Source organism: Musa acuminata, chromosome BXJ2-2 (genome assembly GCF_036884655.1).
Source record: "Musa acuminata AAA Group cultivar baxijiao chromosome BXJ2-2, Cavendish_Baxijiao_AAA, whole genome shotgun sequence".
Lineage (NCBI taxonomy): Eukaryota > Viridiplantae > Streptophyta > Magnoliopsida > Zingiberales > Musaceae > Musa > Musa acuminata.
Window position 1 is genome coordinate 23,725,056 of NC_088339.1, and position 69,630 is coordinate 23,794,685.

Consider the following 69,630-nt stretch of genomic DNA (forward strand, 5'->3'; position numbering starts at 1 on the left):
TGTGCTTCGTTATGGTGGTGATTTCTAAGAGCAAGTGACAGTAAAGTCACGTAGATGAACGATGTACTTCTTGGAAAGGCACTCCTAAATAAACAAGTTATCTTCACACAAGATATCGATCAGCAACTATCTCATGGAAGTGATTTATGCTGATGCAGTTGATCTCCTGAGCATGTATAGAGACTTGCAAGAAGCGTATAAGCTGACGACGCATATGAATAGCATGATGTTGCATCAATAATGGAGTAAAGTATAGATAGATTACCATCACTTGCTCTGCAAGTCTCCTCTGGTAAGTTGGCTTCCATTCGAAGCCAGAGAGTGATACGAGTTTGGAAAAAGTCAATCATGTCAAGGTCGAAAAGAAGAATAGGAAAAGTGAGTAGGAAAACGATCACAGTTGGAAGGTGATCGCGCATTATCTTTATATTTAGATGATAGATTAATTACATGATGAAATTGGACTTTAATGTAATTTACTTATTGATTATATTACTATAGGATGAATTAATTAAAATCATTTTTAACAGTTAAGTAAGTTGATAACCTTAAAGAATTTATTATATGAGATTTTGAACTTTAATTTTGGTTAGCAAAATATAACTTAAAAATAAAGGTGGGGGTAAAATAAAATAATATTTATTTTATTTTTAAATTATATATATATATATATATATAAATAATATAATATAATATAATATAACTCTAATTGAAATACATCCAATGATAATCCATTGATAGTAAGGGAATATTGTTAGGTATAAAAATTTATCGGATGAGATTTTCAATTTCGATGTGATAAATTTATAATAATTATTGTGAATAATTATTTTTCTGGTATAATTGATTGGTTGGGTTTCGGGGTGCAGCCACAGATCACGTTATCCTTTAAATCCAGAGCATTGGATAAGAAACGAACGGACGAGAAAATTAACATATATTATTAGATAAATTGAAGAGTAATTGAATAGGAGCATAAAAAGGGCAGGAAAACAATTATACTGGACTTGGTTTCTGCTTCCGGAAGCTTCTGCTGCTCGTAGAAAACCATGGCCGGCCCAACCCTGATGGCTCGTACACCGTTCTCTGGCGTTCTCTTCCCAGCTCGAGCGACACGGGCGCAGGAGAAGTGTAGGGATCCAAGGTTGCTCCGGTTTCGGATCAGGGCGGAGACGATGGTGACGGAGAAGCTGGGGATCAAGGTCGAGCGGAATCCGCCCGAGTCCAGGCTCGCCGAACTCGGCGTCCGCCAGTGGCCCAAGTATGCTTTTTTTATGGTTGCCTTCTCGTTTTGCTGCAAGTTGGGCTCGTTTATGCGGTCGTGTTAGTTGTTCTCGTGGAGATTTCTGCGCTTGAGTGGAAATTTTAGGGCGGAGCATCTTCAATTTGTTAAATTGATGTTGCATTTCGGGATCCTGGGCATTCTGCTTGAGGGGATTTGATTGTGATATGTCATCCAGCACCCTGAAATGTTACGTTGATTAGCAGAGGTGTATAAATTGTGGGGTAATTGGGACGGATAATGAAAGTACTCATTTGGAAAGATAAGAGGAAGAGCTAATAGTAAAGAGTGCCGCTTGTAATTATTGCTTACGGCAGAAGTAGAGATTCCAGACATGACATCGTGTAACTGGAGAATAAGCTATAGGCTCTCTTAGATCATGATCATGTTAATGCTGCTGTCATCAACGCCAAAGAATGCTTGATTGTTGATCACCAAGAGCTTTTCTCCGAAATGTTCAAACTTCATCTCAACAACATCTATTTTGATGCTTGATGTCTTGTTTGTATAAAATCTGTGGTTCCTCCAACTCAGATAAGTCCAACAGATAACTTCTTGTTTTGTTAATCTGTCGATTTATTTGTCTTTTTTGGTACGAGTGATTCACTGTATGTAGCCATTAAATGGAGACATTTTCTCTAAAGCTTATGATTGTTCCCAAATCTCACTAGTTTTATTTTCGTCTGACAACAGCGTAGTGTACGATTCTGCATCTGTCACTTAGGTTCTCTAGAATTGTGTATATGCTTGGTATTCCTGATGTTATATACTAGTGCTGTTTGAATCCATCAAATCACATAAGTTTCTTGCGTTACTTCACAAGATTCCTAACCCTAGCATCATGCATCACAGAGCAAATAGACATGAAAGGATTGGTGGACATGTCATTCATCTTTCACATTTCCTCGTAAATATTGTTCCATTGCTTCCTCAAATTCCTGATCTTATGATTGTGAGAACATGTAATTGTGCACCATAGAGCTGTGAGAGTATGGTGTTCTGGTATGCCATTATGTCTATGATATTAAACGATGCAGATGCCCATAAATGAAGATTTTACTGTTGTTAGATATAATTATAATGGACCATATTATTAACTTGTGTTCTGGATCAAGACTACTTTATTTACTTAGGGAGCCTTAGCGAGACTGTTGTCTTTTTTCAGCTTCCTATGACATTAACATATATAGATATGCAAATATTTTAATTCTGGATGATTTCTGTTAACATATATGTTCCGTTGTGTGATTAAAGATGTGAGGCTTTTTTGTTGTGCTTATAGGTGGGGGTGTTCTCCAAGCAAATTCCCATGGAAGTACGTTGCAAAGGAGACATGCTATCTGCTGCAGGGCAAGGTGAAGGTTTTTCCAGAAGGGCATGGTGATGAGTTTGTAGAGATCCAGGCTGGTGATCTGGTGGAGTTCCCCGAGGGGATGAGTTGCACATGGGATGTATCAGTTACTGTGGACAAGCATTACTACTTCGATTAGTGCCTTGGAACTGCAATGTAGAAGCTTCTTTGCGGACTAACAATGTGAGCTTTAGACATCACCATCTAATGCTATCGTGTGCTCAATCTGGACCTTCACACGCATATGTTCTGTAATGCTTATGTTTCTCAAACCTTATGAAGCTATATACACAGTAATGCTAGATGGAGACACTTTTTTGGGTTCACATGCGCAGATGACATTAGGAAGCACTTATATCATTCTAATACAGTACATGAATATTTAAGTATGCAATTTTGAAATCCAGAACTCTTCCTTTTTTTCAATTAAGTTTTAACATCTTACATAATTTCATCTTGGTGCTGCATCTAATGCTATACAGTCTCTTTGTTTCTTTTTTTATTTTTATTGGCTCAACATGTTATGATGAAAGAATGAATTGTCAGTAAATAGGCAGCATATTTCATACATGACCTCCGTGTCAGTATTATTTGAGAGTTATTGACTTTCATAGTACTTTGAGGGTTTGACCATAGTAGTTGCATAAGTTGGTATATCAACCATGATACTACTTTCACAGGGTGTTACACAATAAAACTATTATAGGGTGTAATATTAACCGAGCAAGTTTGGTCTTGTGTTGCAAAAGAGTATGCATAACCATCTTTGTGGCTAGTTTATATGCATGTGTAATGTCTCAAGTAAACTTGGAATTATTGCCCAAACTTTAGACAAAATTGCACATCATTTTGCAACCAAGTTTATTAATTATTCTGGCTAGAGAAAAACATACAGGCTTGATCATGCACACTCTTCTCTATATTAATGGAGCTAAAAGTAGTTAAAGCTGTGATGGTTAACCAGGAGTCAATACTCTCCAATGGAGCAGTGATGCTCTTATTAAAGTTGTATTTATAACCTTTTGTTATAAATGCCATTAGATTAGTTGGCCTGCCATGTTAGGGTCCTTCTGTGGTAGACTTCATAACCTTGTGAACCAGACCTAACCTTAGTTAGCTGTTTATTCCCATATTATGGGAGGAGCACAAAACTGTAGTCAAGCCTTTAGACATGTTCTTGGACTAATTGTAGAAGGCCAAGGTCAAGGTCTACTGAGATGTAGTTTCTGTTGGTGAGCAGTCACAGCTTCAGTTGACATAAAAGAAGCTTACATTAACTGATGCTGTGACCTTGTGAAGTCTAATCGCAAAAGAAAATAGAACATAATTATGACACTAGGAAACTATAGTTGGTTTTCTTCCATTGTGCTTTCCATTGCAGGATATCTTCCATTGTGCTTTCCATTGCAAGAAGAGGGCATTAGGAAAAGCTTGAAGGGAAATAAACAAGTAAAGGGGAAAGGATAGGAAGAATAGAATTGGGCTGATTTGGTAGAAGGGTTGTGGTTCTGAGACAATAAATAGGGCATTACAGCAGTGGAAGGGAGCACAAATTGGAAGATAGAGAAAGCAGAATATTTACAGGACTGAGGGAAAAAGAGAAAGGTTTACAAGGTTGTGACCAACAAAAATAGAGTATGGGTTTCTGCTTTGCTTGCACTATCATGATTCAAGCAAAGGCCATAGCACTGGAGTAAACTTTCCATTCCTCCAAAGGAGCTATTGCCTTCACTACTAGCATGGCATCTTTTATGAAAATAATGATCATATGCCAAGGAAAATTAATATTAGCATTTGAATTTCAATTGTGTATTAAATAAACTCAGTTGATCATTTTTCCTTTTTTTTAGGATGCACAATAAACTCAATGTCCAGTGGTACCTTAAGTTTAGGGTGAATGTCATTGAGTTAAGAGCTTGTGTCTAAGGAGAGCATACAAGTCATCAACTGACTTGGGAAGCTCTTCTCATTTCAGACATTTAGTGTAGTTTTTCATGCATGATTGAACTTGAGTTAATCCCCCCATCTGTTCAAACATCCTATAAGTAGTTTCAAGATCTTGGTAGATGATTACCCTTCTTTAAGGATGAACGTTTCCTGAATGCAATCCTTCTTTGTAAGCATCAAGATTTGCTTAAAGACACTCTTGATATAAGTCTCATTATTCACCATTGAGGTTTGAGCCTGGCATTCAAAATCCTAATCAATTCTTAGCTGAACAATGGGTCAAAAAAAGGTGGATAACATTGGTACATGTGAGATGCTTATTATATCTTTTAAACTTTCCATGCTCAAGTATCTCCTAAATGTTGAGCAATAATTTCCATTACAGGGCACCTTCTCTTTAGATCTAGATGATATCCTTCAACATGTTAGCAGAAGAGGGGCATGTAAACTTTCAAGTTGGAATTTTAGCACATCAGACTGTTTCAGCAATCCCTATTGATAAGTTACTGCAGAAATTGCTGCCTTTTTCTTTTCATTTCTGCATCTTTTACATCAGTGACACATTATTCTTCAATATCTCCTTTATTCCAGCTTTGCTTCACTCAAGATCTTTGTTGAATCTCTTTTGCCACCCTTTAATTTTGTGATGTTTCCTTTGTTCCTGGAATTCCTTTTACCAGCTTCTGAAAGCAGAGTTTGAATTTGCTGAACAACAACAATTTGCTTTATCATAATTCCACTGAGAGAACTGTTATTATTATTATTATTTTTCTTCTCCTTCAACTAGTATTATCAGAGTCCTATCATAGTTATCATAGAGACTGAAGGCAGATACAAAATCTAATCAAAGTTGCACAAAGCTCATACAGTAACACTAAAATCCTCACAAAGGAGAACAAAGGAAATTGCAAGTGGGAAGAGCTGATGCAGCTGTCCAATTATGAGGCAGCCATAAACTGAACACATTCAAGGAATCAAACACAAAATCCTCTTCCAAATTTGCAAAAGCCCAATGCACAATCTATTCTGCAAATAAGCACACCCTACATCAAGAACAATGCTTTTGTTCATTCCATAAATCACCACCACTGGTGGCTTTACACATTAAATGCCATTACCAAAGCTGCATATTAGAGAAAAGAGAATGGAATAGGAAGGAAAGCATGTGGTGAGTAAATTTGGGAAACCTGGTGGTTGTGGCAGCAATTAGATGGGATTTTGATGGCACACTGATCACAAGTCATAGGCTCCTGTTGAACCTTGAGTTGTCAGCCAAACACACCTCATCTCAAACAGCTGCAGAACCAGAAACAAAGCTCACCTTATCCCCTCTTCCTCCACACATCCAGTAAAATGGGCAAAACCTTCTCACCCACAGAATGCCTTTTGCCATAAAAATCATTGGCACTTGATTTATTTGCTATAGATCAAGTAAATGATTGGAATAATACGAATACAAGTTTGACCATGGTTGGTCTGATATTGATAACCATGCTAAATATGAAGCAGATGAGTATTATACCTGTACATGTTGACAGCTTCTTTCATGACAGTTCTTGATGTGGCTGTTCTCGGACATGTAATCATTACATAATATGAAAAACATAAATGCAAAGATAATTTTAATTATTTGTTTAACAAGCATCGACTGAAAAATGAACATATATGAACTGAACGGACTTAGTCTTGTAAGCAACTATCTAGAACAAAATCCTTTTTGATAAGGATTGTGGGATACCCAAGCTTTCTTTATGCAAATGATTTATAGACCACCAATCCATGTAAAACATCAAGAAATCCATGAAAGCAGAAATATCATATACAAAATAAGTAAAATAGGTATTCGAAAGGAAGCATTTCATTCAACAAGCTAAGACATGTCTGGAAAGATAATGCGGGCAGATTCAGTTTGCTAATGCTAAATGTCTGTAACTAATAAACCATACTAGTCCAAGGTAAGATCAAGGAAACTCCAGTGTGTAGTCCCATTTCCTGCTGCATCTAAAGCCCTTGTATCTAAAACAAAAGACACATACTTCCTGTTCCTTCATGTTCGAACCCTCTTGGTAGTGCAAGCAGGGCACTTGTATTGTTTGATGTGCTCAGCCCGTGCAGGAGTGATCTTAACACATTTCCCATGGAACCATTTTTCACAAATGTCACAGCATATCCAAAACTCGTCATTGGCGTAGTTGTCTCCACATGCACCACATAGAGTATTTCCATGATCTTCCTCGTCCTTATCCTCTCCTTCACTATGTTCCTCCGTCGGTGGAGCCATCTTTGAGGCTTTTGCATGGGACTCTGATGGTCTCGACGACTGAAATAACAGAGGAAAAGAAATAGGAAATCATATCAATGACAAAGAGGCAATGTATACCAAACAAGTAACCAAACTACCTTTGAACTATATTTGTTGCTCTTGCCATTGCTGCTAGGGGTTTTATCTTTGGATTGTTTCTTGGTGATTCCCGTCACAACTTCATATATGGTTGGAAGGCTATTGATCATTTGGAAGAGCTGGTTCCTGCAATTACGCAGTACAAAATATCAAGCAGCAGGTGCATTTCGCTCATGTTTTTCTTTTTTAATCCAAATGCTAAAGAGAAGTGAATTCGTGTAATTTAAAATTAGATATACAGAAATGACTTCTTTCAATATTCGTTTATAACTTTATGTGGTCAACCTTTGCTACCATTTGATGGAATGCCAGCACAATGCCTTATAATTATACAAGCTGGATTAGCAGTTCATCAAATAATGAGCTAGCAAGGCAATAAAACACCACAAACGATCATGATGCACAAGAGTGAAAGTTTGTTGGTCTAACCTCAAGATATATATGCACAACAGAATACACCCCACAACAAAGAAGAAAGTTTTCGCTTAGAAGGGAGTAATCAATGTAACTAGCAGATCTGGATCACATAGTGGAGCATAGTAGCATTAAGATTATTGCATGGAGCCTAAAGGGTAGTAGAATTTGGAAACTGGATGCAAGTCAAAAAGGATTCTGAACAAGAATCAACAGGTCTCTCACCAGGCAAGTGACATATTAAAAAAAATGGTTATACAATATTGAAAATTCAAGAAAGTTGCAGAACGGGAAGGACATAAGATGCATAGCAACTTAAGTGTATATATCAAAAGTTTCAATTGACTTTAGACAGTTTTATTTAACGACTTGACTGTTTGTTTGTAGCCCTTGATTTCGGAACTACAGAGTTATTGAATTTTGCATTAGCATATGGACAATCAAGTGGAACACAGTTTGGCAATTTTTCTGGGATAGGAGGGATCATTAAACCTAAAGGATAACATCTATGGAATGGTTCTACTAAAAACATGATCAAGAATTTTACACACAAGTTTTTTTTGTCGTGCCAACAAATAGTCATTTATTCCAAGTTAACTTAAAGAGGGAGGAAAGCTATACTCATGCTCCTTTTACTCCAAAACAATAGCCTATTAGATTCCTAGGAAAAACTCCTTAGAACAAGTAAATCACTCTCCTAACCAGAGTTTTAACCAGTTCAAGGGGAAAAGCCTTCCAAAGATCTAAATTAGAGAGAAATAAAAACTTTATTGCTGGAAAATGACTGCCAAATAGCAAAAGTAGTCGATAGGGTCTCTGGATAGGTCATGTAGGCTTAATATTGCCCAATCCTAATGACTAGTCTTCTAACAAATATTTGTGTTTCCTGTCTTTTCCACTGATGGCTGCTACTTTTCTTTGAAGTTACTGTGTTGTATTCATCAGAAATGTTGGACGCCCAGAAGGAAAGAGAGGATCATGTCTGATCCTTTCGCTGCTTCAGTTGGTCAAAAGATATCAATACATAAAATTTGCATATAAACAAAGAGTTATAATGGGTAAACAACTATAACATAATTGAACAGTACTTGCCTGTCTTATGCACTCATCAGAATTTGTCAACTGGTACTGAAGATATCAATGCGTAAAATTACACATGCAAAGAGTTATAACGGGTGAAAATGAACCATCAAAGGAATTATTAGTGCAAAGCCAACTCATTGAACAACTAAAAATTCTCAAATAAAAAAAACAAAATTCGTTAAGTATTTCATTCTTTCAGTTACAGTGATAGTATCGAAAAACATATTGTTCATACAACAATCCTCACAATTAGAATGGGCCCTCTATAATTTTCTATATCATCCAAAGAATAAAAGGAAAATGTTCCTTCAAGTTTATTAACCCTCTTGCAAGGTTTTAATGTCAAATTGATTCCACAAAATTGAACTATTTTTCTAATACAACACTAAGAAACTTTCCATAAAAATTTCCACCTGAGCCTTATCAAAATCAGAAATCAAATAAGAAGTCCGATATTCACAAAGTAAATCAGAACTTCTCTAGAAAATCGAAGTTCAAAGGTTTCGGATTCATCATTAAAGCTTATAATGGGATACAAATTGGTCTTACAAGCAAGGTTCGCCGTACCGCAACATATCACTTGGTGCGGATAATACATATCAGTCCAACGGGGGACTGGTATGAGCGGTACATCGGTGTGCCCCAATGTACCATATGTTGGTATGTTCGGTACATACCGTACCGATAGTTGGTAAATATATCAGTACGGACCAGTAAGATGAACCATGTCTGTAATTATACATTTCTTTAAAATTATCAAAAATATGCCAGAAATGGTAATAGTTGGGTGGATTTGGCCTAACTGACTAATTAATATTAACTAGAGATGGATCACAGTCTCAAGCAGTAGACAGTTAGGAATTGGACAACTATGGCTCGCCCAAGGATCATCACGATCGAGGCCCAATCCTGAGTAGTTCACAAAATATCTTGTTTGAAATTTTGATAAGCAACGACCAATTTTCAAAGCATGTTAGACAATTCATAGAAGTTTCCACCTTGTCCTTGCAAAAACCATGGCTAGACAATTCTTTAACACCAATCTAATGTCAAAGCAACCCATAAATCTAGCAAATAATTGCCAATCTTTTGACCTTCTCCAACAAATCAAACAAAGTTTGAAATGCAACCATCAAAATGCAAGCAAATATTAAAAAACTGATAGAATTCTGAGGCAGCACAACCCTTCAAAGACATGCGTTATATAAATGTTTTAAGAAAAAATGGAACTAAAAACTGAAAAAGCAGATCTATAAACACAAATCTTTGGTGGAAGAACACCAAGGAGCTGGAAGCCTTAGTAAAAAGGCATATGCATCTCTTGGTGTAGAAAATTCAAATAAAACTAAAAAAGTAAGTAACAAATATTAAGGTACCTGGATTCTTTATCAAACCCAAAGCGTGCACCAAAGTAGAAAGCAACAGCTAATAACCATGCATCACTGTGAACTGCAACTAGTGACAACCAATCCTTTTCGCCCATTCCATCACGAGCAAAGTTTATACCTAATGCTGGTTCTGGAAGCTCGGGAGGAACTTCCTCGACTGGCAAGTTCACTTCCCAAGTCTCGTTAGGCAGACCATATAGACATAAATTCTCTTTTTCTGCAAAAAAATCACAGTTAGCATAAGATGTACAACCAAATAATTTCATGAAAGAATGCAGTGCAAAAAACTTGTCCTTGAACTATGTTTTTTGGTACAAAATCATACTAAGAATGCAATAGCTGAAAACTAAGTCCATTTGTTTATTATTTTGGACAATAAATAGTCAAAGCTTAAGTACATCAAACGATCAGAAGATCAAACAATCACAGATACTATATCGATCATTTGATGGTCATGAGGCTAAAGATCTTAAAGCTGTTATAAAAGATATGGAAATATGAACCTTCTAAATCTTTTAGAAAAATGCAAGTACATATAAAAGAGAAAATTGTATAAATGAAGGTAACAAAAATGTTTTCATTATTTATTTTTTAAAGAACAAGTGGCACATCATCCAAACAAGTACAAACACTACAACTGAAAGCATGAAATGCTATGAAGTACCAGAAGAATTTAGACTCCACCCTGATATGAAATTTGGAAATCCAATTTACTATTTACTGCATATAAGTAAAAGAAAGAGGATGAGCCTTGGTATAACGGTAAGATTACTTCTTTACAACTTGGGAGATCAGGGTATAAGTCGCAGAACCAGTTTCTTTAAATAATTAAAGGTAAGGCTACGTATATTGACCCTCTCCAGATCTTGCATTAGCGGGAGCCTCATGCACTGTATATGCTCTTTTTCCTTATAAGTAAAAGAAAACAAGGTATCAACACAAATTGTTCACTTCCTTTACAAAGAATCGACTAGGAGCATAATGACTGCGAGAAGGATAGTGGGAAGTATTTGCATAGTAATTTATAAACTGTTTTGAATTTGAAAATAATTCTTCCTATTCATCAAAATCATGTCTCAGTCCCTTCAAACAGCATGAAATCATTGGGTGCCACTCTTATTCAGAGTATACTTGGGGTATCTGAAGTGACTATTTTATCACCAACGTCTGTTTAAAGCATCCTCCTTCCCATTATCTCCATTTGCAGGAAGTGTAAAATTCGGAAATAAAGGGTTTCTAAATTTTGACCCAACACACTCCCATTCCATCATGCCTCTCTTTTACTTTCTTTTTTCTTTTTCATTTCTCTCTCTTGTGCTTCCAGGAAACAGTTTCTTATATCCATCTCCACTTCCCATCATCGATTACCCCAATTAGGGTCTCACTTCCTATTAGCAGATTCATATTGTGAGAGTGCATGCCAAAGTAGTCAAGTAATCTTAGAGGAGAGCCGACTCATAATCCTTTGGCATCCGACCTGTACCTCAAATCTGCATTTCTTCACAAACTTCTTCATTTTTTGACCTTTTCTTGTTGCTTTAGATGCTTCTCGAACACTATAACAACTAAAGTCGTCAACTTAGGCGAAAACAAAAGACTTTTTTCCTTGTATTTTTCGTCCGCAACGAAATCGCAACATGAAGAAAGGAAGCAGAAACCCTATTTCTACAACGAATGCTGATGCCAAAGTATCCAATCGAAAGCAAGAGAACTCACCAGGATCGCATTTCTGGTAGAACTTCTCAACATCTGCAACAAAAAAGTAAGAAAATAATGAAGCATTCGAATTCTAAACGGGAAAAGGAGGAACAAAACACTTCTTTTTGATACCGGTGGTGAGAGCCTTGACTATTCCGGCTCGCCGGCCTCGGAAATCCCTAAACACATCCTCCGGCGTCCGCGAATTGTAACCCTCTGTCCCCCCTTCCATCTTGGTCTCCCACGGCAACCCAAAACAGGGACTTCGCCACCAAAATGCTCCAGAAAACAGACACCACACGAACAAGAAGGAAAATGTCAAGTTCTGGTACCGAATGGGAGTAGGTTTTACTTCCGAGAGAGGGGGGAAGTCGCTCGGACTCCACCGCGAGAACGGGGAAGCGAAGAGGGGGAGACGAAAGGGGGGAAAGGAGAGGGTTTTGAAAGGTTTCTTCTTCCTGGTTTTCTCCTCTGGCTTTTCCTTCTCATGTTCTGCTCACCACGTGGTGACGCGACACCTTTATGTGTCACGGTAACGCTTGCTCTCGTAACGCTTTCCGTGACCAACGCCCATAATGTAACGCTATCCGATATATTCATACACGTAACACGATATTTTCATGTAACGCTTTCTATTGTAACGGTTTATAAATGCTGGCCCTTCCACCAATATCAAATGTATTGTAAAAAATACTAAAAATATAAAATATTTATCCAAGAAAATTAATATTTTCTATCACTCACAGAGATATAGCAAAAAAAAAGTATAATGTGTCATAACATTATTTTTGCATTAATATCATCAAGAAAATGAATTTAATTTTTTCACATGCAATATATTTTAATATTTGAATTTATTATTCATCATAAGACAGTAATAGTTCAGTTGGTAAAAATAATTTTAAACCTTTTTTAGAGGACTTCTATTAATTTTTATCAACCCAAAATTGAACTTCAACTTAAAAGAAAAACTATTACTCAAGTTTAAACCACTGAAAATATTAATAGTAGATTCAATTATAAAGATATTAATGGAGTTTGAAAACATGTATAATGAAAATTCATGAGCACAATAGGTTGATGGTGCTGATGATATGGTAAAGATTTAGTAGCTGAAGGGAAAGAACAATCCATTCTCCAACTCCCAAAGGAAGTCTTCTATGAATTGATTAATCTTCATGAGGAATGATACTATTTGTGAAACAAATATGATAGAAATAGCTCAAATGAAGATGGTTGATGTTCCTGTGGGGACACTGATGTGCATCACCTACCAGAACCAAGTAAAGAACTCATATCTTAGAATGTTGTGATCCTTTTTTCTTGCAAGATAGAGACGGGAAGTGCATTTGTTTCAGATCATAAATAGAATGACTCAGATGGGAACCAATGTTAATTTAAGTGCTGCTGTGGTGGTTCTTTTCTCACAAAATATTTCTTTGCCAAGAGCTCATCAGTAACTTTTAAGGGTGTATTATCCAGATGAACACTTCAGTAATTGATGCAAGAACAGATGGGTGTCAGTTTGACCATTACTACAGTGAAAACATATCATCCTGACAAACTACCAAATGTCTGAACTCTAGAAATGAATGTAGCTGCAGGTAATCAATCACACATTCCTCTGCAGAGAAATCCTTTTTAGTCAGCAAAGTCTGTGAGCAAAAGAAGGTGCGTCTTTCTAGAATCCAGCTGGAATATTTTGTGTACATCAAAATTAATGTTTCAGAATCAAGAGTAATTTTAGTATGAAATAATTCATATGGTTTAGGACTAAAAGCTTTGTAAATAATGTTCACCATATTTACTTAGAACTATGACAAATACATTCACCACTATCCTAGTATGAGGTCAATTTTGGTTTGGAAGAACACTAATTGTTCTGATTTCCTTATGATCCTTCCTTGAATTCTTCTTTCTCCCTGAATGCTAGACATGAGCATGATCCTAATGGCAATTATGGAAGATTTGCCAAATAACTTTTGCTGCTCTGTGCTGTATAAACTTCCTTCTCAGTATTGTCTTCTTCCCATGCCAGACATGTAACAACTGATTTAGGAATAGTTAGCCTATAGAAAGGTTTTCCTTGGTGATGACTAAACCTCAGACTCTTTCTCTCTCTCTCTCTCTCTCTCTCTCTCTCTCTCTGTCTCTCTCTCTCTCACACACACACACACATCTCTCTTCATTTATTGTTTTGCTATTTGTTTAATCAAGGTCAATGGTAGCTGCATTGGTATCAGCATTCCAAGTCTTATAGACATGGGTGGTGAGAGATCAATATAGCTGTTCTATTGACCACAAGAATGCTTTCTTTCATAGATTCATTGGGTGCCAACTTCCTGACAGCTACTTAATACATTGGAAGTAGAAAATGGAAGAGCATCAGCTCTCAAATCTTTGACTCTAATTTGCTATCCAACACAGCTTGGCTTGATTTTTCTAAGTGCAAGATCAGCCTACCAGAAGAGTCATCTAATGTAAAATAATTCAAAAAATAGAAAAAAAAGGATCCATCTAATAAAGCACTACTTCTGTATCATAGTACTTAAATGCATAAAAATGTCTACATTTAAGCTGAAAGAGTGTCACCAATCAGCAGTCATTTATACAAATTCCAGTGGTCAGTGACAGATTAGTATTCAACTTAACTCAAGGCAACTCAACTTGTCTTCTCCTTGACCTATACAATCAAGCTTAAAGCAGCTCTAATTTTGTGTGTAAATATGTATTTGTGGCTAAACCAAATTAAAATGATGTCTAATTGAGAGGTGTGTGTGTGACTTCCTAGATTTAGGTAAGACAACACATGCAAGTGCTAGTAATCTACTCCAGAGGTTAAGGTCTCAAGCTCCAAGAACTCTGAATGAGATCAATAGAATACCTGTGTATGTGTGAGAGAGAGAAGCTTCCATGTTGATTAGTGCTGATTACAGCACTGTTACTACCATTGCTGCACCACATGCCTCGTATCTTGTACTAAACTATGACCTCCACCACATGCTTGCAGAGAAACCAGACCTCGTCTCAGAGTTGCTGAAGTCAATCCATCTCCACCGGGCAGCATCAGCCTCCCCCGCTAATGCCGCTTCCTCCCCACAAAAACCAGCAGCTTTCTCCGGCAGACAAGTCCTCTGCAGCAATGATAAAGAAAGACAGTGTGCAAAAGAGAATTGAAAGCAAAGCTTGTAATGCTTGGAAGAAGTTTAAGAAGATCCAACCACTCCTTCACCAAGTCAACCATCTCCTTCTTTCTTACCCGCAGTTTCCAAAGGAAAAGGACAAGAAAACAACCCCTGTGGCATATTAAGGGGAAGAGGAGTTTGCATCTCTGTGATCAGAGAAGTTAGCTTCCGAAACAGCTCAATCTTCTCCTCGTCCATCATCCAAGGCCAGGATGCATTCCATGAACCACTGGGGTGGCTCGTTCGAGATCCATGACCCGACGACGGACGACGAGCACAGCCGTAACATGGACTTGGACCGGGCGGCGCTGTCGCGGCAGCAGCTCGACGAGACGCAGCAGAGCTGGCTGCTGGGGCCGCAGGAGGCCAAGAAGAAGGACAAGTACGTCGATCTGGGGTGCATGGTCGTCAAGCGCAAGGTGTTGAAATGGACGTTCTACGCCGCTCTGATCGCCTTCGTCGTCATTGGCGTTCCCATCATCATCGCCAAGTCGATCCCCAAGCACAAGAAAGCGCCGCCGCCGCCCGATCGGTACACGGAGGCCCTCCACAAGGCCTTGATGTTCTTCAATGCACAGAAATGTAAGGCTTGCTTGCTCTGTTTCTTCTCCTCCTCTGTTGCTCAGCTGGTGTGATTGGCAGCGGACTTGAATTCTGATTCATGATCTCAATAGCTACATGTCCTGTTGTCTTGGCCGAAACCATTCAAATTGCAATTGCCTTCATCCATGGAAGAAGGCTTGACATTTAGCTGCGTGTTTGCGTTGACTCATCAGCCGGTCGCTTGCCGAAGAACAACGGCGTACCATGGCGTGGAGATTCTGGCCTCAAAGATGGCTCTGAAGAAACCGACGTGAAGGGCGGCCTCGTCGGAGGATACTACGACGCCGGCGACAACATCAAGTTCCATTTCCCCATGGCGTTCTCCATGACGCTGCTGAGTTGGTCGGTGATAGAGTACAGCAACAAGTACAAGGACATCGGAGAGTACGACCACGTCCGGGAGCTCATCAAATGGGGAACCGACTACCTGCTCAAGACCTTCAATTCCTCTGCCACCACCATCACCAAGATATACAGCCAGGTATCTCTCTCTTCTTCCGCATCAAACCCATAGGAGCATACTTCCATAGATGTTCCTGACACCAACTGCTCGTTGAATGACCAGGTGGGCGGAGCTACGAATGACTCGGCCTCGCCCGACGACCACTTCTGCTGGATGCGGCCCGAGGACATGGACTACACTCGTCCGGTGCAGACAGCCAACTCCGCCCCGGACCTGGGCGGCGAGGTGGCCGCGGCTCTGGCCGCCGCCTCCATCGTCTTCCGCGACGACGGCGCCTACTCGCAGAAGCTCCTCAAGGGCGCGGCCGTGGTCTATAAGTTCGCCCGCGATCCCGGCCACCGCACGCCGTACAGCCGGGGGAACCCCTACATCCAGCCGTTCTACAACTCGACGGGGTACTGGGACGAGTACATGTGGAGCGCGGCGTGGATGTTCTACGCCAGCGGCAACAAGAGCTACATCCAGTTCGCCACCGACCCAAGGCTGCCCAAGAACGCCATGGCCTTCTTGCAGATCCCGGATTTGGGGGTGTTCAACTGGGACAACAAGCTCCCCGGCGCGCAGCTATTGTTGACGAGGCTGAGGCTGTTCTTGAATCCGGGATATCCATACGAGGAGAGCCTGAGTGGGTATCACAACACCACCGGGATCAACATGTGCATGAAGCTGCAGAGATTCAACGTCTTCAACTTCACCCCAGGTAATGGATCGATCCATATGGCGCTGAGATTACAGCTTTGGGGTGCTCATATGGCGGTATGGGTTGCGCAGGTGGGTTGATCGAGCTCAACCATGGCCGGCCTCAGCCACTACAGTATGCTGTCACTGCTGCCTTCCTCGCCTCCCTGTATGCCGATTACTTGGACGCTGCTAATATTCCCGGGTACTACTGCGGCCCCTACTACTTCTCCGCCGACAGCCTCCGTAGCTTCGCCACCTCCCAGGTTTGTCTTCCTTTCGACTCTCTCTCTCTCCTCCTCCTCCTCCATGGATGTCATCATTTCTTCGTCTGTGAACAGGTGAACTACATCTTAGGAGACAATCCGAAGAAGATGAGCTACGTGGTGGGGTACGGCCGGAACTACCCCACGCACGTCCACCACCGCGGCGCGTCGATCCCGCACAACGGGGTGAAGTACTCGTGCACAGGCGGGTGGAAGTGGAGGGACGCCAAGACGGCGAACCCCAACACCGTCACCGGGGCGATGGTCGGCGGGCCCGACCGGTTCGACCGTTTCTCCGACTCGCGGCCGAACTACAACTACACCGAGCCTACGTTGGCGGGTAACGCAGGCCTTGTCGCGGCGCTGGTGTCGCTGACGAGCACCAGCAGCAGCTCTGGCGTCGACACGAACACCATTTTCTCTGCAGTGCCGCCGCTGTACCCTGGATCGCCGCCACCGCCGGCGCCATGGAAGCCTTGAATGCAGAGGAATGTGCGAGTCTTCTTCATGGGCATGCATTTATTGGTCTGTTTATGTGTACAAAATATGCTCGTCTACGAGCTGAGTTCCTATTTGCAATTTGACATGACATGTTTGTAGTGCAAAAAGGGGTCATTTGAATAACCCAAGACAGAATCTACTTTAAGAACCAAATAGATATATCATATCTATTTCTCCTGCTTGCTTCTGATAAATTTTTCATTAATCCAAAATAGAGTTCTGCTTATGACTGTTTCAATCTTGAATCAAAATATTGGCAATTCATTTCTTCTACCAAGAATGAAAATAATGAGATATGGATTGTCTTTATCCCACGAGACAGAACAAAAATTGAGAGGACCTAATTGGCTTCCCTATAGGCAGAATATACAGAAAAATCTTTTGGCAACAAAGTTTGGAAATCAATCTAAGTAAAAGAGAGTCACAATTTTCCTCATGTTCTTTGCTTCTTGGCAGGTTTCCATGAGCAATTTGCTGTCATGAAATGCAAAGCATATCACTTGCTGTACCTTTGACAGTATATCCATATTGCACAGCCTGTTGTTTCAGTAATCACAGTATTAGCATGGCATCATTAGAACCAAGAAAAGCCTACAATAAAACAAATCATACTATTAAGGACATGTAGGGAAGAAACAATATTTTCCTTTTAAATTCTCATCAAGGTAATCAATTGACATATCTAAAAGTTGCACCAGAATTTGTCTTTGTGCTTGAGACAGACCACAAATAGAGATAAATTATGTCCCACCAGAGACCAATATCTGATGCTCAACCCTAGGACACCTTATTGCACAGTATAAGAAAGGATTAATTTTGCCTATTTGCCATTCAGAACTTTCAAACACAGAATACATCTTATGTTTGTGAAGTGCATGTTTGAAATATGCTATTGTGTGTGATTGGTTTTAAAGGACATCAACATCAGATTGTTTTAGAACCAACAATAGGTTCCTACAAAACAATTGACAAAGGTGAAAAATAATGTTTATAGTTTATATTATATTTTCAAAATGTAAAGGAAAAGGTAAATTTAAAATGATTAAAAAGATTAAAACGGGGTTAACTATATCAAAACCATTCAGTTCAATGATATTGATGGAATCTAACATAAGGGTATATGGCCATATATGTACTTTGAAATAACATGATTACAAATATCGCATTTTAATAGTTTTGACTGGAAAATCTATTTGGATAAATTGAAGAATTTAGTAAACAAAAATAGAATGTTTTCTTGTCATGCTGAATTCTTCCACAGTGAACTGGCATTACTGCATTAGTTCAGTCAACTGATTAGCAGCCAAAATGTGAAATAATTGGAGTATGAGGGTAATGTAGCTGTCAACTATCTTCTTGAGTTAAAACCTGCCAAGACTGATCTAAAAGATCTGAAAAAAGAATGATAAAATACAATTTGCAAACAGATTTTTGATCAGTCCTTTGTAATTGTTTAACATTATTAAATATCATGGTAATTGGAATCTTTTAAAAATTTGGCATCAATATAAAAACCCACGGTGATTCAGTGAGAAGTTCCAATCATTATTGTAAGACAAATTACTAGTCATAGTTATAAAAGAAACATGGTGGCACAAAAATACCTGCTGGCTTCAATCAATGGCAAGTGATCGTATTGGGGTTTCTCAATCACATTTTGGACCTGAAATGTTTATGATAAATGAAGCATTGGATCAACATATCAAAATTTCAATAAAAGAAGTTTAAAAATAATAATATAAACATGAATTTTATTTTCATACAACAAAATGAAAAAAACAAAGAAAGCACCTTTATTGTAGAACAAGCATAATACAAGGAAATACAATGCTAATATCTATAAGATCACCTAAGAGGAACAGTTCTTCTAAGAAGTTTAATTTATTCATCAAGTTGGTAAATCTCATGCATTTATACCCATGAGAATTGCAAACACAAGTATAAACCTGCATTTTCAAATGACCACAATAAGAAAATGAGACTCCAAATAAACAACAAAAAAAATTCAACAAGAAGACCAAACCCAAGATGCCTTATGAATAATTTAAAATAAAATAAAGTATACCCATAACTTAAAGAAAATCACATAGCCTAGACCTCCTGCAAATTCAGGATGCTAAAAGACTGATTATACCATTATCAATAAGCTCTAAACAATCTCCTTACTTTTCACTCAGTACCTCTACCACCATGTCTTTAATATAGTCAAAACAATAAATTGATCTTCTATTCAGGTCCGACATTTATTCTTAGGGGAAGCAAGTAGCAACAAAAATTTAGATACATGAAAATGTACAAGTCTGGTGCAACAAGGGAAGATACAAATTGTCCTCTCATGAACAAATATCATTCACAAAAGACTTACTTTAGACAACAATTCCTGACTCTCAGGTGGCTGCATTTTTAGGCTCTGAGGCAAGATTACAGTAAGCAACTCTGGCTTTTCTGCTCTTAAAGCACCTCTGATAACAGCCGCATTAGTTCCAGAAGCCCCTGAAGTAAAAATATGATTCTTCTGCAATGAAATTATGAAGTTTTCAAGAATCAAGATCTGTAACCGAGTTAAAAGGGAACCAGAGAGAATCTGAAACTGGTAAGGCATGGCAGTAAAGAGAGAACCATACAGTTATAACCATCGCATAACTGAGAATTTCGATTAGTTGCTGATGCATAAACCCCATATTACGAGTCCCAAAGAATCCAATTGATCTGGGCCCTTGCTGTTGAATAGCTAACAATTCCTGGAAAATTCATGTCAAGATCAAAATACACTCAGCAATAACAAAAAATTTTGCCATTAGCATTATAGAACAGAAGCTGCAAACGAAAAAGAAATAATCTATTTATTTCAACTACAAGTCTTGTCTGCATACTCCAATTGGAACAATTAAATTGTGACTATATAAATGAATCTACTAATCTTGATAATTGAATTTGAGAGATACCAGAGCTCATAGACACTTCTCTAAAGCAAATCATTAGGCTATGGGAGCTCTTTTCCTATCATTGAATAAAATACCTGTAAATAATCAATATCAGGAATTGGCTTGTACTCTGACACGAGGACTGTGCTTGAACCTTCAACAACAGACTGTGCTTGTGTTGGAATTTGGACACCATTCTCGTCTGGTGACCCAGATGTAAGTTCCCCATCCCAATCTTGAATACTCCCATTGCTGTCTCTTCTTGTATATCCACAGTGCCACTATGCCAGTACATAGAAAAATTTTAAAGTCCCTGGTCGTAAATTATCAGTGAAAACCAAATATTTACAATATCGAATCATATAGATGCATAAACAGGAAATTTTTATTTTTCTAAGTCCCTGGTAGTAAATTATCAGTGAAAACCAAATATTTACAATATTGAATTATATAGAAGCATAAACAGAAATTTTACAGTAGTTTAGGAAGAGTAATTATATCACACCAAGTAAAGAATTGGAAATAAGGCAGTTTCGGGAGATCAAAAATCTTCTCTCACAGAACCAATTACTATTGGACACCAAAAAGAAGAAAAAAAGACAAGTGTTACATAAAAATCATTCTCATTTCAACATCTTCTACAACTATAACCCAGACCAATCCTTTAACTAGAGCAGAAAGTTCTCATCTACTGATAGAAAGAGAAGCTTGTTGAAGGAAATTCAGTGTAAAGTATATACACAAAACATAAAAAAATGGTAAAAAAATAAAAAAAATTGATAATTGCCAGCTACTGCTAACAAAGAGAAGCTGTTGAAGGAAATGCAGTGTCGAGCATGATGATAGATGGTTACAGAAAAATCCAGTAAGAAAATAAAAAAATATTTGTAGTTATTAATTTAATATAGTCCATTAGTTCTGCTTGGAGAAATAACCAAGTAAACTGATACAAGATGAGGTCCTATGTGGCATGTGGACTAGCACTAGAATTGCTACTATGGTACCATGTAGACATGATAAGGAACTCAAAACATAACTCATTTCCATGCCATAACCCCTACCAATGAACAGGATATAATGCCAATTAACTAGTGACAGGAGCATGCATTTCCAACGAACTGACTATATTTGTGTATTATTCTCATTTTTCATCTACGCACTTCTCAATTCTCAAGCAATGTGGCTACCACTAGATTGCATGAGCTTAAAGATTAATTTTTATAGATGCATCCTTACTGTACAATGTCCCTTGTATCTTTCAACACCACACCTCCCTTGCCTAAACTGCCTACAACTCAACCGTAGATTGCAAAGTTGACCAATCTCAATCTAGTCTGCCAATCTATAACAGAATCCTGTTAATTCAATCTTGCAAACCCTGATCTTTATGGGATCAATAGGATACAACAAACCTGTATCTTCTAACCAATCATAACAGCACAGCCAACTACCAATTGGTTCTTATCAATATAAAATTCCCAACAGGTTTTTGGTCAATCTCCCATTGTTTCGGGGGGTTTGGGTTTTGGGTGAGGGGGGGATGGGGTTTGTTTCCAATTTGGTCAATCCAGACCAGTTCGGATCCTAAATCCTATGGACCAACTTGTAAATTGCGGTGACGCTTAAAACTCGATTACATCATGGGTTGAACAGTAAACTATAAATATATTTTAATGTAAATATTTAAAACTATGTCAAAAACAGGAATTCAAGATAACAAAGTCATAGATGATCACAGGATACAAAAGTATCAGGCCTAAAACGAGAATAATATGCCTCCCTTAGGCCCCTATAACATATTCAAAAACAAATGTTGCAGTTTATTTGACAAATATTCTCTTAAATGAGATAACACACTATCCTATTAAAAAAAATGTAGTAATACACTCTAAGAAAGTTAAAACTTTTTATGATTAAAATAATAAGAAAAATTTTGTCTGATATGGATTATTACCACTAATAACATATTACAAGACATTCAAAAGATGTTAAAAGTTATAAGACATAATGAATTGAACAACAGACAAATATCAGGTTATATCTTAAGTTCTTAACATCTGTTGATATGCCCATAACACACACCAACTAGTTAAAATCCTATGAGTCTCAGTCCAATCCTTGGATCAGGATTGTTCAAAACTACATATTTCTAGATTTCGAGTCCAAATAGTGGAATTATAAGAGCCTAATAACATTTTCACAACTACAGATTTCTGACATTACAAAATCAAATTAGAGCCGGACTAAGAATCCACTTAGTCAATCATGGAGTCTTCTCAAGTTAGGGTTTTGCTTGATAAAAGAGAAGAGTTTGGTGATTATGATATGATTTGATCAAAAGGCTCCTTGATGTTTCATGGATACGGACATATGAACAAGAGAATCATATAGGAAGCACATTCAAATGTAAAATCGCATAAAAAGTTTAACAAAAAATCTTCAAGAATCATCATAATTGGAATGATTCACCTTGGATATGCAATAGCATGAGGCCCAAAACATCACATGAAAGAATATACATCGAAACGAATCTACCAACTGAAACTGATGAAACAGATATAGTTAGTCAAATTCACCAACTAGTAATCTTCCGAAGGTAAAATTTTTTGCGTCATAACATTACCCACTAGAAAAATACCATCGAAATCTAACAAGGGTATAGATGGAAACAAGGATACAAGAACGGAAAACCCCACTCGTCGTAGATAAAAGATCAGAACTCGATTACGTTTTAAGCATATGTAGAGTCTCAACGAAAATACAAGAAACAGATCTACGGCAGCACGGACCAATGCTAGAAGGAAAAGTTAGGAGTCAAAAGATTACCGCAGTTCCAGAGCGGGGATTGCCAAGCGCAAAATGCAGTCTTTTGCCATCAACCCATGTGGAATCGAGCGAATAGCCGACGGAGGAGCCAAGAAAGGTAGGGATTCGAGAGGCTTCGCCGCTGGCTCTGGGGCCCAACGCAAAGGACGACGCGGGCAGATAAATAGCCGGGCCTGGAGGCCGCATGAAAAGCCCCAAAGGAGGAGTAGAGGAAATCATCCCTTCTTCTTCTTCTTCTTCTTCCTACCACCCTTACGAGTCCTATATCCAAAGCCTGGAAGTGCTAGAGAGGTGAGAGACTCTCCAAGATTTGGGGGACGGAGGCGGATGGAGAAGGAGAAGAGAAGATATAGGAGTAGGGGCAGAGTTGTGGTTTTACGGTTCCACCTCGTATATATATTCTACATCCTTTTCTACGTCTCTAATCCGTCAAACGGATTCGGATACACGGGAAGGAAATCGGAAAGATATTTTACTTTCTCGCCTCATCTTTTCGGCCGCAGAGATCTTTTGGGCTAACTCTGTCCGGTGGGGCCCATTACAACCCAAATATTGGGCTGATCGTATACGCCCTCAAATAGGCAAAGAATTGGCTTCTTATCGATCTTGAATTCCTGCACAAAAGAATGAAAACAATAGTGCTGCCACCAAATTGCATCATTGGGTGCAGTTTTGATGGCACAGCGGATTAGTTTGAAGAGATTGCAACTGCTTTTACACATGAGTTTGACAACAAATGTTGATCGAATTACCTTTACATTGTGGCAATGAGAGAATAGAAATTTTTGGAAGACAAATTGGCAGTGAAACAGCGACTGATAGAATAAAAGAGTCAGAGAGATTAGCTACTAATGCTCAACAATGAATAAAACAACTTTGGACAAGCGCTAGAGATACTGACAGTGAAAGGATCAGCTGTAGTTGCCGTCAAGCAACCAAAAAAGAAGAAAGCCAATGAAACAAAAAGCATTCTATATTTGGAAGCAGCCAAAAAAATGTGAAGCTCCTCTGGTCAGATAAAATCATGATCACCATACCAATACAGATTAAAATTTCCCTAAGATCAAACACAGCAGCACCGTAGAGACAAAAATGTTGGACACTGCATCGAAGTACCAAATCAAACCTAGGCGATCAAACTGGATACTAGAAATATATGTCAATCAGTCGATAGCATATAAACACATAAGCTTCAACTGTTGAACATGGTGATACACTTCCAACATAATAAACAGACTAATCTTCTGGCTACAAATTTAGTTAACATATATTAGGTACACTAAGGACTAAAAGCTACTTGTTAGAAGATATCATGATTCCTGCAGCTTTCTCCATTAATAAAGATAGGCGGTCTGGTACTGGACCTGGTGGACATTACCATAGAACGTGGAATGTGTGCGGGGGATGGTATATGGCGCAGAACCCATTGGCGTAGGATGATGAGTTTCAGCAGCATAAACGTACTGCCTATCATATGCGTATGGGTACCTCTCAAAGGGTGATCGATGGAAGCTTTTGTCAGGCATGATGTTAATACGAGGGTAACTGCTGCCATTGGCACGGGGTCTCTTGGTTTGCGGCTTTGCAGCTTCAGCAGCCCTCCTCTTGTCGGCCTTTGCCTTCTCTAGCAGAAGGATGCGCTTCTGAAGCGGATCAACAGGGTATTGCTCCTCAAGTTTGTGCTCTTCAATGCATTTGATGACCGCTTTAAGGGCAGATAGTTCCCGTTCATTCATTTCATTCTGATATAGAATCAGTCAAATAAATTGACATATACTTGTGACAGAAACATTCAGTAGCTTCAAGTCAGATAAATATAAAAGTGTAAGCGGAGAAGAAGCAACAATCAGAAGTCATCAGATAAAGCAAAAATATTTTGCAGGTGGCAAGATATGTCAAGTACAAAATTATAACAAGTTAGAGAAGAAATAAGACCTGCACACCAGGAGACATGCTTCCAGCTTTGACCTGTGAAACTTTTTTCGCCTCCTTCAGATATGCTTTAAGTAATGGCACTGGTGGAAATTGTTCTGTGAGTTTAAATGCATAGGCAAGATTAACGGCCTCAATTTTCCTCCCACTATTCAGTAGAACTTCAATCAAACCTACAAATCAATAGTTCCAATCAGCAGATGTGACATGGAAAAATAAAGAATCAATTATATGCATCAGATTATCAGTGTGCTAATACATATTAGATACTATACAGACTTTAAGCAAAAATATGTCAGTGGGATGTGACAAAAGAAACTCTAACTGACAAGGTAAAAAGGTAACATGGTTCCTCAAAGGACTTGAGATATTATCCTATGGGACACTAAAATCAAAACATTGCAAAAGCTCATTTATCAAAGCCTGAAAAATAATAACCAGGGAAGGAAAAACACCATGAAGCTGGGGTAAATAGTATAAAGGTGATCAAGCTGGGTTGACATTACAATCCTAAAGTGCAGTCACCATGAAGCAGGAAACATTCACAAGCAGATTAAAACCGAACATAAGCTAACTGATTTTAAAAAGCTAGTATAATTGCCTCTGATCCTTCAATAATTGCCTTTCAGAGACAACATGAAGTCACAAACTGCACAGAACTGGGTAAGTCACAAATGTATCTTTGTTGCAAATAAGATGTCGTACAACTTCACCAAAAATTATTATCAATAGTGAAAATAAATAAACTGATTGACTACTTCAAGTGCAATGCAACACCTGGAATCACAGTGACTACTTTATATAGTGGTAAACACCGGCAATACTGGTCCTAAGTCCAGATGAAACGATGGAGGGTTGCATTAGGCCCCTAACAACTAAGGTAAACCTGTCAGATCTCATTAACATGAATGTTAATGGATTTGGATTGATTTGGATATGTGTGTTGAATAGTTAAAAAGCAATATATGCAAAAAAATTGTATTACTGAATATTTGAATATTGAATATTTAGATGGATGTTAGGAATTATTAGGTAAGATAAGAAAATAAATATTTTTTATTTTTGAACAATTAGGTTTAGCTTTGAATGAGGATAAAGTGAGGAACAATTATTTAATATGGTATGGCATGTGGATATCTATGGATGTTGTACTAGTAATTATGGATTGAAAAGAGGTAAAGGGAGGTCTAGAAAGACTTTATTAGAAACTATGAACAAAGACATATTTAGATTCATGCAGACGACCCCAAATAAATGAGATATTACAATTCTATTATTGTTGTTTAGTTAGTGGTACTATTTATGAATTTTAATTTAATAAAAATATTCACATCAGAATTCATCCCCATTAAAAGTTTGGCAAAATCGAACTATTGATTGATGAGACTAGTTGTTTATGTTCTCCATTATCATCATGAACACAGGTTTAACAATCATGATCTAAACATGATGCTAGTGATATCTTTCAATAGTTGTAAATGGAAGACTACTAGTTTTAAAAAGACATGATAATGTATGAGGACGTGGAGAAAAATAGCAAATTCAACACTGAATTATCATCTATAACAAACATAACTTATCTCATTCTACGAATGTCAATATGACCAAATTAATGTATGGACAACCTGGCATTTTATGTGACAAACCAAGTGAACGACACAAGTTAACAGTTTGACGGCGCCGTGTAACAGCTGGAATAAGTTTGCAGATTTCATCTTGATCAAATTGTGAATCAATATCAAAAGTAGCCAAAAGCTGTAGAAATGCATGTGCTTCCAATGAGTTTCCACTACTGGCTTCAATGTCAAGTTGATCCAACTTTGGCTTCCATTCTTTAGCTATCACCTTTGCTTTCTCTTTGATATCTGATGTAAGTCTTTGGTTATCAAAAAGGGAATCTGGTACACCATCAGCCAACAGTTGTTCAAGAGATTCCATTAACATGAGACAAGTCCTCCGCAGGCCCAATAGGCTTACATCTTTTTTTCCATCTGAACTTAGAATTTCTCCAGCATAGAAGCCTTTCAAGGAATCTAAAACCAAGCTGAAAGGATTGGCTGCACGTTTTAATGCCACTGGAATTTCCTCACGTATAGAGATTACGTTTTTATGATTATCTGAAATGAATTTATGTAGTCCTTGTGCATCCATTTCTTCACATAGTTTCATCAGCTCTGTAGGTTGCTCAATGCACACACTTCCTTTTTCTGCAGGACATACATCTTCCATGCCAGATTTGGCAGCTCCAACACCAGAGTTTTCTTTTAAAATAAGATCAGTCATGCTGTTGTTCACCCCCTTAACAACAGGTTCCAAAGAAGAAGTTCCGTGTTTATCAAACAAAACAGATAGAGCAGCATCTCTTTTTTCCTGCAACCGTTCCAGAGATGCAAGCTCCTTGGCCACAACGGCAGTCTCCTGCTTCTCCAACATTTGCTGGGCTTCAGTGACTTCTGTAACATATTCTTTTTCCTGATCCTCCAACTCGTCAAACCTTGTCTTTAGAGACTTCTCGAGTCCATGAAAATGTTCTTCAAGTTCTTTCCATTTTAAGTTCAAGGATATGGCACTGTGACGCTCAAGTTCAGCAAATGCCTGTTGTAACTGCTGTATTTTTGATGTTGTAGAATCAAAAAGTGTTGCAACTGATTGTGTATCATCCATAGTTCCTGCCAAAAGCAGAAAAAAGATGCTTATGTATCAAGCAGACAAAGTGAACATGTTCAGAATTGCATCAGATATGGTACATAATTGAAGAACTTCTGACACAAGCAGTCACCAAAGCACATATACAAGTAGCAATTTGTCTGATGAAAGAAACAGTAATCACTTAACCACCTGAAGAGCAAAAACAGTAGATGATAATAGCAGACTGCTAACAAATTATTCTTTTACAAAAAAAAATGTTTTGCAAAACCTGGTCACTAAAACAATAAATGATATTTGCAGACTGCTTAATATTTCATGTTTCTCTAAAAGTTGCTGTTTATTTAATGAACAATATTTCCTCTTCTTTGTGAATAAATAGCCAGATCATGAAGTTAGCACCGAGTAGTTAACTCTCAACATGTATCAGCCATATTGCATAACACACATCATGCCAATTGATGGCCAGCACCGATCCCAAGGTGTCATACATAAAAGGGTTTTAAAGATTTGTAGGGATGATCAGTTCAAGGAGTCTCAGATAAGTTTTGGAAATTTTTGGATAAGGTTCAAGTGTTACAGAACTCATGTAATTAAGATTTACTGGCACAACAGCATGTGGCATATCCGCACAATATGAATTGAACCAACAAAAGGCAAAGACACAGAATCTCACTGGTACTTGTGTCCTTGTGTTAGCTAAACATTCAATTGGATACCTAGAAACTTGCAAGGCTAAGCTGGTGGGTTACTCTAACCCAGTGTATTTGTTTTTTCTCTTATGAGCTTGACCTATTAAGAACAGCATGAGATCAAAAGTTACAGGCATTTCCAAGGACACCAACACATATTTGGATGATTCAAGGAATGCCAAGGTGTAAGTTTTTCACCTCGTTCATATGTTGATAACAATTGTGACTGATCAAAAAGAAAGAAAAAAAGGTCAAATATTCACAAATCATTCACTTATTCTGTTTGGACTTTAAGTACATAAAGTCATATTATCTTTGTTTGACAATAAACAAGCACAATTCCTTCATAGCAGCTTTTCATGGAAACCATTATTCGTTAAATATCCTTCAACAAGACATAAGATCTGGATTCAAATGTCTTACATATTTACCATATTGTATAAAAGAAAAAAACTAATCTTATCAGTAATTGTAACACCCTGGTTTAATCCCACATCCGAAGTGGGTTAAGGATAAGCATCCCATCAAGTCTGGTCGTGACACCTAATACAAGCTCCAATAGGATTGAAAGATCAAGATTTCAGAACCACATTTTTACACTGACAAGCTTAGAAAGATCACTTTCTAGCAGAGCCCAACCTCTCCTGACTCGTCACTTTCTCAAATAAAAAAAAAATTCCATTTTACACTTAACACTTCTTCGGACACTCAGATAACCTACCTATACCGCCAGAAATAGCAAGTAATCTGCATCTCCAGCCTCAAAACCAACGCCATCATCTACTAACACACTTACACTGGAAAAGGAAAGAAGCAAGACAAATCCAACCAAGTCAAGCACACAAATGCTCCAAGCCACATCATAGGGCTTCATTCTCAATTTATAACTAAAAACAAGGGTTGCCTAGTGCACGAGACTCCCATAAATGTGAGTTCTGCACATACCCTTGCAAGCAGGGAGGCTCTTTAACTTCGATTCATGACTAAACCCTAAAGAACATACAAAACCAATTGCCGGCCTCACCACACCGAATTCCAGAGGCCATCACAACACACACCGGAACACCACCACAACCCATCATCCATTCTCCAAGAAACCCTACTCCTTACCTCAAATCCACCAAAACCGGTACCGGAAAAACGGATCCAACCACGAATCCACCCGCATAGGGGGCAAACTCCGCGAAGCAAGCGAGAGATTCGGAGGGAGAACTCACAGGAAACAGCGGCTGTCGAGATCACGAGATCGGACCGAGATGGAGCAGCGAGCGGGAGCTGCAGCCCATCCACATGGCTAACCGATGCAAGGAATAGAGAGCAAAAGAGGCCGATGACGACGGATGCTTGTCCTTTATGTATCAGAGAGACCACCATAGCGCGGGTATACGACGACATCACAGCCGCCCATATTCAGATCGACGGCTGGTGTGGTCGTGGACGGTAGCCATTGGATTGTTGCGCTTGTCGTGATGGCTTTGATGGGCCCGTGATGTGGTGCATTTGCGGTCCATGTGACCATGTCGTCTTCATGCACATGAGCTACCATTGTGCTCTAGTGCTTGTCACTGTTAGCAACAAATATATATATATATATATATATATATCGATTTAATTTCATATCAATAAATAATTTAGAATCATCGAGTTATTATTCCATCAAATTGAATCATGATGCGGTAATAATATTTGTGTGACATATGTGTTATTCATTTTATTGATGCACTAATTTTAATATGCCCGAAAACAAAATTAGATGTCAAGATAATAAACAATTTTACATGTGTTACATTTCTGATGAATTCAACTGGTTTTAGTTTCTCAAATGATGTTCTTTGCATGGTTGATTAATGGCTAATTGGTTAAGTTTTATATCAATTTTCTATGATAAATCAAATATTAATTTGTTGCTCCTATGATGTGTGTAGCCACCATCTGATGTGCTCATAAAATTTTATATAATAATGTACAAATAGAAGAAAACCAAAAATAAATAAATTTCCATCTCACATTTGTTACTTCCCATATAATATGATGGTCTTGATATTATCTAGATCGATCTCTGAAAGTACATGGACAATACATTTTCTCATGCACTTTGGAAAATAAATGCATCTTCCATTACCAAAGCCACAAAATGGGAGCTACATTTTACATCTCAAAACTACATATAAAATGTGGTTCTTCAGCATGGAAGGGCAAATATCAATTCAAACTATCCAAAACAGTATGCACAAAGGATAAGATAGACAAAAATAACAACTCCTTGGGCTACTTGTTTGACTTGATGCACAAGAGATTACTAAGGATTCTCGTTAAGATGAGTGATTGTCGTAATCATTCTTGTTCTTCCATGATTATCAGTATAGATTTCGACTAGACTTATTTGTTACTTTGCGACAATAAGCTCATCCAGATTATCACTGATACTTGGAGGCAGCAAAAGAAGATCATCATCTGCAGTGAAATGGTATTTCTTCCTGATAGCTCTTAGAAGCCGGTACACTTCAAACATCATAAACTGGAGTAGCTCAGTGTCGTAGTCCTTCCCGATCAATGACTTGTCGATCGCATCCTGAAGAAGAGAGTTGTTTGAAAGAAAAGTCACCCACTCCACCAAACTGCCCTTAAAACTTTCAGAAGCATTAGACACCTGAGTGGGTTTTTCGCCGGTGACCAATTCAAGAAGAACCACTCCGAAGTTGTAAACGTCGCCCTTCGGTGTTGCAACTAGCGTGCGAGGATATTCAGGAGCTACATAACCCAGATCAGCAAACTCGCCATTCACGAAAGTGCTAAGATGTGTATCAACAGGATTCATCAGCCTTGAAAGTCCAAAATCGGATATTTTAGGCTCATAATCCTTGGCCAATAGGATGCATTTAGAACTAATATTATGATGAAGGATGTGAGGATTGCAGATGTTGTGAAGCCATGCCAATCCTTTTGCTGCTCCAATGCTAATCTTCAGCCATGTTGGTGGCCACTCCAAATTTTTGTCTTCAGCACCTGAACGATGTAGCTGATCGTAAAGAATACCATTTGGGATGTACTTGTACACCAACAGCCTCTCCTTTTTGGCAACACAATAACCCAACAGGGGAACAAAGTTTTGATGTCTGACATTTCCAAATGTTGTCATCTCAGATACAAACTGGTTCTCAGATTTCTGAGTCCTGAAACCGCTTGATGGCAAGAGAAGTGCCATCTGCAAGTGTTACCTTGTACATTGTCCCTGTTCTCCCAGTGCCAATCATGTTTTCTTTACTGAAATCATTTGTTGCTTTCATGAGATCACCCAATTTCATCTTCGATACAGGCTTATCGAACATCAAAACCTATACATAAGAAATATGTCCTTTAAGCTTCACATAAATCAAGCATAGAAAAATAGAAACATAGATAAAGAAGAGAAACCATCATCCTAGATTAGAACGTCAACTGAAATTTCAGATCATTAACAAGATGAAGGGTAAAGTCAGCTTTCATAGACTTGGCCGACTTGTTTTCTTCTACGTCTGTCTCTTTCTTCTTGAAAGGCATTTTACGCATACAGAAGTATAAAACAAATCCAACAACAACAATGATCATTATAATACCACCAGTAGCTGAGCCTATAATTACCCCAGTATTACCCTTCTTGGAATTCACTGTACAATAATTCGAAGGTGCCCCATAAAAATGGCGGTTGTTTAAAAAATTTGATGCTTTGACTGGAGCATGCGATAAAGGAATTGGGATAAGTGCAACCAGAGAGATTCAGTGGAATTTCACCTGAGAAATTGTTGAATGAAAGGTCAAGCGATGTGACATAAGGTAACCTTTTTGAAATATCCGCAGGAATCAATCCAGAAAGGTTGTTTCTTGAGAGATCCAGCCCAGTCAAGCTTGTGCAATTCTCAAGTCCTGAAGGAAATTGACCTTGAAGTCCCATATTGGAGAGCGCAGATTCAGGACCTTGTTTTCATCAGGATGCCAACATTCCACACCAGCAAAGCTGCATATGGACCCTTCCAATATATTGTCGATTTCCATGAGTAGAACAGGTTGTTTTCAGGGTCTTTCAGTGATTGCTGTAAGATTCTTAAATAGAGTACCAGAAGGTCTGGTCTTCAAGGCCAATGATATTCAAATTCGAACTTGCTCCCCATTCTGAAATAGAAGCAACAGGATAAAAAATACCACTGGCTGCCCTTTTTTTTTTCCCAATGTTCAGTTAGATAAAGGAACGGATCTTCGCAAGAACAAGCAGTTCTGATGCCAATACTACCGTATATTTCTCATCATGTGAGCATAGTTCCCAAGATGCAGTAATGAGCATAAACTAAAATCACATATAAAGCAGAACAATAACAACGATCAATCAATTATATATCAGATGACAGAAGAAAACTCTAGAATAAGAAAGTAAACTTACAAGGATACTGAATAATTCTACGAACTTCATCCTAATCTAAACTATGCAACAAAAACATATACCTGACTCTCGCTGTAAAGTAGAATTTGGCTACAATGCTCCTTCATTTTCATTCACAATCATGAAACCCTAGGGGCCTAGACTACAGAAAATAAGTAACTTTTGACATAAAAAGATGAAAAACTATAAACATGACCCACAACACTTAGAGAAAAACAGCATGATCAAAATTCTAATAGTTATAGTATGACTATATTCTACCTCTATGTCATGGAAAAAAGTATTCTTAATAATGTAAGATGTACAATTTATATTGGAACAAGCAACTTAACTTCCAATATGGATAGACAATAAAATCTCAACCAGAAGCAAATAAAGCCCAAAGAATCTCTGACAACATAATTCCTTTAGATTATACACGATTAAATATTTGGTAACATACTGTCATGGACTTAGTTGGAATAGCCTAAGTCATGAGTCACTCTCACGGTAAAGTCACGGACTTAGCTAGAGTTACCTAAGTCATGAAGCACCCTTGCACCAACTTCTCAGACTTAGCTGGGATTGCCTAAGTCATGAGGCGCCTTTGCGATATATGCATTCGCATAGGATCAACCTAGTTGCAACCTTGTACAGGTCCCGAAGGACCTGTAAAACAACAAATTGATTAGTTTAAAAACGAGCATCGGACAACTCCTAACATTTCGCAAAGAGGGAAGCTTTATAAGCAATACAACAAACACTTGGTGTGTAAGAGAAAAGAGAGGAAGGAGAGAACAAGGATTTTAGAAGGCTGAACGAATAGTTACAAGTTCACCAACAATTGCTCACTGGGTGTCGGGCGCGAAGCCGTCAAGTTAACGTGTGAACTTGTGAAGATTGTTTAATGCCTACCACTACCCTAAAGCCCCATCCCCCCTGATGCCACCCGGGGGGTTCCAAGGTGCTTAGATGGCTGACGTTTTACGTGCGACTGCGATCTGTAGAAAATAAGTCGTGGCACGCGAAAACGAAGCCATTTTGGAGCAGTTTTGCTTGGTGCGGTAAGCGGTCACACTGCAACACTGTGAACAAGGACTTTAGAAGGCTGAACGAATAGTTGCAAATTCGCCAACAACTGTTCACCGGGTGTCAGGCGCAAAGCTGTCAAGTTAACGTGCGAACTTGTGAAAATTGTTAAATGCCCGACACTACCCCAAAGCCCCATCCCCCCTGATGCCACTCGGGGGGTTCCAGGGTGATGAAATGGCTGACGTTTTGCATGCGGCTGCGATCTGTAGAAAATAAGTCATGGCACACGAAAATGGAGCCATTTTGGGGTAGTTTTGCTTGGCGCGGTGAGCGGTCACACTGTACCGCTGTGAACTATCGTTGCTTACATTTGTCAAGTAAAAACACACAAAACCAAGACAAAATATGCTGCCAAGCATCTGTACAAGCATGCAAAAGTAACAAACGATTCGTTGAGCGAAGATGTTGTGGGTGCACGATGACCGTTCGTGACATTACAACCAACATAAGCTTTTTCTTTTTCATTTAAGAAACCAAAAGTTATGAAGCTAAAAAATTCACAAGAAATTAATCTGAACTACTTGCACCAATGACAATCCAGTTAGTCGTAGTAATCCACTCATAAATCTAAACATAAATATAGAGGAAGAAAGAACAGACCAGCCTACCAATCAAGAATTCCACCCAAGATAATCTTCAAAAGATTCATCAACAAGCAAACATAATACGCAAATCCTTGTAGCAACCACAGAATTGGACCATGAATAACTAGAAGGAAATCATCACATGCATAACCTATAAAAGAGAAAACTGAGGAATCGTTCATTCGTTCTACACTTCACTGAATCAAACATCACTGAGCCTCAACAAACTTCCATGATACCAGCCCATCCAACACCATAAGCCACTATTTCAGGATACTAGATAAACTGAAAGGATAGTAGAAGACCAAAGATCTCTCATTTTTACCCCATGCTTCATCAAAACCCTCCAAACTCGCAGCAACCAACTAAAAGACAAAATTTCACGACACATGAGCTTAGAAAGATCAATCCGCAGACTAAAAATTTCACATGTACAGAATAAATACATGATAAAACCTAGGTCACCAAAATAATGAACAGATAACAAGAAAAAGCAATCAAAGAACATCGTAGAACACCAAAAAAGATCCCAATTTGATCACTAACCAAGAATGCCGAGGCCAAGAGGCAGACCGTGACCGCGAGCAATCCATGAGAAACCCTCTCTCTGCTCTCTGGAGATCCCAAATTGGGGACGTGGAGCTCAAAGGACGAGACTTTCTCGTTCCCTGAGTGTCTCTATTCCACTCCGCTGCTCCAGTAAAGCACGAGATACAAGGAGTGGAAACTTCATCGCAACCGCGGAAAACACCACCTCGAGTAACGAGAAAGCACGCGAAAAATAAGAGGCAACTCTCATCTATTCCCACAACATATCCCACCAAAATCCAAAATTGGGTATTTTTTATCTCATCGATTCCCCTTTTCGTACTCATCTCCTCTTTGATTTGGCGGACAGTCGACCGTCTTGAGATTGCCATCAACATTCAACTCTCCCGTTCTTTTCTCCTGTAGTTGACATCAACTGTCGCGTTCCGTCAGCCAACCCCTCCACCGTTGAAGAATACATAAAACCAATCATCTGTCCGTTGGATTTCTCCTCCAGTCAACGAGACCGCGAATCTCCACCGTCGATTTCATCCCGGAAACGCCCAGTATCCCGACTTGGGCCCCGCCTCACCTCTTCGTAACGTTCTGTTACCAACGTGTCAAATGACTACTGCTTGAAACGAGGGTCCCACATAAACGGTGATGCTTTCTTCCTCTAAAAGATACTTTCCCTACGTTCTTAACCTACTGACGGATACCTGTGCTGTGATTGGAGACAGTTGTGGGGCCCACATAAAGGGTACACTTTGCTTCTTTGACCGGTCTCGTGCATGAGGAGAGACGCAGAGGTTGCTTATCTTCACCGGCGTTAGATGCCTGCAACAGAACGAGACGACTACAATTCGATTTGGACTCTCTAAAGTCAACGTGGAGACTCATGACGAGCCGATTCGGCCGCCTTCTCTTTTCTTCTCGCGCGATCAATTTGGTCACCGTCGCTTCATCCGTCGTTTCCCATTCGCCAAAGAGGGATCGTCATCTCTCCTCTCTCCCGACTCGTTCGTTAGTCGTGGATGGTATGGATTGACGGGTGATGAATCGCATCGTCAAGAACCCAATCACCGTGCGGATCACCATTTCGTGACTCCTCGTTGCGACCGAACGTTGTGGCACCTCTTGACGGGGCGGACGTCGACGACCCCTCCAAGGCTGAATCAGAAACGAGTGGAGGCGTGGCGTATGCGCTGGAGAATCCCAAGCTCGATAAGAACGGTCCTGCTTCTTCGATTTCCACCAGGAATCCCTCGTCCTGCCTCCTTCCGCGTTAGATTGGAGTAGGGTTTCAAGAACTCAAGGGTTACGATCGCCATTGCGTAGCTGAATTGATCTGTCAAAGTCTTTTCTTTAATCGGTTCTCTAGAGCTATCGCGATTTCTCGATCTGTCGCTCACTACCAGCGCACCTCAAGTAAGCCTCCTCCTCTCCTCTTACTTGCCGCTTGTGATGTTTGGAAATACCCAATCGGGAACAATGATCCAAACAAACTCATATCCTGCACCTTCGATCCATAGAATAGGCAAAAAATGGCGGTCAAGAAGAACTTTTGGGATTCCTGTTCGCAGAACAAGTTCCAACAGGGCCTAAATAACTTGTTTTCCTGTTGTAATCGTAGTTACTCCGTTTCGCTTTTCTTGGGTTTGGCTTCCGTGTTTAGTTCCGGTTTACAAGTTGCGAATTTGGAATTGAGCACAATCGTCCAAGAAAATTCATAAGCTGTAAAACTTTGATCTAGCGAACAAGCAAGAATTTTCCGCAAGTTAAAAATTCTGGGAATCATATACTGATAACAAATTTCAACTGGACCTAAATAGCTTGCTTTTCTGCTTAGTTGTAGGTTGTTTTATCTTGCACTTTTTTGTCCTTAAGTTTGTTGTTTATATCCAGCTTTCAAGATAAGAATTTTCCTTAATTTGATAAACATCAGTGCTGATACACAATAAAGATGAAAGTCTAATGTTTTCTAGCTCTTCTTCTTTGCTTTAATATGAAATGATGATCAACCATCTTGGATGGGAAAAGAACTGTTTATGTATATAAACAATTATCAAATAATTTTTTAATATTCCATTGGATATTAGCTTATTATGATTTAATGTCAGGGTCAAAAAATAGAACTTGACAATGAGGCTGTTGAAGGTGGCATCATGTAACCTAAACCAATGGGCCATGGATTTTGACAACAATCTGCAGAATATCAAAGATTCAATCTCGAGGGCTAAAGAAGCGGGTGCTAGAATTAGGATAGGTCCAGAGCTTGAAGTTACTGGTTATGGCTGTGAAGATCATTTTCTGGAGCAAGACACTGTTTCTCATGCGTAAGTTTCTTTTGTATAATGAGATTTTTTATTTTTAATTACATTTTTTTAATAGTGAGCACTAGATGTCATCTGAAAAATGAGCTGAAAAATTGGGATGACAATAAGAACATCTTTATTTGTAAATCGTATGTATGAACCAAGATGTCAAATACTGTTTGGACTGACATGTATGAACCGGTATCTATTGCTTCAACTGAGGATTGGTATTGGACCATATTGTTTGGTATATTGCCTGGGACACTAGTACTTGTATTGGTTCAACTAATTGTTAAAATGAGTAACGGACGTGGACTGAGATTTAAATCCTTGAGCAGTAGTATGCTATTATTAGTAGCCCTATTTTCCTTTTACTAATGGAGTTTAAGCATTTTGGCTGCAGATGGGAATGCTTGAAGGATATTCTTTTAGGCGATTGGACTGAGGATATACTGTGTAGTATAGGTATGCCTATAATTCATGCAGGTGTAAGATATAACTGCCAGGTTTTCTGCTTGAATAGAAGGATACTTATGATCCGCCCAAAGATGGCCCTTGCAAATGATGGAAATTACAGGGAATTTCGATGGTTCTCAGCTTGGACTTTTAAAGACAAGCTCATTGAATTCCAACTCCCGACAGATGTCTCTGAGTCCATATCACAGCATTCAGCACCCTTTGGCTATGGTTACATCCAGCTTTTAGATGCGTAAGCAGCTCGATGATGATTTCTAGTAATGTAGCATGATGCATACTTTGTACTTTTGTAGTCTTTTTGTGTTCTGTTTTTCTTGTTGGTGCACATGATTTTGATTAGATGTCAAAGATCAATGTTATCCACTTGCTAAATCTTTGGTAACCGTGAAGAATAATCCATGTTTGTGTGATTCTTTTTTCTGCTTAAAGTTTCTTCAGTTTTTTCATCATAAAGTTGCTTGCAAATAGCCCATGTTTGTATAATCACTTCTATAATCTATTAACATTTCCAAATTGGTATTAGAACTATTTTTGGATGCTATTCATTACCTTTTCCTTCCAATTTTTTACAAACTTTACAAAACTTTATTGTTGCCCCATCATTTTCCTCCATCATAGATATTCCTGTGGAGGTCTCTCTTTTACTGGGGATTATCATCTAGAATTTTAGCTGAAGCTTACCCACTTTGAGTTGACAATTAGATATGAGAACAATTTTGCTCATACTCCTTGAGTCCAGAAATTGGAGAAATGGTTAGTTCATCAGTAATTAGTTTGTTTATCCTGGTTATATTAATTATCTGTATTTTCTGTTAGAATTGGTGACTGTTTTTGTAGTCGTTTAACTTCTAAAGCGTTCTGTCTGTCGCTATAAGGTTTTATAAATTTATAATTGATGCCTGTGACTCCTGAACTGCTTGTTTTGGTATTATCGCCTGTTTTCAGATCTGTGGCTGCTGAAACATGTGAAGAGCTCTTTACTGCTAATGCTCCTCGAATTGCACTAGCATTAAAGGGCGTTGAGATTTTTACGAATGCCAGTGGAAGTCATCATCAGCTGAGAAAGCTTAATCTTCGAATGGATGCAATAAAAAATGCAACCCGTTTTTGTGGAGGCATTTACATGTACAGTAATCACCAAGGATGCGATGGCGGCCGCCTTTACTATGGTGTGTCATTTATTTTTTCTTTGAACTTGGTAATTGTTAGTTTAGTTTTGCATTGGTCATGCTCTACTGGTTATGGTGGTTTCAAATATTTATGGAACATAGTGATAATCTTTAACCTGATTTTGGCATCAACATTTGCTTTCTGTGCCTTGTGTCAGCTGGGTATATAGAATGTTACATGCTATCAACACAGTCCAACATCATAATATGCTTACACAAGCTATTGGGATTGGAAAGAAAAAGAAGAGAAAGGAAAACCAAAAAGAAAAAGTGAAAATATAACTGTTGATCAAACAAGGTCCACTATCTTTGACAGGATTAGTTGTGGACACTCAATGTCAGTACAATGTTTCTAGAGGCACTCGATTATGCTGATTGAACCACTCATTCCATTGCATAATTTCCTGGAATGTGGAGTATTCTGATCTTTGTAAGACTGCCTGTGTGGATTTGCATTTAGCTTGGCTCATGGTATGTGAGGATGGTGTTGGTTCATTAGATTGGGTCATGGTATGTACCGAACCACTTGAGTTGCTTTCTTCATTAGTAAGATATTTTGGTTTGCTAGGTAATTTATCTCACTTGGCCATAAGTAATGGTGGTAGAACATTTGAAACCTTTGAACTAGTTAATATATTTGTACTTGTCTAAGTATTTTTTGTCATTTTTAGCTTTTCTTGAATCAATGTGTCAACAAACTTGAATAACATTTGTGGAACTGGAACGAAAAATCTGGCAATCAGGATCTTATGATCATTGGGAGTGAAATGGCCATTGAACGTTGATGGCAATCCCATAGGGTAGGGTGATTCTGGTAATTATGACACTGTGATCCATGACCCAATCTGGTTGTGTATCGGTATTATCAGGTAGTTCCTGTTACACTTCTTGGTACTGTTATCATTCACACTTACATGATAAAGCAGAAAGAGTTATGAGATCTTTGCCAAGGGGTTCATGACACTTTTTTGCTTTTTTTGCATAGTGGTTGAAAATTGAAGCTTTTATGTTCCACCGGCTGTGTTCTTATACGATAAAGCATCTTTTTTGTATAACTATGTAGAACCAAATAATACACTTAGTTGCTTTGTTTTTTCATATTTCTTGTCCTAGCTAAGAGCCATCTTTATTGCAAATAATGGTATTTTTTATGGTATTGGGAAAAAAATTTTGTAGTGTTTCTTGGTTTTCAGATTGGGTTTCTTTTGCTAGAGAACTGCCAGAATTAGAGCCTTCTTGTCATTATAACATGTTCTCTTAACAGATGGATGTTCTTGCATTGCTGTGAACGGAGACATCGTTGCTCAGGGGTCTCAATTTTCCTTGAAAGATGTTGAAGTTTCAACTGCCATTGTAGATCTGGATGCAGTAGGTCATTTGTTCCAGTTGTATTCACACTTATTTTGTTTGTTTTAGCATTAGTAGCTTTTGGCTTTTAAGTCTAAATTGGTGCTAGAGTTTCATGGACTAATTTGTGTCAAATATTTTAATAAATCCAAAGAGGTTAAAACAAGGATTTTTATGTGTACACACACATATGGCATATTCTAGGCTCATTAGCACCAAAAACAAGGTTATTGAATTTGTTATCTTAATGTTGCACGAAATTGAGAGGTTTAGATCAAGGTTCGCAATTTTAGTCCATACCAACGTATTGAGCCTTGCTCAGTATGTTACGTACTGAGGCGTACCGAGCGGTATATCTAAAATAGTATAAAACCCTCCGAAAATATCTAGAAAATATAAAAAAAAAGTTAGGATAGAGTTTTTAAGTTAGAAATAAATATACATTTAGTATAGTTTTAGCAAAACTAATGTAATTTAGGTAAGAATAATGCCATATTTTTTTTCGGACTTTGAGGAGTAGCATTGTGTAAGGTTCATAATGTGATCCAATCCATAAATCATTGTTTTATTGAGTTTAGAAGAGTGAAAATGTGATAATAAGAGAGAGATTATGAGTGAAAATGAGCTTGAGAGAGTTTAAGATAGTGTAAGAGTGAAATGAATTTAAAGAGGGGGAAAAAAAAGGATTTAAAAATCCTTTAGGGTGCCTCTAACGGTCAAATTAACCGTTTGAAAACTGATATACGTTGGTAACGGTCGGTTTCAACAGTTACCGCCCAATACAAGTTGGTAATGGCCAAAATTTCAACCATTACCGTCCGATACGAGGCCAAAATTTTAGTACCGCCCGTTAATAGACGGTCCGCATGTCGAGAGGCTCTCGGACCGATATGTACCATCCGTATTGGATGGTACACATCGAAATTAAAAACCTTGGTTTAGATAGGGGTGGAAATGGAACTACAATGCATATAGGGAAGCCCACAACTGTGTTTATTTTTAATCAGCAGACACCAACTCATTGTTGGTCTGATATTAAACCTTGTAATTACATTATTTGGTATGAATAGATACGGCTTTGGATATAAAATGGATGCAACTTCCAATCAGATTTAAGGTGGATATAGATGTGAAAATTTGCAGAATTTGATATGTTACCAACACATGATTACGATAGTATGTTGGATTACTTAATCGTATTTATTGGAGAGGTAAACTTTGTTGCAAATGTGACAAAAAAAAATGAATGATAAAACAAAAAAATTATATCTGTCTAATTCCAGTTTCAGTAATGAATTTGATTGGTATAGTATCAGCACCTTGTATCACTAGAAAAAATAATAGTAAATTGGATATTGACTGGTTTTACTTACTTTATTGACTGGTGTCTGATCCTTGTGAGAAAAAGTTATGTACCATCTAAAAAAATCAATTAAATATTTTTCCTTGCTAATATAGTCAAATTTAACATTGAGGTATATTCACAAATTTGATTATATAGGTAAAAGTAAGACATAGGCATATTTACATATTCGGACATTGATAAAACCAAACCCATATTTGTATTCATATCCAGAAGAATTCAGACGGTAAATTTTAAATATGAATATGAACACATGAAGACACATTTATTTAACCATAATTACTTTCATTTGGAAATATAAGACACATTATCTGAGACACTTTCACCTCTACATATCGAGCAATCATATATATTATTTCTTGATGCTAACATTGGTCTGAAGATTGTTTGTCTTAGTTCCATTCTTGAAAAATGGAACCATATCCACTTTTAGTTTCACATTGCACTAGAAAATATATATTGTTCGTTATAGTTCTTTCCTTTTTCCCACTTTAAAATTTTAACTTGTTTGTAAAAAACAGGTATCTAGTTATCGGGGATCTACAAGTAGTTTTAGAGAGCAAGCAAGTCACCAAGAAGATGTTCCCTCAGTTCGAGCACCATACAAACTTTGTCAAGCATTTAATCTAGGAATGGTTCCTAGTAGTCCGGTGGAGGTTAGCTTCTCTTTATTAAGTATTGATCATCTGGAAACTTTTTAATTTATTGATACTTATATTTATGATCTGATTTAGTGTTCTTCTTGGAGGTGAAAGTAAATATTGAGCTATGGCTAGTTGTATTTATCACTATGTTTGCTTAATTCTGTCATGTTATAGTTATTTTGTTTACAGTATTTACAGAACACTTTCATAGTAGCTGCAAAGATTTTGACAGTTCTAGAAAAAGCCAGCTCGTCATTCCATACTAGACAATTTGCATGATAAGAGGTTAGGTCCCTTTATATTGTTTATGTTTTTAATGGTTTTAAGTCTTTTAATGTTCCACCATTTGCAAAGAATGATAAACATGTAATTGGTTACAAACTTATTCTTCTTTCTCCTAAGAAACTATGTATGCTTTAGAAGCAAGTATTGACACCAAGGTATGTTGCTCTTTCGAGACCTAGGTGGACAGCTTTTAATGGTTGGATGAAACTAATTACATATTTTAAAATTTTATGCTTCATTTTTAAGACAATTCTGATGATAACTATTTTAAATTTATCAATGTTGTAGTATGATTTTGCATATCAATTAGGAAAAGAGAAATAAGAAAGAAAAGATGACCATCTATTTGAATGGATGTTGTTTCTATTTTTTAAGTACTTGTATCCAAGGTTCGCAATACCGTACCGTACCGGAGTTTCGACCTGGGCTCGGTACCGGTACGGTACGGTATACCGCTCGGTACACCCAGGTGTACCGAGTGGTATATTCAGGCGTGACGAGCACTGTAGCACTACTACATTGCTACAGTACCGCTACAGTGTCGGAACGGTAACCTATGGTCCGCGTACCGAAAGTCTGTCGGACCGGTACGTACCGCCCGTACCGGGCGGTATGGACCGGTACTGCAAACCATGCTTGTATCTCACTGAAGTTGGAAAAAATATACTTTTCTGCTTCCAACAAAATCTGTAAAGGTCATGACGTTTGTTTGACATCATATTCTTCCAATAATCAGGTATGTACATATGTAAGCTTTTGGAGGGATTCCATCTGAACTCTCTCTCCATGGTGCATTTTGGCAGATTTATTTACATTTATAGAACTCCTCTTATTAATGTAAACTTCTTTGAATGTTTTGTAGCTTTTTATTAATGTATTGGTTTAGTTGCATTATGTGAAGTTTACAAAAAGTTATATCTTGACATACAGATTAGGTATCATTGTCCGGAGGAAGAGATTGCTTTAGGTCCTAGTTGTTGGTTATGGGACTATCTACGAAGAAGTGGAGCATCTGGCTTTTTGCTTCCTCTTTCTGGTGGTGCTGATAGTTCTGCTGTTGCAGCCATTGTTGGTTGCATGTGCCAACTTGTCATAAAAGGTGGGTTCTATGATGTTAATGTTATTGCAGGAATTTCATGTCTATACTTCAGATAGGTAATATATTTTATGAAATAACAAGGGAATGTACTAAATAGTTAGTGTCATCATGTTTGCCACTTAATCCAGCCAAGTTCTTTCTGGTGTCCAATGTGAGTTTGAATTTTTTTAGGAATCCATATCTTGAGTACAAGCAATCTTTAAACTGGAACACCACCGAGTTTGAACTGTAGCACTCTATGCTAGAATTTCAATGATTTCTTTAAGTATCAAATCCTTATTATGACAATCAGGCTGTTAATATAGTTGCTACCTTTTGGTTTGGCACAATGTGATTGTTATCAAATCCTTATTATGACAATCACACTGTACATAGTTATTGGTCATATGGCCATGCACGTGAGTGGTATGGTTTGGTACAAACTACAATGTGATTGTTGTGTGCTATGACATGTAGTTTGGTCACATGCACGTGTGCTATAGCTGTAACTTGCTAGTTGGGTATCTACATACCTTACGCTATAGCAAGAAAATCCTTGTTCCAAGTAATGCATTAATCAAGATTCAAGATAATGTTTGACTGAGAACTGCACCAGCATTTTGATCAGCCAATTGTTAGAACATTGCAGATATTGAAGATGGAGATGACCAGGTAAAAGCTGATGCCCTAAGAATTGGCCAGTATAAGAATGGTGAGTTTCCAACAGACAGCAGGGAGTTTGCCAAGCGAATATTCTACACTGTCTATATGGGAACTGAAAACAGGTATTTATCTGGAAATAATCCGAAAAACACTTTTGATTATTAAATTGTGCAGAGAATCATAAAAATTTTAGCACTTCTTTCTGCTGATATATATTGGATACACTCTTTTTCCCACCTCCAAGTAGCAACTTGAATGATGGTCCAAATGAACCCCCTTTTCCATTGATTTCTTGAAACTGATATTTTTTACGTTCATATTGATCCAAGTAATTTGTTACTCTTTTATTTAAGCTGCTGATTCTTTTCGTCGGGGTACCATGCAGTTCTGAAGCAACTAGATCTCGTGCTAAGAGGTTGGCAGATGAAATTGGTTCATGGCACCTAAATGTAGATATTGATAGTGTTGTTTCTGCACTGCTTTCTTTGTTTCAAACTCTTACAGGAAAGCGTCTGCGTTACAAGGTCATTCTTGTGATTGTTACCAAGCATTATTATGTTAAATTCATTTTCTCCTGTTTTCAGTAACATTATCTTTAGGTTACTATTTTAAAATATACCACGATTTAAATATAGTGCAATATATTTTATGATGTGAAAAATGAAAATTAGTGCAAATAAATATCACTGACTGCAAAATTTTGTTTTTCCTTTTGAATGTACAGGTTGATGGAGGATCCAATACAGAGAATCTAGCACTGCAAAATATTCAAGCTCGAGTTAGAATGGTGCTCGCATTTATGCTAGCATCTCTTATGCCATGGGTTCATAGCAAATCTGGCTTTTTTCTTGTGTTAGGCAGCTCAAATGTGGATGAAGGTTTACGTGGTTACTTGACAAAGGTAAAATTTTGTTTTGCTTGTTGGAAAGCTACTACTTCTTGGCTCACTAAAATATTGTGGCTGTTGACCTTGTTTAATTATCAAAAGATCATGGCCTAAACTTGAACCATACGTTCTTAAACTTGAAGACACATTTCAAAAGTCTGGAAAGGCATATATGCTTTTTGCCATTAAGTTCCTCAATGATGAACATCTTATGAACATCCTACTGGATTAGTCGTTTTTGATGTATTTGATTTATTTTATTAAGCTAATAATTTTCAAATGAACAGAAGTGTCTTGTTAGTGACAATTTTTTCTGCAAATTCTCCAAAAGTATGACTGCAGTTCAGCAGATATAAATCCAATTGGGAGTGTAAGCAAGCAAGATCTCCGGTCTTTTCTACGTTGGACTGCAATTCATCTTCACTATCCTTCATTGGCAGAGGTTGAAGCAGCACCTCCAACCGCAGAACTCGAGCCTATCCGTTCTGACTATAACCAGGTATTTTTGCTTACTTCATCTTGTTTTACATTTTATACTTTCAAGTTTCAATTATGAAGTAGCTCCTTACCTCCTTAGTGGAGTAGTCTCCATATCCTTCATCTAATGGTGTATTATTTATATTTTAATGCAACTATGAAATAGAGGAACTAAGATTTGGTATCTATGTAAATCAGTTGGATGAAGTGGACATGGGCATGACTTATGAGGAATTATCGATTTATGGGAGGCTGAGGAAAATTTTCCGATGTGGACCTGTGTCTATGTTTCAGGTGAGCTTGCTGGACCCTATGCTTTGTTCATGTTTATTGAGCTCTCTCAAACTTGAAACAGTGTTTATATACAACAGATGTAAGAAAGATTTTATAATTAAGATTGTGTAGTACTCTTGTACATAGTTTTGTTATATTCACGCGTTTAAGTCTGAACATGTACTAGTGTGCGAAACCAGTCGAACTTCACATAAGATCCGACTCCAGGCCTATGACCTCCTTGCAGTACTGAGCTGCAGGAGAGACCAAGGAAAAAAAAATAATGTTCGTCACAGAGAGATAGGGGATGGCAGTATGGATGAGCAAGGATTTTGAGTGATCTCTGTACTTTATATTAAGTTTATATGGCAAAGACATCAAGTTCGGATTGGTTCTTTGTTCCCGTACTAATGAGCTCAATTGAGTTCATGCAATTCATATCACAAGAGTTCGAAGCATGTCCATTCACAAGCAGAACTAATATGCTTAATTAGGCTGGTATTGCACTATGTAGGACACACTCATGGCAACCGGGAGGTTGGTTGGGTTTGTGCCATTGTGTATTTGGTGGCAACACACAACTCATCATGTGGTGAGTTCTCAATCAGCTTTCACTTTCAAGGTGTTTATGCTCACTGGCATCAAAAATAGGCCAGTCTAAGCATGCACCTTCTGACCCTGTATCATACAGTTATTTTTCTGGCATGGGAACCCACACATACCAATTTATCCTTGTTTGCTACTGCTGACAAAAAAAATCCAACTTATGGTTGACTCCAGGTTCTGAATGTGAATTGTCAGACCTTTGGATGGTGGATCTTGAGATCTCTTCTTATTATGTATTTCAACTAACATATAGACCACATTTCACTCTACATTGCTTTTCTCAATTGAATGCTGCTTATATTTGCAGAATCTGTGTCATAAGTGGTGCGGTAAATTAACTCCATCAGAGGTAGCAGAGAAAGTAAAACACTTCTTCAAGTACTACTCCATCAATCGGCATAAGATGACAGTGTTGACTCCCTCATATCATGCTGAGGTAATCCTATTCTTCATCACATATCCTCTTCATTAGATTTTTTGTTCCTTCGTGGAAGAAATCTTCTAGCTATAACTAATTTTAACCTAATATCAATGCTTGTAGAGCTACTCACCTGAAGATAACAGATTTGACCTTCGTCAATTCCTGTACAACTCAAGATGGCCTTATCAGTTTCGAAAGATCGACGAGCTCGTCAATAAAGCAGCTGATCAAAGAGCAGCTAATCTTCCAGAGCAAAGACCAGAAGATTCAGATATCAAGTCAGGCTGCGGAAGTGGCACAGGAGTCGTGGCAGTGGGATCCAGCAATCCAAATGCTGGCCTTTAGGATAAGAACATGATAGAATTTAGATGCAGCAGAGCAACAGGTTCTTCTTCTCATCCTTTTCCTTCGCTTGTACCACCATTTTCCATTCACGCTAATATCAACTGTTCTTAAATCTAGTTCATCTATTGATCTCCCGCAAGCCTAACACAGTTTATGGTTGCAGAAGCTGCGGACAGGCTTACCGACACCACATCAGAAGTTATTTATGTTTGGTCTGACAAATAAAAAGTCAACCAGTCTCATTATTATTCTCAGGTGCATGCCTGAGAATAATAATCAAAGAATAATTTCTGTAATTAACACAATTAAATCCCTTTTTTCCCCTGATTTTACAGACTTGAAGATGTGAATGCAACATTTTCTCTTTCAATAAAAGTATCTGTTTTGACTTTTTCCCAACTCATGATGATGTATATTCTTTTCTCAAAAATTTCTTTTATTACTCAGGTCAGGTCAGGTCAGGTCAGGTCAGAAAAAAGTAACCTTAATCATTACAAATATATATATATATATAATTATTACAGAAGGAATTGTCTTTTTAGTTCATCTGTCCCTTTGACCATCCAAAATATGGGCTACCAAAGCAGTGGCAAAGAGTATGACATGGACAACTCCCACCCAACTAGCAAAATATCAAAGGATGATCCGAAATAGTTGGACAAGAAATCAATGAAAATTTTATAGATGAGATTTCTACAAGAAAAAAAGGAAGAAAAATCTACAAAGTGGTGAGGGGTTCCAAAGAGAACCTTATCCTCATCATTCCTCTTCGTATAAATAGCAAACTCCATCCATCTCATGCTCACCAGAGGAAGCAAAACCACCTCCAAAGATGCAGGCAGCAGCAGCAGTATGTTTCATGAGCCCTTTGCCCGTTAGAAGCCCAAAGAAGGCATCCTTGCCGACCTCATCCAATCCACACTCATCGCTCCTCAAACCCAGAGCTGTCGCCGTCACCTCATCGGAAACCTCCACCATCGACTACAGCTCCTCCCTCTCGTACGTACGCTCTCTCTCTCTCTCTCTCTCTCTCTCTCTCTACTGTTGATGGCATCTTCCCTGCTGGGGTTTGCAGCGTGTTTCCCATGGAGGCGTGTGAGATACTCGGTGGCGAGGCATGCAACGCCAGGATGTTCCCGGAAGCGAAGCTCGCGGCAGCGGCCGGCAGCGGTGGCAGACCGGCCTCCGAGGAGATCGACAGAGACTACCTCGAGTACAACGATCCCAAAACGTACTTCCTTTCTTCTCTTTGGCTGCAAGGCCACGTAGATTTCACTGCTCGGTTATACTACGTGGGTAGCTAGCTAACAACACACCATGCAACGTTTGCAGTGTGTTCCCTGGTGAGGCGTGCGACGATCTCGGCGGCGAGTTCTGCCAAGCCGAGTACCAGAATGGCGTCTTCTGACACGGGATTACGCATGCCTGGAGTTGGCTTCCTGTAGACGATGAATGATAGAAAGTTGCAGGTAGGTTGTCGGTCATAAGACAGCGTATAGTGCACTGTGTATATCTTTGTTCTAAGGATATAAGGAATGGAAGCTAAACTTTGTTACCTATATGATGATGATTGTTGCGGGAAACAACTGTATGCCGTGGCCTCGGGGCCGACGCGGTTTGGTTCGAGTCCGAATGCGTGGGGATCCGGCACGGTGCTTCTCGGGGCAGCTGGGGTGGCCGGTCACGATGGTCCGGATGGGATGTAACGTGGGAGTGAAGCCTCGTCGAGGCGTCGGGAAGGTACGTCCTTGCCTTCGTTCCTGCACACAGGTCGGGTCGGAAACTTGGCCCGACCCCTCCGACGATCAAGTCAGATGATGCGGAGGGGGTTTTTTTTTTAGTGAAGAAGTGTCCTCCCCCCTCGTTTAGAACTCGGGGGTATTTATAGGGTAGTTTAGTGTTACTTGATGTGCCTGCCTGCGGGAGGCAGGATCGTACCTCTGATGGCGTCTGATATTGCCATTGACGTTGCGTGGGGAACCAGACTGCCGCAGGGTATGGGCGAGCTTCGGTCGTCGTTCTCCTCTACCTCGGTCAAGCGCGCGGGGTCAGACGACGGTGGAGTCGTCGTCTGAGAGCGAGCGACGTCAGCGCATGTCGAGTCAGCATTATTGCCCTCCTCCTCGGACAGAGTGACGCCCGGGTGAGGTCGACGTCGTGACACGTCATGTCGCCATTATTACCCCTATCATATTCCCCCCCCCGGAAGAAGCTATGCGTCGGTGGAGCACGACGCAGGCAGACTGGCCGCGCAGGCGTGTCTTGGGAAGCATAGGGCCGTGGAGCACGACGCAAGCGGGCTGGCCGCGCAGGTGTGTCTCGGGAGCATGGGGCCGAGGAGCACGACGCAGGCGGGCTGGCCGCGCAGGTGTGTCTCGGGAGCATGGGGCCGAGGAGCACGACGCAGGCGGGCTGGCCGCGTAGGTATGTCTCGGGAGCATGGGGCCGAGAAGCACGACACAGGCGGGCTGGCCGCGTAGGCGTGTCTCGGGAAGCATAGGGCCGTGGAGCACGACGCAGGCGGGCTGGCCGCGCAGGTGTGTCTCGGGAGCATAGGGCCGAGGAGCACGGTGCAGGCGGGCTGGCCGCGCAGGTGTGTCTCGGGAGCATAGGGCCGAGGAGCATGGCGCAAGCGGGCTGGCCGCGCAGGTGTGTCTCGGGAAGCATAGGGCCGAGGAGCACGATGCAGGCGGGCTGACCGCGCAGGTGTGTCTCGGGAGCATGGGGCCAAGGAGCACGACGCAAGCGGGCTGGCCGCACAGGCGTGTCTCAGGAACATGGGGCTAAGGAGCACGACGCAGGTGGGCTGGCCGTGCAGGTGTGGTCTCGGGCATTATGCGGTCGAGGATCACGACAACTATGGGGTGATTACTCAAATAAGGGAACCCGGGTCTCATCAGAAGTGTTCTGAGGAGGTTCCAGCTTATAAGAGAGATCGTAACCCGAGGAGATGTAGTAGTGGAAAGAGTTCCATCCGAAGATAACATTGCAGATCCACTGACAAAGTCGTTCTCTTAGATTGTCTATGAGCGTCACAGGAGTCTGATGGGGATCAGACACATAGGTGATTGGCTTTAGGTCAAGTGGGAGATTGCTAGTCATAGGTGCCCAGCAAGCCAATCACGTGAGTGATGGCACGTGTGACTTGATACAGAATCTTTTTGCTTATTATATTTTGGCGTATATCACTTTATAACTATTGCATAAATGCATATATATATTGTGATGTCCTTAGATTTGTGCAATGGGAATCGGATAATGATGAGATCACGATAATGAGATCGATTCACCTTTAAACACATATCCTAAATAATCCCGGTCATAGGTTACTCGAGAGGGACATCGTGATAACCGGATAGACTGGTGTGCTGTATACCCGTCCATATGATGGATGCAGCTGGTCTCATAGCTGCTCGTGTAGGGACACTAGGGATACAGTACAGGTGCTTATTGGAGAATGAGTTCACTGATTGATCCGCTTACGGAATGCTGGATGGTTGATGATGCCTTATTGTTAGACAGCGATTCCGTAGTCCTAGTGGTGTATCTGGTCCTTAGACTTGAGACACCAAGGATGTCCTGTATGAGTGCTCCACTCTTTGATACCAGACTTATAGGTTTGGCTGTCCCCAGATCTAGTACAGCTGGTCATTGGGAGTGGTAGTCGACCTTACGAGGGCTATTGAGTGTCAATAGAGGATCATCCACTCTCGGCGTCATGAGAGGAATATCCTATGTGTTCTTGCTCAGACAAATCCCTGGCCAGGGTCATTCGGGTTGAGAGAGAAAGAGTTCTCCGGGAGAATCCGATTAGAGCGAGACTCGAGTAGAAACCGTATGGGTCTGACAACACCATGCTCGATATACGGTCTCTGGGATATTAGATGGATGAGAGACTATAGGTACATGGTAATTGAGGACAGACAGGTCTAATGGATTGGATTCCCCTATATCGTTTGGGGACTACGGCGTAGTGGCCTAGTACGTCCGTAGTCGATGAGTCGAGTGAATTATTACAGAGATAATAATTCACTGAGTTAGAAGGAGTTCTGACAAGTATGACTCACGGCCAGCTCGATATTGGGCCTAGAGGGTCACACACATATGGTAGGCATTGCGATGAGTAGAGGTTCGGATATGAGATATCCGACGGAGCCCTTGTCTTATTGGATGCAGATCCAATACCCACTAAGGAAGGACCCATTAGGGTTTGACACGGGATCTCTATAAATAGGAGGGATTCACAGCCTCATAGGCTAGAGTCTTTGCTTGCCTTTCCTATTCTCCTCTCCCTCTCCACCTCAGAGTAGGCCTGGAGTTTTGAGGAGCGTCGTCGCAACCCTACTGTGTGGATCACCGCTAGAGAGGACGACGCTTGACCTCCTTCACCCTCTCCTAAGGATCTGCAAGGAAACAGGGATATACGATCTCCCAAGGTAACACAATCTCTATACGCAGTTTTGTGTTTTGCGGATTTTTTGCGCACCAATCTTCGCACGACGACGAACATCTTTTAGGGAATCGGGGATTTTGTTTTCTTGTTCTTCCGCTGCGCATATGATGTCGCCCCTCAATGATTTCCCAACAGTGGTATCAGAGCTAGGTTGTTCGTGCGAATGATTGGTTTTGAACTGCGTGTATTGTGTTTAGGAAGAATTTTGATGTCAAAATCGTTGACGCAAAAGCGAGGAAGGGCAGCAACAGTTGCTGCCCTCGATCTGCATGCCTGCAGCCACCTACAGCGGCAGCCGCAGCCGCAGCCAGGCAGCACAGCGCCGGCGCATGCGCAAGCGCTGTGCCTGCAGCAGCCGGCCGGCGGCCTGCTTGCAGCAGGCTTGCTGCCGACGGGGCTGGCAACCCACGGGCAGAGGCGTCGCAGGGCAGCGACGCGCGACGCCTGCCGCCGCTGCTCCCGCGGGCGAAACCCCCCCCACAGGGGCGGCCGCCCGGCGGGACAGCACCGCCTGCGGAGGCAGCGACGCCCGAAAGGGGAGCCCACCTGCAGCGGCAGCGCCACCAGCGGGCGTGCCGCCTGCAGGCGAGGGCAGCGCCCTCGCCCCGCCGCACAGGCCGCCGCCGGCAGGGTGGCGACGGCGGCAGCAGCGAAAGGTGGAAAGGGTATTAGGGTTTTCTGGGCAAAAGATAGTTTTGCCCCTCGGAATTTGAGAAATTCCAGTTTCTGTCTTTTGTCCAAATTACGAAAATACCCTTAGGAATTGAGAAATTCCCTACATGTCCCTGATTTCAGAAAAATATTAATTAATTAAAAGATTTAGTTGATTATTATTTTTATTATTATCTAGTAGTCCTACATGATGATGATTATTTCTACATGTGATGTATGATGTGTGGACGGATGATCATGGACCGTGTGATGTGTGTACTTGTGATTATTATTATTGAGGTCTGTGAACCTCCATTATATTTCTTGTTTATTATCGGGTCTGCGTGCCTATGATTAAGTTGTAATCACACGAGGAGGCGCAGCGGGAGCGTGGATGCGATAGCGGGACCCACGAGACGGACGATCGTGATGCATGGAGATGCATCAAGATGTCGACGAAACCGACGAGGACGAGATGGACGATCACAGGGCATGGAGATGCACCGTTGCACACATAGATCTTGATGTGAGTGATTAGGCCTACTGGCTCGGGCCTAATCATATTAGGTTGTGGTCCATGATCATCTGGTGTGATTGCTTATACACATACTAGATATGTATATATATTTGCATGCGATGTAGATATATATTAAATATGTATATGTGTGACATGTCATATTAGGAGACCTAATTATAGAAACATCTCTCGATAATATTAAGTCGGTAAACGTGAGGCAATTAGATTGACCCACGTGGCCTTCCATCGTTATGAGTATGAACCGATTCCCGGTGTAGGTTGAGTTGGTCGAGTCCCTCGAGACTCACCTATATCGCAATTCGCTATCTTGCTTACGACATAGAGATGTCACCGGTGACCTGAGGGCATGGTATGCTTGGTCGAGTCCCTCGAGGGTATATCATCAAATCAGACTCATCTTGTAACGAATGTGTTGACTTAACCGAGCATCATGGTTGGTCGAGTCCCTCGAGGCCATGGTGATTCGGAGGCCGAACAGGACGGGAATCACAAGGAGTTGTGATCGGCAAGAGTTGCCTACCTTTTAGGCTTAGTGTGATTGGTCGAGTCCCTCGAGGTTACACTAAGACGCTGATTGGATCCTGATCCCCACTAGAAGTCTGCCGGAGACTTCCGTTTCACGTGCTGAGGGTGTCGCGTGACTCGATAGTAAAATAGTGGGAGCATATTAAGATAGAAGTCCATATCTTGATAGTTTATTTCTTGCAAAATCTGCATGTTATACATTTCTGCTACATCTTTATTTTCAGAAAATGTCGCTTTCAAATCCCTTACGTGACATACTTGATGTCAACCGCCTCACTGGTCCAAATTATACGGATTGGCTCCGTAACTTGAGAATTGTTCTCACAGCGGAGAAAATCGTGTACGTCCTTGATACAGTGATGCCTACGCCCGAAGAAGGGGCAAGCGAGGATGAGATCGCTCGCTACGTGAAGTACATTGATGACTCCACTCTTGCTCAGTGCTATATGTTGGGCTCTGTGACTCCAGAGTTACAGAGACAACATGAAAAGATGGATGCCAGATCCATTCTCCTACATGTCCGTAAATTGTTTGAGGAACAGGGAAGGACTCAACGATATGAGATATCCAAGAGCCTTTTCCGCGCTAGGATGACTGAGGGGACATCGGTTCAGAACCATGTCCTAAAGATGATTGAGTGGATAGAGAAACTCACAGGTCTAGGAATGGTCCTAGAGGATAACTTGTGTGTGGACATTGTGCTTCAGTCCCTACCAGATTCCTTTTCACAGTTCATAATGAATTTTAATATGAACAAGCTTGAGGTGACTCTCCCAGAGCTCCTCAATATGTTGAGGGAGGCAGAGAGTACTGTTAAGAAAGAGAAGCCAGTTCTCTACACTAGTGAGACCAGAAAGAAAAGGAAAGCAGAAAGGTCCCTTAAGAAGGGAAAGGGCAAGGGCAAACAAGGTAAAGCAAAGGTTGCTAAGAAGGACCCAGCAAAGGACAAAGGCCAGTGCTTCCACTGTGGTAAAGATGGGCATTGGAAGAGAAACTGCAAAGAGTACCTTGCAGAAAGGGCGAAACAAAAGCTTGATAAAGCTTCAGGTACATTCATGATCAGTCTCCATTTGTCAGACTCTTATGATAACACATGGGTATTGGATACCGGTAGTGCTTATCATATATGCAATTCGTTGCAGGTTCTGGCAAGGCCTAGGAGACTAGAGAGAGGCGAGATGGACCTCAAGATGGGTAATGGAGCAAAAGTTGCTGTATTAGCTGTTGGCGAGATCGCCCTACATCTGCCTAGTGGAGCTTTTATTGCATTAGATGCATGTTATTTTGTTCCTTCTATTATCAAAAACATTATCTCCATTTCATATTTAACAGTTAGTGGATATAAATTTGTTTTTGAGAACAATGGTTGTTCGATATTATTAAATGATAAGATCATCACGAAAGGAACATTGCATAATGGTTTATTTATGTTAGACACCACTCCACATATCATGAATGTAAATGTGTCCAAAAGGAAACGAGATGAGTTGAACAGTGCATACCTATGACATTGTAGGCTAGGTCACATCCATGAAAGAAGGATTCAAAAGTTACTAAATGATGGATATCTAGATCCATTCGACTATATGTCTTATTCAACTTGTGAGCCTTGCATTCGTGGAAAATTGACCAACTCTCCATTTAGTGGAACTGGAGAGAGAGCCACTGAGTTGTTGGAACTCATACATAGTGATGTATGTGGACCCATGTCAACTCATGCCATTGGAGGTTACTCCTACTTCATTACATTTACTGATGATTTCTCAAGGTATGGATATGTGTACTTAATGAAGTACAAGTCCGATGCCTTTGAGAAATTCGGAGAGTATAAGAATGAGGTGGAGAACCAGACTGGAAAGAGTATCAAAACTCTTCGATCAGATCGAGGAGGTGAGTACTTAAGTACAGAGTTTACTCAGTTCCTCAAGGACCATGGGATATTATACCAATGGACACCTCCTTACACACCTCAGCTCAATGGTGTCTCTAAAAGGAGAAATCGTACTTTATTAGATATGGTATGGTCCATGATGAGTTTCGCTGACCTACCCATCTCATTCTAGGGATATGCCCTAGAAACCGCAGCTTACCTTCTGAACAGAGTTCCAACTAAGTCGGTAGTGTCTACACCATATGAGATATGGAAAGGGAAGAAGCCTGATCTTAAGGTTGTTAAAATTTGGGGCTACCCTGCCCACGTTAAAAGACACAACCCCGATAAGTTAGAATCAAGGACAGAGCGATGCATATTTGTGGGATACCCCAAGGAAACTTGTGGATATTATTTCTATCATCTCGAGGACAAAAAGGTCTTTGTAGCTAAGAGAGCAGTGTTCCTTGAGAAGGAACACATTCTTGGCGGAGACAGTGGGAGAATGATAGAGTTGAGCGAAGTTAGAGAACCAAGCTCAAGCACCACTCTACAGCCCGAGTCTGTTTAGGTACCTAATACACAAGTATCAACTTTACGCAGATCTGATAGAGTATCCCATCCTCCTGAGAGATATGTGGGACATATTAGAGGAGAGGATGTAGAGGATATTGATCCTCAGACTTACGAGGAGGCTATTATGAGTATAGACTCTGGGAAGTGGCAAGAAGCCATGAATTCTGAGATGGATTCTATGTACTCCAATAAGGTTTGGAACCTAGTTGATGCGCCCGAAGGTATTGTATCCATCGGTTGCAAGTGGATCTTTAAGAAAAAGATCGGAGTAGATGGAAAGGTAGAGACCTATAAAGCAAGGCTAGTGGCTAAGGCGTATCGTCAAAGGCAAGGTGTTGACTACGACGAAACTTTCTCACCCGTAGCAATGCTAAAATCCATCAGAATTCTATTGGCTATTGCAGCACACTATGATTATGAGATCTGGCAGATGGATGTGAAAACCGCATTCCTCAATGGGAACCTCGAGGAGGAGGTGTATATGATGCAACCTGAGGGATTCGTGTCCAAGAACTGCCCAGATAAAGTGTGTAGGTTGCTTAAATCCATTTATGGACTAAAGCAAGCTTCCCGAAGTTGGAACATAAGATTTGATGAGTCAATCAGATCTTATGACTTCGTTAAGAACGAAGATGAGCCTTGTGTATACAGGAAGGTAAGTGGGAGCGCTATCACCTTTTTGGTGTTATATGTGGATGACATCCTCATCATTGGGAATGACGTAGGAATGCTATCCACAGTAAAGACTTGGTTATCTAGACACTTCTCCATAAAGGACTTAGGGGAAGCATCCTATATCTTGGGGATTAGAATCTATAGAGATAGATCCAAGAGGATGCTTGGCTTGTCCCAGTCCAGGTACATAGAAACCATTGTCAAAAGGTTTGGCATGGAAAATTCCAAAGGGCAAACATGAATATGATACCTTATGCCTCAGCAATAGGGTCTATCATGTATGTCATGCTATGTACTAGGCCTGATATAGCGCATGCTCTGAGTGTCACGAGCAGGTATCAGGCGGATCCAGGCTTGGAGCACTGGAAAACAGTAAAGTGTATCCTTAAGTACTTGAGAAGGACTAAGGATCTTTTACTAGTATATGGAGGTAATAGCCTTAAGGTTGAAGGCTTCACTGACTCAAGTTTTCAGTCTGATGTCGATGATAGCAAGTCGAATTCAGGGTATGTGTACACCTTGAATGGAGGAGCAGTGTGCTGGAAGAGTTCCAAGCAAGACATCACTGCTGACTCGACCATGGAGGCGGAGTACATTGCTGCATCGGATGCAGCAACGGAGGGAGTCTGGGTGAAAAAGTTAATCACAGATTTGGGAGTCGATACAGATAGCGACAAGTCGACTTCCTTATATTGCGACAACTATGGGGCGATTACTCAAATAAGGGAACCCGGGTCTCATCAGAAGTGTTCTGAGGAGGTTCCAGCTTATAAGAGAGATCGTAACCCGAGGAGATGTAGTAGTGGAAAGAGTTCCATCCGAAGATAACATTGCAGATCCACTGACAAAGTCGTTCTCTTAGATTGTCTATGAGCGTCACAGGAGTCTGATGGGGATCAGACACATAGGTGATTGGCTTTAGGTCAAGTGGGAGATTGCTAGTCATAGGTGCCCAGCAAGCCAATCACGTGAGTGATGGCACGTGTGACTTGATACAGAATCTTTTTGCTTATTATATTTTGGCGTATATCACTTTATAACTATTGCATAAATGCATATATATATTGTGATGTCCTTGGATTTGTGCAATGGGAATCGGATAATGATGAGATCACGATAATGAGATCGATTCACCTTTAAACACATATCCTAAATAATCCCGGTCATAGGTTACTCGAGAGGGACATCGTGATAACCGGATAGACTGGTGTGCTGTATACCCGTCCATATGATGGATGCAGCTGGTCTCATAGCTGCTCGTGTAGGGACACTAGGGATACGGTACAGGTGCTCATTGGAGAATGAGTTCACTGATTGATCCGCTTACGGAATGCTGGATGGTTGATGATGCCTTATTGTCAGACAGCGATTCCGTAGTCCTAGTGGTGTATCTGGTCCTTAGACTTGAGACACCAAGGATGTCCTGTATGAGTGCTCCACTCTTTGATACCAGACTTATAGGTTTGGCTGTCCCCAGATCTAGTACAGCTGGTCATTAGGAGTGGTAGTCGACCTTACGAGGGCTATTGAGTGTCAATAGAGGATCATCCACTCTCGGCGTCATGAGAGGAATATCCTATGTGTTCTTGCTCAGACAAATCCCTGGCCAGGGTCATTCGGGTTGAGAGAGAAAGAGTTCTCCGGGAGAATCCGATTAGAGCGAGACTCGAGTAGAAACCGTATGGGTCTGACAACACCATGCTCGATATACGGTCTCTGGGATATTAGATGGATGAGGGACTATAGGTACATGGTAACTGAGGACAGACAGGTCTAATGGATTGGATTCCCCTATATCGTTTGGGGACTACGGCGTAGTGGCCTAGTACGTCCGTAGTCGATGAGTCGAGTGAATTATTACAGAGATAATAATTCACTGAGTTAGAAGGAGTTCTGACAGGTATGACTCACGGCCAGCTCGATATTGGGCCTAGAGGGTCACACACATATGGTTGGCATTGCGATGAGTAGAGGTTCGGATATGAGATATCCGACGGAGCCCTTGTCTTATTGGATGCAGATCCAATACCCACTAAGGAAGGACCCATTAGGGTTTGACACGGGATCTCTATAAATAGGAGGGATTCACAGCCTCATAGGCTAGAGTCTTTGCTTGCCTTTCCTATTCTCCTCTCCCTCTCCACCTCAGAGTAGGCCTGGAGTTTTGAGGAGCGTCGTCGCAACCCTACTGTGTGGATCACCGCTAGAGAGGACGACGCTTGACCTCCTTCACCCTCTCCTAAGGATCTGCAAGGAAACAGGGATATACGATCTCACAAGGTAACACAATCTCTATACGCAGTTTTGTGTTTTGCGGATTTTTTGCGCACCAATCTTCGCACGACGACGAACATCTTTTAGGGAATCGGGGATTTTGTTTTCTTGTTCTTCCGCTGCGCATATGATGTCGCCCCTCAATGATTTCCCAACAGTGGTATCAGAGCTAGGTTGTTCGTGCGAATGATTGGTTTTGAACTGCGTGTATTGTGTTTAGGAAGAATTTTGATGTCAAAATCGTTGACGCAAAAGCGAGGAAGGGCAGCAACAGTTGCTGCCCTCGATCTGCATGCCTGCAGCCACCTGTAGCGGCAGCCGCAGCCAGGCAGCACAGCGCCGGCGCATGCGCAAGCGCTGTGCCTGCAGCAGCCGGCCGGCGGCCTGCTTGCAGCAGGCTTGCTGCCGACGGGGCTGGCAACCCTCGGGCAGAGGCGCCGCAGGGCAGCGACGCGCGACGCCTGCCGCCGCTGCTCCCGCGGGCGAAACCCCCCCCCACAGGGGCGGCCGCCCGGCGGGACAGCACCGCCTGCGGAGGCAGCGACGCCCGAAAGGGGAGCCCACCTGCAGCGGCAGCGCCACCAGCGGGCGTGCCGCCTGCAGGCGAGGGCAGCGCCCTCGCCCCGCCGCACAGGCCGCCGCCGGCAGGGTGGCGACGGCGGCAGCAGCGAAAGGGGGAAAGGGTATTAGGGTTTTCTGGGCAAAAGATAGTTTTGCCCCTCGGAATTTGAGAAATTCCAGTTTCTGTCTTTTGTCCAAATTACGAAAATACCCTTAGGAATTGAGAAATTCCCTACATGTCCCTGATTTCAGAAAAATATTAATTAATTAAAAGGTTTAGTTGATTATTATTTTTATTATTATCTAGTAGTCCTACATGATGATGATTATTTATACATGTGATGTATGATGTGTGAACGGATGATCATGGACCGTGTGATGTGTGTACTTGTGATTATTATTATTGAGGTCTGTGAACCTCCATTATATTTCTTGTTTATTATCGGGCCTGCGTGCCTATGATTAAGTTGTAATCACACGAGGAGGCGCAGCGGGAGCGTGGATGCGATAGCGGGACCTACGAGACGGACGATCGTGATGCATGGAGATGCATCAAGATGTCGACGAAACCGACGAGGACGAGATGGACGATCACAGGGCATGGAGATGCACCGTTGCACACATAGATCTTGATGTGAGTGATTAGGCCTATTGGCTCGGGCCTAATCATATTAGGTTGTGGTCCATGATCATCTGGTGTGATTGCTTATACACATACTATATATGTATATATATTTGCATGCGATGTAGATATATATTAAATATGTATATGTGTGACATGTCATATTAGGAGACCTAATTATAGAAACATCTCTCGATAATATTAAGTCGGTAAACGTGAGGCAATTAGATTGACCCACGTGGCCTTCCATCGTTATGAGTATGAACCGATTCCCGGTGTAGGTTGAGTTGGTCGAGTCCCTCGAGACTCACCTATATCGCAATTCGCTATCTTGCTTACGACATAGAGATGTCACCGGTGACCTGAGGGCATGGTATGCTTGGTCGAGTCCCTCGAGGGTATATCATCAAATCAGACTCGTCTTGTAACGAATGTGTTGACTTAACCGAGCATCATGGTTGGTCGAGTCCCTCGAGGCCATGGTGATTCGGAGGCCGAACAGGACGGGAATCACAAGGAGTTGTGATCGGCAAGAGTTGCCTACCTTTTAGGCTTAGTGTGATTGGTCGAGTCCCTCGAGGTTACACTAAGACGCTGATTGGATCCTGATCCCCACTAGAAGTCTGCCGGAGACTTCCGTTTCACGTGCTGAGGGTGTCGCGTGACTCGAGAGTAAAATAGTGGGAGCATATTAAGATAGAAGTCCATATCTTGATAGTTTATTTCTTGCAAAATCTGCATGTTATACATTTCTGCGACATCTTTATTTTCAGAAAATGTCGCTTTCAAATCCCTTACGTGACATACTTGATGTCAACCGCCTCACTGGTCCAAATTATACGGATTGGCTCCGTACCTTGAGAATTGTTCTCACAGCGGAGAAAATCGTGTACGTCCTTGATACAGTGATGCCTACGCCCGAAGAAGGGGCAAGCGAGGATGAGATCGCTCGCTACGTGAAGTACATTGATGACTCCACTCTTGCTCAGTGCTATATGTTGGGCTCTGTGACTCCAGAGTTACAGAGACAACATGAAAAGATGGATGCCAGATCCATTCTCCTACATGTCCGTAAATTGTTTGAGGAACAGGGAAGGACTCAACGATATGAGATATCCAAGAGCCTTTTCCGCGCTAGGATGACTGAGGGGACATCGGTTCAGAACCATGTCCTAAAGATGATTGAGTGGATAGAGAAACTCACAGGTCTAGGAATGGTCCTAGAGGATAACTTGTGTGTGGACATTGTGCTTCAGTCCCTACCAGATTCCTTTTCACAGTTCATAATGAATTTTAATATGAACAAGCTTGAGGTGACTCTCCCAGAGCTCCTCAATATGTTGAGGGAGGCAGAGAGTACTGTTAAGAAAGAGAAGCCAGTTCTCTACACTAGTGAGACCAGAAAGAAAAGGAAAGCAGAAAGGTCCCTTAAGAAGGGAAAGGGCAAGGGCAAACAAGGTAAAGCAAAGGTTGCTAAGAAGGACCCAGCAAAGGACAAAGGCCAGTGCTTCCACTGTGGTAAAGATGGGCATTGGAAGAGAAACTGCAAAGAGTACCTTGCAGAAAGGGCGAAACAAAAGCTTGATGAAGCTTCAGGTACATTCATGATCAGTCTCCATTTGTCAGACTCTTATGATAACACATGGGTATTGGATACCGGTAGTGCTTATCATATATGCAATTCGTTGCAGGTTCTGGCAAGGCCTAGGAGACTAGAGAGAGGCGAGATGGACCTCAAGATGGGTAATGGAGCAAAAGTTGCTATATTAGCTGTTGGCGAGATCGCCCTACATCTGCCTAGTGGAGCTTTTATTGCATTAGATGCATGTTATTTTGTTCCTTCTATTATCAAAAACATTATCTCCATTTCATATTTAACAGTTAGTGGATATAAATTTGTTTTTGAGAACAATGGTTGTTCGATATTATTAAATGATAAGATCATCACGAAAGGAACATTGCATAATGGTTTATTTATGTTAGACACCACTCCACATATCATGAATGTAAATGTGTCCAAAAGGAAACGAGATGAGTTGAACAGTGCATACCTATGACATTGTAGGCTAGGTCACATCCATGAAAGAAGGATTCAAAAGTTACTAAATGATGGATATCTAGATCCATTCGACTATATGTCTTATTCAACTTGTGAGCCTTGCATTCGTGGAAAATTGACCAACTCTCCATTTAGTGGAACTGGAGAGAGAGCCACTGAGTTGTTGGAACTCATACATAGTGATGTATGTGGACCCATGTCAACTCATGCCATTGGAGGTTACTCCTACTTCATTACATTTACTGATGATTTCTCAAGGTATGGATATGTGTACTTAATGAAGTACAAGTCCGATGCCTTTGAGAAATTCGGAGATTATAAGAATGAGGTGGAGAACCAGACTGGAAAGAGTATCAAAACTCTTCGATCAGATCGAGGAGGTGAGTACTTAAGTACAGAGTTTACTCAGTTCCTCAAGGACCATGGGATATTATACCAATGGACACCTCCTTACACACCTCAGCTCAATGGTGTCTCTAAAAGGAGAAATCGTACTTTATTAGATATGGTATGGTCCATGATGAGTTTCGCTGACCTACCCATCTCATTCTAGGGATATGCCCTAGAAACCGCAGCTTACCTTCTGAACAGAGTTCCAACTAAGTCGGTAGTGTCTACACCATATGAGATATGGAAAGGGAAGAAGCCTGATCTTAAGGTTGTTAAAATTTGGGGCTACCCTGCCCACGTTAAAAGACACAACCCCGATAAGTTAGAATCAAGGACAGAGCGATGCATATTTGTGGGATACCCCAAGGAAACTTGTGGATATTATTTCTATCATCTCGAGGACAAAAAGGTCTTTGTAGCTAAGAGAGCAGTGTTCCTTGAGAAGGAACACATTCTTGGCGGAGACAGTGGGAGAATGATAGAGTTGAGCGAAGTTAGAGAACCAAGCTCAAGCACCACTCTACAGCCCGAGTCTGTTTAGGTACCTAATACACAAGTATCAACTTTACGCAGATCTGATAGAGTATCCCATCCTCCTGAGAGATATGTGGGACATATTAGAGGAGAGGATGTAGAGGATATTGATCCTCAGACTTACGAGGAGGCTATTATGAGTATAGACTCCGGGAAGTGGCAAGAAGCCATGAATTCTGAGATGGATTCTATGTACTCCAATAAGGTTTGGAACCTAGTTGATGCGCCCGAAGGTATTGTACCCATCGGTTGCAAGTGGATCTTTAAGAAAAAGATCGGAGTAGATGGAAAGGTAGAGACCTATAAAGCAAGGCTAGTGGCTAAGGGGTATCGTCAAAGGCAAGGTGTTGACTACGACGAAACTTTCTCACCCGTAGCAATGCTAAAATCCATCAGAATTCTATTGGCTATTGCAGCACACTATGATTATGAGATCTGGCAGATGGATGTGAAAACCGCATTCCTCAATGGGAACCTCGAGGAGGAGGTGTATATGATGCAACCTGAGGGATTCGTGTCCAAGAACTGCCCAGATAAAGTGTGTAGGTTGCTTAAATCCATTTATGGACTAAAGCAAGCTTCCCGAAGTTGGAACATAAGATTTGATGAGTCAATCAGATCTTATGACTTCGTTAAGAACGAAGATGAGCCTTGTGTATACAAGAAGGTAAGTGGGAGCGCTATCACCTTTTTGGTGTTATATGTGGATGACATCCTCATCATTGGGAATGACGTAGGAATGCTATCCACAGTAAAGACTTGGTTATCTAGACACTTCTCCATAAAGGACTTAGGGGAAGCATCCTATATCTTGGGGATTAGAATCTATAGAGATAGATCCAAGAGGATGCTTGGCTTGTCCCAGTCCAGGTACATAGAAACCATTGTCAAAAGGTTTGGCATGGAAAATTCCAAAGGGCAAACATGAATATGATACCTTATGCCTCAGCAATAGGGTCTATCATGTATGTCATGCTATGTACTAGGCCTGATATAGCGCATGCTCTGAGTGTCACGAGCAGGTATCAGGCGGATCCAGGCTTGGAGCACTGGAAAACAGTAAAGTGTATCCTTAAGTACTTGAGAAGGACTAAGGATCTTTTACTAGTATATGGAGGTAATAGCCTTAAGGTTGAAGGCTTCACTGACTCAAGTTTTTAGTCTGATGTCGATGATAGCAAGTCGAATTCAGGGTATGTGTACACCTTGAATGGAGGAGCAGTGTGCTGGAAGAGTTCCAAGCAAGACATCACTGCTGACTCGACCATGGAGGCGGAGTACATTGCTGCATCGGATGCAGCAAAGGAGGGAGTCTGGGTGAAAAAGTTAATCACAGATTTGGGAGTCGATACAGATAGGGACAAGTCGACTTCCTTATATTGCGACAACTATGGGGCGATTACTCAAATAAGGGAACCTGGGTCTCATCAGAAGTGTTCTGAGGAGGTTCCAGCTTATAAGAGAGATCGTAACCCGAGGAGATGTAGTAGTGGAAAGAGTTCCATCCGAAGATAACATTGCAGATCCACTGACAAAGCCGTTCTCTTAGATTGTCTATGAGCGTCACAGGAGTCTGATGGGGATCAGACACATAGGTGATTGGCTTTAGGTCAAGTGGGAGATTGCTAGTCATAGGTGCCCAGCAAGCCAATCACGTGAGTGATGGCACGTGTGACTTGATACAGAATCTTTTTGCTTATTATATTTTGGCGTATATCACTTTGTAACTATTGCATAAATGCATATATATATTGTGATGTCCTTGGATTTGTGCAATGGGAATCGGATAATGATGAGATCACGATAATGAGATCGATTCACCTTTAAACACATATCCTAAATAATCCCGGTCATAGGTTACTCGAGAGGGACATCGTGATAACCGGATAGACTGGTGTGCTGTATACCCGTCCATATGATGGATGCAGCTAGTCTCATAGCTGCTCGTGTAGGGACACTAGGGATACGGTACAGGTGCTCATTGGAGAATGAGTTCACTGATTGATCCGCTTACGGAATGCTGGATGGTTGATGATGCCTTATTGTCAGACAGCGATTCCGTAGTCCTAGTGGTGTATCTGGTCCTTAGACTTGAGACACCAAGGATGTCCTGTATGAGTGCTCCACTCTTTGATACCAGACTTATAGGTTTGGCTGTCCCCAGATCTAGTACAGCTGGTCATTAGGAGTGGTAGTCGACCTTACGAGGGCTATTGAGTGTCAATAGAGGATCATCCACTCTCGGCGTCATGAGAGGAATATCCTATGTGTTCTTGCTCAGACAAATCCCTGGCTAGGGTCATTCGGGTTGAGAGAGAAAGAGTTCTCCGGGAGAATCCGATTAGAGCGAGACTCGAGTAGAAACCGTATGGGTCTGACAACACCATGCTCGATATACGGTCTCTGGGATATTAGATGGATGAGGGACTATAGGTACATGGTAACTGAGGACAGACAGGTCTAATGGATTGGATTCCCCTATATCGTTTGGGGACTACGGCGTAGTGGCCTAGTACGTCCGTAGTCGATGAGTCGAGTGAATTATTACAGAGATAATAATTCACTGAGTTAGAAGGAGTTCTGACAGGTATGACTCACGGCCAGCTCGATATTGGGCCTAGAGGGTCACACACATATGGTTGGCATTGCGATGAGTAGAGGTTCGGATATGAGATATCCGACGGAGCCCTTGTCTTATTGGATGCAGATCCAATACCCACTAAGGAAGGACCCATTAGGGTTTGACACGGGATCTCTATAAATAGGAGGGATTCACAGCCTCATAGGCTAGAGTCTTTGCTTGCCTTTCCTATTTTCCTCTCCCTCTCCACCTCAGAGTAGTCCTGGAGTTTTGAGGAGCGTCGTCGCAACCCTACTGTGTGGATCACCGCTAGAGAGGACGACGCTTGACCTCCTTCACCCTCTCCTAAGGATCTGCAAGGAAACAGGGATATACGATCTCCCTAGGTAACACAATCTCTATACGCAGTTTTGTGTTTTGCGGATTTTTTGCGCACCAATCTTCGCACGACGACGAACATCTTTTAGGGAATCGGGGATTTTATTTTCTTGTTCTTCCGCTGCGCATATGATGTCGCCCCTCAATGATTTCCCAACAGTTAGGGCGTTGCCGCTTCAGCGGGGCTGCCACGTCAGGCTCTCATTAAGGCGGGCCGTCTTTTGGCATTTCTAACGTGACGGTTACACACGTGCGTAGGTGGGCTGCCGCCCATTCTCGGGAGGTGAAGGGCCGCTGGTTCTGGCGGGATATCCTCTTTAAATAGCGAACATCCAGCTTCGCTCTTATCTTTCGCCGCTGAGTTTTCTTCTTCGAGTCTTGCCGTTCCCTTTCCAGTCTTCTTCCTCGCCTCCCGCATCGTGTTCCCCCTCCCCGTAGCATCTTCCTGCCAAGGTTAGTCAAGATGTCGTCCTCTTTTTCCTCCTCTTCTTCCCCTTCCTACGTAGTTGGAGGGGAATGCCCTCCGACATCCCCCGTGGAATCCTCCGATGGGGAAGCGGCGCGGGCCTTGGAGGCCCTGATGTGGTCGCACGACAATGACTCCACCGGTCACTGTTGGGGGGGCTCCGGGAGCGTTATAGCATCCCGGAGGACCATATCCTTAGTGCCCCTAAACCGGGACAGCGGGCATACGACCCGGTCCCAAAGGGTTTCGCGCTGACCCTAGACGCCCTGGAGGCGGGTCTGCGTTTTCCCCTCCACCCCCTCATCGTAGCTTGTATTTCTTTCTGGCGAATTTCGCCGTCCCAGGTGGCGCTGAACTCTTGGCGTTACCTAGTGGTATTCCTGGGGGAATGCTACCATGCCAACATCACCCCTACCCTCAACCTATTCCTCTTCTGCTATCGCCTCTCCAAAGGTTCGGGGGGTTACTTCCTATCTGCCCGGTCGGGCTTTCGAGTCGGGGGGGCTCCTTCCAATAATAAAGGATGGAAGGGGAGGTTTTTTTACATCAGTCGTGCAAAGGACTGGGGTTTTGGGGTTCGGTGGTCCGCGAGGGCGGTCGACAACACCACCCCAAGCTTGAGTGAAGCGGAGCGCCAAGACCTGGGGAGGCTCAGGGAGATTCTCCCTAGCTCCCAGGCCCTTCGGGGCATGACTGAGCAGTGGCTAGTTGAGGCGGGTCTCAGCCCAATGCCTCGGGGTACGTGAGTTAACGCTAGGCTCGGGCATTGCGTGGCTCCATTCTGGTACTGATGTTTTTCCTATTCCTTGCAGAAATGGTGAATCTACGGTCACTCCTCGCACCGCAAGCTCCTCCCCCAGCACCGCCAGCCGACTCACGACCCGGCACGAAGGACGCTCCCCTGGAGATTGAGGCCGGACGCCCTCGGAAGAAAGCGAAGGCGGCACCTTCAAAGGGGGCTGAGGCGGGCCCTCGTCGGGGCGAGGACGGGCCTAGTCGACGGGCGGCTGGGAAGGGTCCGCGCCCTCCCTCCGTTCGTGACCTGTGCCGCCTGCCAGTCGAGGACGAGGAGCTGTTCCTGACGCGGCTGGTGGGCGAGATCCCGCTCGGGGAAGCCAGCGACCCACTGGTAGCCCGCTGGGGAGGCCTGTCCCAGGGGGATAGAGTATGGGCCGGAGGGGACGCCTCCACAGCATTCCTCCGAGGCGCACTTCATCTTGACATGGCTCGGGATTTGTACACTTTGCCCTCGGAGGCTCTGCTCAGCAAGTCGGCCCAATCCTTGACCTGGGTAAGTACTCCTCTTCTCTTTCCGTTCAGGGTTGTTTGGCTTCTGCTGACTCGTCTTCTCTTTTATAGGGCCTTCATTATGCAACGGCCCAGATGGATAGGGTGCGCGACGCTGGCCGGGTCATTGGGGGCCTCGTCAGTCGCAACGCCGAGCTCCGCCACCAGGTCGAGGAGACCCGAGCCGGGGCCGATCCGGAGGCAGTGGCAACCGTCGAGAAGCGCGCGGCGGACTCTGAGGCGGAGGCAGCTCGCCTTTGGTCGGAGCTTGAGGCCTCTAAGAAATTGAACGAGGAGCTCCAAAAAGCAATAAGGTTGGAGCGGAGGCGAGCACCCTCGGCAAGAAGCTGGAGGAGGCGAAGGCCGAGACGAGAGCGGCCTCGGAAGCGCTGGCGGAGGAGGTCCGTCTCCGACCCATCAAGGACAAGGAGCTCCTCGAGGCGTATAAAAAGTCCGAGGGGTTCGAACTCGGGTTGACGCAGACGGGGCGGGTGTACTTCGAATACGGATACCGAATCGCCACGTCCCGCTTCCGCGCTCGTCACCCCGGCCTCGAGGTGGAGGAGGATCCCTTTGTTCCCCACCCCGAGGATCTGGAGGTAGACATGCCCGAGGACGTCCCCTTTGATGACCGCCTGTGACGTCCCATAGTAATAAGGAAGGGCCTTGTATTTTCGTTCTTATAAGGTGTTAGTCAATTCTGTAAGTCGGAGTTGAGTCCTGTAAGTTGGTTTTTTCTTGAATAAAAGAAAACTTTTACTTCTCTCGTGTATCGCCTTTTTCTTCTTAAGGCAAAAATATTCCTCCTCCTCGGGCGAAGAACTTCTTCTTCCTTAGACGAATGGCTTCTTCATTTAAACGAAAAACTTCTTAAGGTTCTGTACGTTCCATGTTCTCAATAAAGGAGAACCGTCCATTGTCGCGAGCCGGTAAGTACCCGGTCGGACTACCTCGACGACCCGGTAAGGTCCCTCCCACTTGGGGGCCAGCTTCCCCCTTGCTTGGGTCGGATCGCTAACCTCGGTCTTGTGCAGGACTAGGTCGCCTAACTTAACCGGTCGAGGTCATACCTTCTTGTTATAGACCCTTGCGATGGCTCTCTTGTAAGAGAGGGCCTTCAAGTGCGTGTCGGTGCGCCGCTCCTCGAGCACATCGAGGCTGGCTCGAAGTCCCTCGTTCGAGACTTTCTCGCCATAGCTTCTCGTCCGAAGGGTGGCAATGGCTACCTCGGGTGGCAGAACGGCCTCGGTTCTGAACGCGAGGCTGTAAGGGGACTCTCCAGTCGCGGTCTTGGGGATGGTACGCAATGCCCACAAGACGCTCGGGAGTTCATCCGTCCAGGCCGATCGGGCTGCGGATACTCTTCTCTTGAGCCCGTTTAGTATGGATCGATTGGTTACCTATGCTAACTCGTTCATCTGAGGATAAGCCACCGAGCTGAACCTTAGCTGTATTCCGTGGTTCACGCAGAACTCCCGGAACCTTCTTCCGGCGAACTGGGGCCGTTGTCCGTGATGATGGTTTTGGGCAAGCCAAATCGAGTCACCAGGTTCTTCCACACGAACTTTTCTATTTGCCACTCCGTGATTGCCGCCAGCGGTTCGGCCTCGTCCCACTTTGTGAAGTAATCCACGCCCACGACGATGTACTTTCGCTGTCCCGAGGCTGGGGGAAAAGGGCCGAGCAGGTCCAGACCCCATTGCACGAATGGCCATGCGCAGTCGATGGGGGTGAGCGGGACCGCGGGCTGCCGGGGTGTGCGGGCATGTTCTTGGCACAAACTACACCGTTGCACGTGGGCCTTCGCGTCCCGGCACATGGTCGGCCAGTAATAGCCTTGGCGAAGTATTTTGTGTGCCAGGGTTCACCCGCCGATGTGTTCCCCACAGACTCCCTCATGGACCTCAGGTAGAACTGTCTGAGCTTCGTCGGGCTCTAGGCACCGTAGGAGGGGGTATGTGAAG

At 41.5% G+C, this 69,630-nt stretch overlaps 7 protein-coding genes and 1 pseudogene across 8 annotated transcripts; 4 read left to right on the forward strand and 4 right to left on the reverse strand.

Annotated features, from left to right (window-relative positions):
• Positions 1–1,001: 1,001 nt before the first annotated feature.
• LOC135605451 (uncharacterized) lies at positions 1,002–2,959 on the forward strand. Its single transcript, XM_065095559.1, has 2 exons — positions 1,002–1,261; positions 2,565–2,959. Exons 1-2 carry the CDS (start codon positions 1,050–1,052, stop codon positions 2,770–2,772), a joined length of 420 nt encoding a protein of 139 aa, XP_064951631.1. The 5' UTR covers positions 1,002–1,049; the 3' UTR covers positions 2,773–2,959.
• A 3,461-nt stretch (positions 2,960–6,420) lies between these two features.
• On the reverse strand, positions 6,421–12,042 carry LOC103972962 (PHD finger protein ALFIN-LIKE 8). The gene is made up of 5 exons (XM_009387389.3): positions 11,697–12,042; positions 11,583–11,615; positions 9,855–10,083; positions 6,981–7,107; positions 6,421–6,900 (listed from the first exon to the last, which is right to left on the reverse strand). The coding sequence occupies exons 1-5, from the start codon at positions 11,794–11,796 to the stop codon at positions 6,628–6,630; spliced, it is 762 nt and encodes a 253-aa protein (XP_009385664.2). The 5' UTR covers positions 11,797–12,042; the 3' UTR covers positions 6,421–6,627.
• A 2,707-nt stretch (positions 12,043–14,749) lies between these two features.
• On the forward strand, positions 14,750–17,572 carry LOC135605452 (endoglucanase 12-like). Its single transcript, XM_065095560.1, has 5 exons — positions 14,750–15,331; positions 15,526–15,833; positions 15,918–16,515; positions 16,587–16,759; positions 16,835–17,572. The coding sequence occupies exons 1-5, from the start codon at positions 14,962–14,964 to the stop codon at positions 17,237–17,239; spliced, it is 1,854 nt and encodes a 617-aa protein (XP_064951632.1). The 5' UTR covers positions 14,750–14,961; the 3' UTR covers positions 17,240–17,572.
• LOC103972980 (uncharacterized) lies at positions 17,501–23,682 on the reverse strand. Its single transcript, XM_009387411.3, has 6 exons — positions 23,011–23,682; positions 20,280–20,465; positions 19,885–20,001; positions 19,626–19,775; positions 18,865–18,923; positions 17,501–17,797 (listed from the first exon to the last, which is right to left on the reverse strand). Exons 1-6 carry the CDS (start codon positions 23,227–23,229, stop codon positions 17,662–17,664), a joined length of 867 nt encoding a protein of 288 aa, XP_009385686.2. The 5' UTR covers positions 23,230–23,682; the 3' UTR covers positions 17,501–17,661.
• A 455-nt stretch (positions 23,683–24,137) lies between these two features.
• Positions 24,138–29,650, reverse strand: LOC135605453 (FRIGIDA-like protein 3). 2 transcript variants are annotated; one of them, XM_065095561.1, is made up of 4 exons: positions 29,498–29,650; positions 26,568–27,611; positions 24,946–25,115; positions 24,138–24,752 (listed from the first exon to the last, which is right to left on the reverse strand). In XM_065095561.1, the coding sequence occupies exons 2-4, from the start codon at positions 27,604–27,606 to the stop codon at positions 24,345–24,347; spliced, it is 1,617 nt and encodes a 538-aa protein (XP_064951633.1). In that variant the 5' UTR covers positions 27,607–27,611; positions 29,498–29,650; the 3' UTR covers positions 24,138–24,344. The 2 variants fall into 2 exon arrangements, with proteins under 2 accessions (XP_064951633.1, XP_064951634.1); XM_065095562.1 differs by having other exon boundaries at positions 29,391–29,540.
• Positions 29,651–30,374: 724 nt separating this feature from the next.
• Positions 30,375–35,281, reverse strand: LOC103974034 (probably inactive leucine-rich repeat receptor-like protein kinase At5g48380; annotated as a pseudogene).
• Positions 35,282–35,797: 516 nt separating this feature from the next.
• LOC135605454 (glutamine-dependent NAD(+) synthetase-like) lies at positions 35,798–47,625 on the forward strand. The gene is made up of 15 exons (XM_065095563.1): positions 35,798–36,305; positions 36,998–37,213; positions 37,596–37,901; positions 38,615–38,838; positions 40,103–40,206; positions 42,070–42,204; positions 43,408–43,576; positions 44,205–44,340; positions 44,604–44,742; positions 44,943–45,119; positions 45,436–45,603; positions 45,780–45,875; positions 46,768–46,896; positions 47,002–47,266; positions 47,390–47,625. The coding sequence occupies exons 2-14, from the start codon at positions 37,020–37,022 to the stop codon at positions 47,224–47,226; spliced, it is 2,202 nt and encodes a 733-aa protein (XP_064951635.1). The 5' UTR covers positions 35,798–36,305; positions 36,998–37,019; the 3' UTR covers positions 47,227–47,266; positions 47,390–47,625.
• Positions 47,626–47,814: 189 nt separating this feature from the next.
• Positions 47,815–48,787, forward strand: LOC135605455 (light-regulated protein, chloroplastic-like). Its single transcript, XM_065095564.1, has 3 exons — positions 47,815–48,225; positions 48,302–48,457; positions 48,559–48,787. The coding sequence occupies exons 1-3, from the start codon at positions 48,059–48,061 to the stop codon at positions 48,632–48,634; spliced, it is 399 nt and encodes a 132-aa protein (XP_064951636.1). The 5' UTR covers positions 47,815–48,058; the 3' UTR covers positions 48,635–48,787.
• The last annotated feature ends 20,843 nt before the right edge of the window (positions 48,788–69,630 follow it).

What these genes read in the sequence shown, in the direction of transcription:
- LOC135605455 (XM_065095564.1), top strand. Translation starts at nt 48,059, where the DNA reads ATGCAGGCAGCAGCAGCAGTATGTTTCATGAGCCCTTTGCCCGTTAGA. An exon ending in GACTACAGCTCCTCCCTCTC is followed by an intron (nt 48,226 to 48,301) that starts GTACGTACGCTC and finishes TGGGGTTTGCAG; the next exon opens with CGTGTTTCCCATGGAGGCGT. An exon ending in GAGTACAACGATCCCAAAAC is followed by an intron (nt 48,458 to 48,558) that starts GTACTTCCTTTC and finishes CAACGTTTGCAG; the next exon opens with TGTGTTCCCTGGTGAGGCGT.
- LOC135605452 (XM_065095560.1), top strand. Translation starts at nt 14,962, where the DNA reads ATGCATTCCATGAACCACTGGGGTGGCTCGTTCGAGATCCATGACCCG. An exon ending in GTTCTTCAATGCACAGAAAT is followed by an intron (nt 15,332 to 15,525) that starts GTAAGGCTTGCT and finishes TTGACTCATCAG; the next exon opens with CCGGTCGCTTGCCGAAGAAC. An exon ending in CGTCTTCAACTTCACCCCAG is followed by an intron (nt 16,516 to 16,586) that starts GTAATGGATCGA and finishes TGGGTTGCGCAG; the next exon opens with GTGGGTTGATCGAGCTCAAC.
- LOC135605453 (XM_065095561.1), bottom strand. Translation starts at nt 27,606, where the DNA reads ATGGATGATACACAATCAGTTGCAACACTTTTTGATTCTACAACATCA. An exon ending in TTTGTCACATAAAATGCCAG is followed by an intron (nt 25,116 to 26,567) that starts GTTGTCCATACA and finishes ATTGATTTGTAG; the next exon opens with GTTTGATTGAAGTTCTACTG. An exon ending in GCATGTCTCCTGGTGTGCAG is followed by an intron (nt 24,753 to 24,945) that starts GTCTTATTTCTT and finishes ATTCTATATCAG; the next exon opens with AATGAAATGAATGAACGGGA.
- LOC103972980 (XM_009387411.3), bottom strand. Translation starts at nt 23,229, where the DNA reads ATGATTTCCTCTACTCCTCCTTTGGGGCTTTTCATGCGGCCTCCAGGC. An exon ending in GTTATGCGATGGTTATAACT is followed by an intron (nt 19,776 to 19,884) that starts GTATGGTTCTCT and finishes ATTTCATTGCAG; the next exon opens with AAGAATCATATTTTTACTTC. An exon ending in CCATTGATTGAAGCCAGCAG is followed by an intron (nt 17,798 to 18,864) that starts GTATTTTTGTGC and finishes CTGAAACAACAG; the next exon opens with GCTGTGCAATATGGATATAC.
- LOC103972962 (XM_009387389.3), bottom strand. Translation starts at nt 11,796, where the DNA reads ATGGAAGGGGGGACAGAGGGTTACAATTCGCGGACGCCGGAGGATGTG. An exon ending in CTACCAGAAATGCGATCCTG is followed by an intron (nt 10,084 to 11,582) that starts GTGAGTTCTCTT and finishes ATTTTTTTGCAG; the next exon opens with AAAAAGAGAATTTATGTCTA. An exon ending in GGGTTTGATAAAGAATCCAG is followed by an intron (nt 7,108 to 9,854) that starts GTACCTTAATAT and finishes GCGTAATTGCAG; the next exon opens with GAACCAGCTCTTCCAAATGA.
- LOC135605451 (XM_065095559.1), top strand. Translation starts at nt 1,050, where the DNA reads ATGGCCGGCCCAACCCTGATGGCTCGTACACCGTTCTCTGGCGTTCTC. An exon ending in GGCGTCCGCCAGTGGCCCAA is followed by an intron (nt 1,262 to 2,564) that starts GTATGCTTTTTT and finishes TTGTGCTTATAG; the next exon opens with GTGGGGGTGTTCTCCAAGCA.
- LOC135605454 (XM_065095563.1), top strand. Translation starts at nt 37,020, where the DNA reads ATGAGGCTGTTGAAGGTGGCATCATGTAACCTAAACCAATGGGCCATG. An exon ending in TTCCTAGTAGTCCGGTGGAG is followed by an intron (nt 42,205 to 43,407) that starts GTTAGCTTCTCT and finishes CTTGACATACAG; the next exon opens with ATTAGGTATCATTGTCCGGA. An exon ending in TATATGGGAACTGAAAACAG is followed by an intron (nt 44,341 to 44,603) that starts GTATTTATCTGG and finishes GGTACCATGCAG; the next exon opens with TTCTGAAGCAACTAGATCTC.